A 60,736-nucleotide genomic window follows, 5' to 3' on the forward strand; every position below is an offset into this window, starting at 1 on the left:
GTGATTTATTTTCATTTCGTACAATTATATTATGAATCAAATATGGAATAGCAAATTTATGTACTTAAACTATAACTAACAACAGTCTGGGACGAATTGCAGTTTATTTCCTCTTAACTTTAAGGTTATTCACGAAGTATTTGCTGGGAAATCTCTTACTGTATCCGTCTGGTTGTACATGTGGTTGTGTACGAGGCGCCTGAATGAATCTGGTGATCCGTTAAACAAAAGCTTGCAAGAAGTATGGCAGCTTAGTATCTAACTGGTCCTATTCTAACAGACATGGCGTTTGAAGAAGTAAAACCATCCAATAGCACTTGATGCTTCGGCGGGTCCCACTCTCAGCTCACAGCCATGGGTGTTGTAGTTGTAGTTGAAGCCGATGCAGGTTCTGTTGTAGATGCAGTAGGTGCTGCAATCAGCTGCAGATGCGACATCAACAGGGATGACATTCCCGACATACTTTGTTCCCACCAAGCGATGGAGATCGGTGCTGAAACCTATGAAGACAGTTTTAGGAAGAGACAATGAATCTAGAATCTGACATATACAATAACAATGGTCTAGTTCTTAAAACCTCAGCTTGTAATACGTAGACGATTTTGTTTTGTTTTTTGTCGTTAATGGTCGAGTCCAGTCTGAGCAAGACAATCCAATGACATATTTTTCATTTAATCACCAAGCCAGACCACCAGTCTCATTATTCGCACCTTTTGACCAGCATCGGTAAACGCAATGACACAGTACTTTTTCACTTTCAAGACATTATATGAATTTTTAGATTTGAACCAGGGAATATGTTTATGAAAAAGCTCGAAGAAACACAACCAACCAAATGTCGGTGGTATTGGGTTTTATTTTGCAAAAATATAGAATATGGGATATCCAGTCCAATAATGTTACGTCACGCCATGAATTCTTGGGATGGTGGCGTTAACGTTATGATCTGGGGAATAACGGCTACAGGAAGGACTAAATGATTGTGATTGATGTGAATTTGAATGCTGCGAGATATCGAGAATAGATTTTGCCAAAGGGTCCTTTGACATTTTGCATCTATGGCTGCACGTTAATAACAGACAAGACGTTGGTTGAGTTTAGCAACAGTATCTGATACAGAAAAATGTTAATATGTTACCCTGGTCTACATATCCTCTGACCAATTAATTGGCTGGAATGAAAACGGAACGACGTTCGTAACGTCATCCAAATTCACCAACAACATTGTAGGAACTCCAGCTTATCTTCGACGTTTAGTGACCTCAGTTAGGCATGTCGGGCCTTCATCATGGCACAAGATGGACATATTCGCTACTGAATACGTGAACATGCCTCTCAACCCCTTGTGTGACATTGCACATGTCAGGAGCGCGCCTCGTGTAGACTATTGCTTGTTATTGTATCGTTAGACATTGTTATTAATACGTGATAAAAAATCCATGGCAGTGCATTATGTTGAACGATTCTCTTTTTTTGGTATGTTAACCTATTGCCTTTGAGTATATATGAGTCTTCATGCTTGAAGGATAACAATGCCTCCAATCTGAGAACAATACACAAGAACCACATGCATGTGGTCCAGATTCAGCCAACATTTGCACCAGTACACTTCACAAAATCAATCCAAAAGACAAGTGTGTAGGAGATCGGTTTCTAAATGAAATAAACCCTTTCCATAACCATAAGAAATCTAAAAAACACAATCCATTGTTCGATTCCGACCATATATTTGTATCAAGGAACATTTGCAAAGCTCCGGCCTTTGGTGTCTACATTTCACAACTTTTGAGGTACGATCGAACATAATTGCAAACATTGCACAGAACGTCATTCAACTCTTGCTCCTGTTTGATCATTTTTACAGCATTCAAGGGCTTAGTAAAGCCATCCCAAAGTTTCACACGTGGAGGGCATTTCCAAATTTGACCCTTCAGTTATCAAAATGAGGACTGATGCAATTCCCTATTTTGACCTGTACGCCATGTCCCAGCGTGTGTTCAGGTGAACACTTGCCTTTGCATGTATTTGTGACGGATGCCAACGTAGGGCAGGATACAGTCACCCTTTCGCGAACCCACATTGTCATGACAAGTTAATAGTGACTCTTAAACATATGCTTATTAATAGTAAACTCGGAATCGTACTGTGGACTTTGCCAGAGAATTCTTATGGTTATGGTGAGTGAGTATTGTTTTACGCTGCGTGTAGCAATATTCCAGCAATATCAAGGCGGGGGACACCAGAAATGGGCTTAACACATAGTACCCATGTCGGGAGTCGAACCCGGGTCTTCGGCGTGACGAGCGAACGCTTTAACCACTAGGCTACCCGACCGCCCCTTATGGTTATTGAATGGGTTTCGTCGCTTGTGTCACCCTTTCGCGGACACCTGTTATGACCATTTGATAGTGATTCATAAACACATACTTACGATGCAGTCGGAATCGCACAATGGATTCTGCTTTTCCTAGACATTTCTTCCGAATATTGAAATGGTTTCCTGGCTTTTATTTATAGATTAAAGTGAAATACTTACACCCTGTAGGTGTTCTCTCATACACTTCAACTTCACACAGAGTTAGTAGATCCGTTGCGTACCGTCTGTCCAGACCCCGGATTCTGATATAACGCCCATGGGCAGCACAAGAACATGATATATTTTCTGTTGCACCACCAGGCATTGGCCCATCATACATCGTACAAAGCTGTGATGGGGTCGATGGTTCCAGTACGGGGTCATCCGCGAAGACCTCAATCTTTAGGTCATGCATTCGGTCACCTGGAAGATGCAGGGGAATTCTGAGCAGAACTGGTAAGTTGAAAGAGGTCTTACCAAAGCGATCAAGATTTTTTCACGTATATTATGCACATGTGTAAATGGCTTTCTGTACTAGTCTGGGCGTACGCTGTTTTCATAGAGCTAGTGGTTTATACAAGATTGTTCCACGACATTATGCTATTGTCTAATATAACTATGTTTTTGAGTGACTTAAGTATGATCTTTTATTTTGCTTTGAGATAACATAGACAAGTCATTTGAAAAAACTAATGAAACAGTCCACATGTATGAAAGTGCCAAACCGACGGCCCTCGTTTCAAATCCCCACACGGATACAACGTGTGAATCTCAAGAAAGTGGCTGATATTTCTAGTCTAGTATATTTGCCACAAATGCGGCCCGTATAGAGTAATGTGTCCTTACCACAACAATCCCCTCTGTTGGTTATGGTAATGTAGTCCAGTAGGAAGAAGCTTTGTAGGTCAACCATCCAGTAGGGCTGCATGTCCCCGATTTGACTCTCCCAGCATGAGTTCTGTAAAAAGTTTGATTCTCTGTTGCCATCTACTGCTCTGCCTTTGTTATTGGTTAAGGTTGAAGATTTGGTGGGTTTGCCTAAGGCTCGATTGTGGATACCTGACAGATGCAAGAAAAGAAACATAAATGAGGGTCTGCTGGACATGGTGGTTGTCCTGAAAACAATATGTTGTGTTGGAAACAAATGGCATGTCTTCAAGCAGTGATTCTGTTACATGTCTTGCCGATTGAGGCGTCAAAAAAGAACATTCATTGAATGCAAGTTTAAAGATAGCTCCGTTGTCTGCTAGACATAGGAATGGGACCTGGCTGTCATGTTAACCTCCCTGCTAGTCGTGCGATTGTAAGCTATATCCCATGGGAGCCTAGAGAAATATGAGAAATATAACCTAACCCACAAGGACGTATGTAGACATGAACTTAAACTGGAACCTACTTACTGGACATTGGCATATACGTTAACCTTATGAGACCCAACTGTCTAGATTTGAGAATGTCATTTAAATGCCACGGACGTCTTCATGCTATGAAATAGAGTGAGTGAGTTTGGTTTAACGCCGCTTTTATCAGTAGTCCAGTCTTGACCCAGTACGATATGACACCATAACATAACAGTAATAATGAGCATCTCACACAAAAGGATCTTGATTTAAACATATTTTATTCAGATTGAAATGGATTGGGAACAAGTTATCCAACTTAAGACTCCCTCTCCATGGTATTTACAAAGCTTGTACAGTAAATCATATACAAGGAAAACAGAAAAGAAGATGAGTGTAAAGATAACAAGAAATGTACAAAAGAGAGAGACTAGTATATGTACATTAAAGTGTTACCCAAATCTCTTTGTATGACTTATAAACATATGCACTGCTTTAAAGATGTGTTGATTTTCGATAATGGACAAACATTCATTTCCGTTTAACATCAAATTTAAATCTAATTTAGCATTTTTGTTCACGGCGTTCTGTAAAATGTCCCGAATTATTATTAACATAGTTTTTCTTTGGTGGACGTACAATGGACACTTTAATAAATAATGATATGCGTTTTCACATGGATCACCACATTGACATATTGGATCACATTTTACCTCTATTCTGTACAAACATAATTTAACTGGCTTTTCATGTATCTTAATCGAGTATGATAAATATTCAACTTTCTAACACCATAGGAAAAATATGGAGGTGCAATGACTTGCTCTTTTTGTATGTATGTCTTGAATTGGAATGTAGATGTACAATTTCTACCTGCTGCAGGAATAGTGTTCCATAACCTTACAGTTGATGGAATAAAAGAACACGTTGAGTGTTTTAATCTAGTATATGGAATCTCAATATTGTCTGAATTTCTTAAATTATATGATATATTTGAACCTACAGTGGTTGGTACAATGTCTTTAAGGTAAGTTGGGGCAAGATTACTTTGTATTTTGTAGAACAAACATAGCTTGTGTTTCCTTCTTCGTTCTATTAACGTTTCCCATCCTGTTTCATAATACAAATGTGTGTGCGAAGTATACTTTGGGAGCCCAGTAACTACTCTGGCAGCTTCTAGTTGGAGATTTTCTAACTGTGTTGATAATTCTATATTACACCCATCCGACACTTCACACGCATATTCGAAATGGGGTCTATGAAGATTGTATATACTTTATTTAATGTATTTCTGTTCAATATGAATTTTAATTTTCTCATTGAATTTATCATTTTTGATGTTGACTTAATTATGTTATCTACGTGACAGGACCATTTTCCGTTTGATGCAAACGTTATACCCAAATGTTTATGATTTTGAACATTCTTAACTTTACATTCATCAAAGTACAAGGTAATGAGGTCTGATTCATCTTTTCAGGAAAATATAACCGCTTCTGTTTTATCTGGGTTGTATTTAATTAACCAGCGTTTTGCCCAGTTACACAGCTTGCTCAGATTTAAATTTATTGTTGATTGTCTGGTGAAGAAAAGCCGAGTGCTGTATCGTCAGCAAAGAGTCTTGTTATGCATCAGCATAAGTCGTTAACAAACACAATGAATAAAAAGGGACCTAACACCGACACCTGTGGAACGCCAGCCTTCAAAATCCTTGGCTTGGATAGAGCCCCGCTTACAAACACTGATTGAGTACGATTGCTTATGTAACTGGACAGCCATTCAAGTAAATTCCCTTTTATACCATACATTTCTAATTTGTACATAAGCCCTCTATGCCAGACACGATCAAATGCTTTTGACAGATCGCTAAAAACCATGCAATATTTTTCTCTATTATCTAAAGATATACCAATTTGATTATACAATTCAATTAATTGATGGACAGTGGAATGGCCTTTTTGAAAGCCCGACTGGTATTTATATAACAATTTATTGTCATGAAAGTAGTTATAAAGATGCTTAAATACAACTCTCTCAAATACTTTACCTGTACAACTAATGAGTGATATTGGTCTGTAATTTGTCACAACTGAATGATCTCCTTTCTTATACAATGGCATAACATGCGTTTTTTTCTATTCTGTTGGATATTGATTTAAGCCAATGAATAATTGAATAACATACATAAAACAATACTAATGCTGTTTACTGTTTTCTTTAATAGGTTGTTACTTATTCTGTCTGGACCAGATGCCTTGTTAATTTGAAGACATTTTATAACGTCAGATATTTCATTTTCTGAGACAGTAAATTTGTCAAAAATACTCTTAGTGCGTTGATTGACATATGGTAATTCTTCCCGTTCTTCTGTTAGGGTAGATATGGATTGGAAATATTCATTTAATCTCTCTGATTTTTCTAAATCTGAAAATATAGTGGGACACTCATCGGTATCTTGTTTCCTTAACGGGGGGATGCTCGTAGATGTTCCAGAGTTTTTGACGACATATCTTAGTAATTTCCAATATGATTGTTTATTTACTATATATAGTTCCGAAAGAAATTCATCGATGTTAGAATAGAACTTTTCTTTCGCATAACTTTTCATGTTGTTGACTTTATTGCGTTGTTTTTTGTATGCTATAATATCTGTCTCCTTATTACTCCTTTTTGATTTCTTTCGTAACCTATTACGTATCTTACACTCCTTTCTTAAATGTGAATCAAACCATGGTTTGTCATTTGGTCGAATAGTGACAATTTTAGATGGAATACATTGTGTTACAAAATCATTCAATCTTTCATACAACATTTCACACATATCATCAACATTTGTACATTCATTAAATAATACAGACCAATTGGTAGTGTTTATGAGATCATTCAATTTAACAAAGTCTCCTTTGTTATAACATAAAACCTTGCGTTTATAAGTTATCTTGGTGCATATATGTGTGTCCATTTCCATATAAGTACCTCTGTGATCAGATATTGTACTATCGAAGTCGATCACACCACTGACCTGATCAACATCTTCACTAACAATGATTGGATCTAAAAGTGTGCTAGATTTAAAAGTGACTCTGGTGGGCTCATCAATTACATTCCTTAAAATCTTTCTGTGTAAAATTTCGTTTATGTATTTTTTTCTGTTAGATAATAAATTTTCATCTAAATGACCGACAATCGCCATTTTACTAGATATATCCAATGCAACTTCGATAGAAGTATCTAACCGACTCCAATACTGTATGGAATTGTGTTCTGGTCTGTAAACAGCACAGAGTAAATAAGGCCCTTGAGGAAGAAATATTTTTATCCATATACTTTCATCAGTAATATTTTCTAGTTCGTGCATTCTCTTGTATGTTAAACACTTAGTGATGTATATCATAACCCCTCCCCCAAAAGCATTTCTATCTTTCCGTAATGGATTATGAAATGATTGCCACTGTAAAGTTTCATTACCTACAGATTCATCCAGATGTGTTTCAGTGAAACAAACTACATCATATTCAGACAAATATTCTGCAAAATACCTTTGCTTATTACGGACACTCCTGGTGTTTAAATGGAAGATCGACAATGAGTGGTCAAGATTAGTTACATCACCGGTCAGTGGGCCAGGATTAAGTTCAACGTCCCCTGCAAGCTGTATTAACAATAGGAGTACGAGAATTACATTTACATTGCCGAGATAAGCCTGCAGAACACAAAGGCACAATCGAGTGTTACAAGCTTTAACTTCTAGTGATAAAATATAATGCATTATGTCCAGCTCGTTCAAAAGAAATTTTGTGATGGAGGATTTGCAGATAAACAATTGACACAACCTGTTAGAAGACTTTACAACACAGTTGAACACCCCGATCGCAACGCGATACTGTGATATATCATTACCCATATGTCAGTTTCAGTCTGGGAACAATCGTACTTTTCTTCTGGGTTAACGATCGGGGAATGTTAGGACGCTGTGACCATATGCTGAGTGAGGAATCAGTGTGTACATAGCATGGCAATACAAGAATGGATTGTATATATCTTGTTCAAATAAAATGTGTTAACATCATTATATAAAACAATGCTGAAGGATTTCCCTACTGGAAATGGACATCACACGTAAAGGGGACGATGTAGTAGTGTAACATAACAGCAGTGGACAAATACATAAGAAAAGGATCCGTTCCAGTACAATATGGTCATATTACCTTTCGCAAACTCACAAGAACATAAAACATAGAGGTACTGTCCCAGTAAGAAATAGTAATACAAAATATGCCACTGCAGATTATTTTGAGTGAGTGAGTGAGTGAGTGAGAGCGGTTTTACGCCGCTTTTAGCAATATTCCAGCAATATCACGGCGGAGGACACCAGAAATGGACTTAACACGTTATACCAAAGTCGGGAATCGAACCCGGGTCTTCGGCGTAACGAAAGAACGCTTTAACCACCAGGCTACCCGACCGCCCCTAAGATTATTTTGAAGATTTATTACTAAAATAACGAAAAAATTTAGTTGAAATAAAATTTGTCTAGGATTTGTCCCTTTAAATGAAATTTACCTGAGGCCATGATAAAATGGCCTTATTACAGATTTCAAACAAAATATATTAAAATAACGTCATTAGATTGAATACAATATGTCTAGAATGTGCCCCTTTACATGTACTCACAAGATATAAGGAGAAACTCCTCGACAGGACAATTTTAATGATTTTCATTATAAGTACATGTAAGCACACTTCTCGTAACTTTGAGAATATAGCATGAATACGAACAGTAAGATCGATAAACTTTGTTGTACGTCAACAACATAACGTATTGAACATATGCATGACTGCAAGTATTGATACTCTGTATCTGTTGACGGCCGTGTCAGTAAGACTTGTATTTGTTGCAGATTGCACACACTGATGGGACTCAATTATAGAATGATTTTTTTGTGATTTCTCTTCATTGTCGCTCAAATTATAATAACGTGATGTGTCAATTATTTAAAAGCAAATACTTGTACTTAAAACATAACCCACAACAGGCTAGGATTTATTTCTTCTTACCTTTAAATTTATTCACGAAGTATTTGTTTGTATTTGTTCCAGATAGAACACATTGATGGGACTCAGTTTCGTCTGTGATTTTTCTTCATTGTCATACAAATTATGTTATGAGTCAACCTTGGAATAGCAAATACTTGTTCTTGAAAAAATAACCCAAAATAGGCTAGGACGAATTGTAGTTTATGTCTTCTTAACGGACAGGGGTCACGTGTGGCCCAGTCGTCTGAGGCGCCGCCATTCGCTGTGCAGTGTTGCATCCCTTGGGCACACCAGAAACCTATGATTGTGGGTTCGAATCCCGGTTCGCCCCGATTATGTTTCTAGGTTTGTCAGCACCATACCCGTGCTCGTTGGTTTCACCGAAGTGGTAAACGTCTGAGACCTGCATCACTCCGGGCTTTCCTCCCACATTAAGCTGACACGCCGCGATATAACTGAAATACTGTTAAAAGTGGCGTTAAACCCAACTCACTCACTCACTCACTCTTAACGGATGACGGGCGGGCACTTACTTCTGTGTGCAGGTTGTGCGGATGGCGCATGCTGTCGTTGGGGTGGGATATGATTGCCCTTTTCGCGGACACATTGAGTCATCGTTTGGTGGTCACCCCTGTTTTGCCCTTTCCACCTGATGAAGTCTCTCGTCATATAATCGAGACTGATTATTCTTCAGCATTGATGTTTAATATTGTGATATCAGTCACTGTTTTGTCTAGAACAGACTAGATTAACAACAGGCCGTCATCATATGGATAGCATTACTGGGATATTACTGTCTGTTACGGAGAGTGCCGTTTAAGACAAAAAAACATATATGGAGAAATACTACCTATTCGGCGTAAGATACTCATGCACTTACTCACTCAAACGAACGTATTTGCTCGTTACACATTGTGTATTTAAAAAATTCAACGTGAGGCAATGAAGAAAATATTTTTAATTATTTTTTAAATCAATTTTAATGTTTTTACTTTGATCAGGAAGATCACAAGGACATTATTAACTAAAGCAACAAGAAAGCAGGACTAGAAAAATATCGTTATTGATTTGGGGATTGAATAAAGGGCATGCCTGAGTAATGGTTGGTATGGGGGATTAAGCATCAAAAAGGATTTTTACGAAACAAATTGTTCCAGAGGACAAAATATTCGCCGATCTGTGTATATAATGACGTTAAATTTTGCGTTATCATGATCACAACTTGCGATATGCCAGTGACAATAGGTTTCGAGGAATGTGAATGTTTCTTCGAAGATGAATTAGTAAATAAATTTCGGAAGAAGTACAAGTAAATCCCAACCCTTGACCGACAATAGGGACAAAAATAATCAAGATGAGCCTCATCTTGGGCGCATGGATTACAAGTGATTGCAAATCACAGATTGGTTCGGTTATTTAGTATTTTTTCTGCAACAGCGTTACAAACATGAAGCGACATGTCATAGTCTCTTTGAATCCGTGTTACTTGCTTACGTGTTACTATGCATTAATAATCAACTGCAGTTACTTGTTGTTGTGAGATGAGTGTCTATGGGTGATAAAATACCGTGGTTATTTATCACTAATATAATTGGCTACAAAGATCAATCGAGGTATATTATTCAAAACGGCACGAATTGAGGGCGCGGCCGTGTGTGGAACTCGCGCCCCTCAATTTGAAAAGGAAATAACTTCCAATGTAAAAATATATAATTTACCTTAAATTTAGGTTACTTGACACGCCCTAACTCATGACATACTCATGACATACTTAGAGTGAGTGAGTGAGTGAGTGAACCCACACCTGTTTGAATCCATCCCAACAACTAATGAAACAATCGCGTTGTGAGCTTTGTCCGAACGCAACGGTCTCCAACAGTAGTATGTGTCTGCACGTGGAGTCAGAGACAGTGACGCGTGATCCGATTTCCAATGTTTTGTTTGTTTGTTTGTTGTTTAACGCCTCACTCAGCAATATTCCAGCTATAAGACGGCGGTCTGTAAATAATCGAGTCTTGACCAGACAGTTCAGAGATTGACATCGTGAGCATCCATCCACGCAATTGGAATACGATGACATGTATCAACCAAGTCAGCGAGCCTGATCAACCGATCCCCTTAGTCGCCTTTCACGACAAGCATAGTCGCCTTTAACGGCAAGCATGGGTTGCTGAAGACCTTTTCTACCCCGGATCTTCACGGGTCCCATACATTTGCGATACGATGACATGCGTCAACCAAGTCAGAGAGCCTGACCACTCGGTTCCGTTAGTCGCCTCTTACGACAAGCATAGTCGCCTGTTACAGCAAGTATGGTTTGCTGAAGACCTATTTTACCCCGGATCTTCAAGGGTAGATTTCCATTGTAACCAGCCTCGTTGTCTTGTCATGTAAACGTCTTTGTGTTCGCACACGATGTGCTGAATGTTAGGAGGGCCTGAAGACCTTACAGCGTATATTCTGTACCCGGCTGGTGGTAATATCCAATCAGCTTGCAGGCCTAGCCGGTGTGACATTGAAAATGGACCCGCGTTGAAAAGTGACCCATGAGTCAGTATTCAACGTTGAAAACATACCCGGTCTCACTTTTCAACAGACCAGGGTCAAATTTCAACAGTTGAAAAGTGAACCTGTCAGCTTACCAAGTCGTTAAATAGTGACCCGGGCCTCGCGTTGAAAAGTGACTCCGTTGAATTGTGACTTGTGGTTTATTCTGCTTACCAGAAGACTCCTTATAGCATGTCTAAATTGGTGCAAATATTCGGGATGAGGGTTGGAGGTGATACACATTTATAGGCATGTGTTAACGTATACATATACAAATTGCCATGGTTCCTGGCTTTAGAAATGATCGTCACGATATGGCTGAAATATTGCCGATGTGACGTACAGCATTAACTCACTCACTCACTCACTCACTCACTCACTCACTCACTTTAGAAATGTCCAAAAATGTGTGTGCATGTACAGCTGTCCAGTGACTGCCTGTGCGTACGCTTGCACGTGTGTTATGTTTGTTTGATTGGGTTTTACGTGGCTTTGGGTAGTATTTCATCCCTAACGCCACGGTGGTTACAATGAGGCTCCAGTCTTCGGGCTGAACGAAAGTGACCCGGTGGGTGCATGTGTGTTAGAGCAAGTATGTGGGTGCAGGGTAGTATTATATATGTATGTATGTATGTGTGTGTGAGAGAAAGGGAGACACCTACAATCTAGAAGCCGTAAATAGAAAGAGGCACACCGAAAGCGTTCTCAACCTAAAACGTCCCCACGCATAAAATGTTCATGGTGGTGTTAGGAATAGCGTTTACTGATTATATTTTCGAAGTGTTAACATGATGTCAAGTATATTTCAGTACAAGAATATATAAATGTTGTAATTTGAGGTCATTCTGCTATAATTATATTGATGCAAATATATATTGCGTTGGCACTCAAGTTGGTATATTTATATACAAACTTCAACCCCGTTATATTTCAAAATATAAAATCCCACTTCACAAACGAATAAACAATATTGTGAGAAGTTAGTATCAATAAGATTAGTTAAAAAACACTAACATTAAAAGCACATTCGCATTCGATGCGTGGGGACGTTTTCGGTCGAACTCAAAAGAAACCATTAATTTAATGCATGACAAAGGTCTGAAAGGACAGACTGCAAGTGTTACCAGCTACCAAAAGGACGTGCCCACAACGTTGTAAGAACGTTACTTTGTTTAAGCAACGTGACATTGTTGTAATAGTGCTACAACGTATTAAAATAGCCAATAAGTCGAACGTCGCACAGACGTTGCATGGTTCCACAGGAACGTTCTCCTGACATTACTGGGACTCTACATAGTAACCAAATAGTAACCTACGAATGCAACGTTGCCTGGACCCCCTGTGTTAACTGGGTAATTAGCATCTCTGTTGGAAGGATGGATCACATCATCATCAGGATAAGGAATAACAACGGTTTATGCAAGGCGCGTGAAGCAAATCAGAAATGCATAGTTTTGTATTATAAACCTTAGAAGTTTCTGATCACATATGTTACATTGACCACTACCATCATTTGCAACGTGAAACAAAAGTGCAGACCGAGCGATGGTGGCACCAGACTCGCCAACAGCAAAATACCAAGTTTGGTTTCAAAAGATTAAACTTTTTTACTATTTCTGAAAAGGTCAAAGACTCAAAAGATCCCACAAAAGTAAGGATCAAAGACACATCTTCATACTACAAACATTTCAAGATAAGAAAGCTGAAATCCTGACCAAAACGGCAATGTTCTATTAAGTCAGTCAACTGTTTCCGTATGGGTGTGGCAATGAAGGCAACTCTTCGAAAACACACAAAATCAAAGCGATTGAACTCGTTTAAAAAATTGACAATGATGTTACACTTTACACAATTCCTATAAAATACTGTTTTAATTGTCTGTTTTAAAGACACTAAAATTTTTTTACAACATTAGATCTTTTTATTTACACTAGAAGTACAATTCAACGGAGTCACTTTTCAACGCGAGGCCCGGGTCACTATTCAACGACTTGGTAAGCTGACAGGGTCAATTTTCAACTGTTGTAAACTGACCCTGGGTCACTTTTCAACGCGGGTCCATTTTCAATGTCACACCGGCCGTGCTAATTAAGCCATTCCTCGTTTCCGATTCGTGTCGGTTGTGAGGTGAGGTGAGTTGAAATTGGGTTTAACGTCGCGTCCAGGTGTATTGCACTTATATAGCGACGTGCATGCACGTGTGTGTGTGTGTGTGTGTGTGTGTGTGTGTGTGTGTGTGTGTGGCTGCTTGTACTGGTCAGGACTGATGCCGATTTATAGTGCGAGCTCACTGAGATACCATGCCGCAGTTAAACATGAATACCCCACTCAGACACGGTATACTGACTCCGAGCCGACCAGTCCTTTAATGCCGAGCGCCAGACAGGGTAACAACACGTACCATCTTTTAACGTCTATTGGTATCGGGGCGGTCGGGTAGCCTAGTGGGTAAAGCGTTCACTCGTCACGCCGAAGACCCAGGTTCGATTCCCGACATGGGTACAATGTGTGAAGCCCGTGATTTTGCTGGAATATAGCTAAAGGCGGCGTAAAACCATATTCATTCACTCACGCGGTCGGGGATCGAACCCCGGACCTTACGCTTTCCGGGCGGACGCTCTACCACTAGACCACGGAGGCGGTCTCGTTTCGGTTGTGACACATACAGACATCCAAATACTTTTAGTAAAGGAACTTTAAAATTTCAGCAACCATATTCCTAAATGAACATCATTTTATTAAGGTCATTCAATAATAGGAAAATGTTGCAGAACGAGGACTTCGCAGCTCATAATGTAGATTCCACTACATGTGGCTGCCAAGACTCATCATACTGCTGCCAACAAGCTGGTCATATGACTTTTCTATTATTGACAATAATAACCTTCGTCGGTTATTCAAATATGGACCATATTATAGTGAGCAGCCTCGTACCAATTGGAATCACAATTTAAGATCGTTATTTAAGCTATCGAAGCATATGCCTGTAAATGGGTCAACAACCCATCAGTGTGTCATGTTGTCGTTGGTAGAATGCACAAACTGGAAAAGAGGAAACAGAAAAGGAACTAACCCATTCTGTCCCAGCCAGCTGTCATCCAAAGTCTGGCTGCCGCGTCTGTGGTTGTTCCAAATGACAGGCCTCAAATAACATAACCATTATATGTAAGCATCACTACATTAATTGCTACATTATTTGCTTGACGTATCAAAAAATCACCAATATAAAGCTAGTATGTGAACTGAGGAAGAAATTTGCCAAAACCAGGAATCAGTATTATGAACTTTTGACTTGACTCCATTCCTCTTTTGTACTACATGCCAAAGCTCCATAAAAATCCGTACAAAAAGAAGTTATATTCCTGGTTCCAACACATCCCTGTCTCAAACATTCACCATAATCCTAAATACAATGAAAGAAGGACTTTGTTTATATTCACAGAAAATATTTGGGGGAAGTGGAATCAATACCATGTGGAGTCTCAAAAACTCAAAGGATTTGCTTGACTTTGTACAATCTCAGTAAAGAACCAAGTTCAGTTCTTGATTTTTCAACATTGTATTCCACAAGACAAACTCAAGAAAAAACTTTATTCCATGATACATATTTTTTTTGTCACAAAACATGATACAGAAATGGTTACATATTTATCTTCAGAGGTTTAGATCAATTTGTCATTATAAGACACTTACGGTAGAAGTAAGCATTCACATGGCCACCAGTTGTGATCCCGTTCTTGCTGATCTGTTTCTTTATGCATGTGAATCGGAATTTCTGCCCGGGTTTGCAAAGTCAAAGTCTAACTTAAGCTACGGGTATACTGATGTTCTGATATCGTTCAATAACCATCAGACAGCCAATTCCCTTCCACTGATTTACATACCTAAACCAGAAATAAAGGAGAGCAGTGATACCGCCTCATCTGTTTCATATTTAAAGATTCAGAGTGACAAAAAAACTCTCCACAAGACTGTATGACAAAAGGGATTACTTCAACTTTTCAATAGTCAATTTCCATTTATGTCAAGCAATATTCCTCCAGCACAATGACTTGGCGTCTACATTTCATAACGTTTGAGGTACATGCGAGTATGCTCTTTCTTCTAAGATTTCAAAGAGCGTCATATAACTCTTTCTCAGTTGTTTGATCCAGGTTACATCATTCAAGGTCTCCGTAAAGCTTTCACAATGTTTTATGATAGACATGTGGAGGACATTTCAAACTTTGACTCACCAGTGACAAAAATTATGTCCCATGCAATTCCCTATTTTGATTTCTACCATACGTTCTCGTGTTTTTCTCGGCTACACAATTCACTTGAATGTGCATGTGTTTATGACGGGTGCCATCGTCGGGGCAGGATACACCGACCTTTTCGCGGACATCTGCTATCATCAATAGATTCCTAAACAATTCTCATGATCGTACAATCGACACTGGTTTTGACACGCACGCACGCACGCACGAACGAACGCTGCCGGACATGAAATACAATATACATTCGCTTGGTGATATAAGTTAACACAGATGGGAATTTACCACAAATGAAGGTAAAAACATGCACACCATTGAAAAACAACTACAATTGTGTCTCAGAAAAATCCACAAATGGTCGCTTGTTTTCTGCTTCAAGTTGTCTAAAACTAAAACTTATCGTATACACGTCTAGTAAACACTAGAAACTATAGTCAGCACAAGGTCCCATAACTACTTATATTTGGCACTCCCATCAACGTAGTTGAGGAGGCCAAGTTCTTAGAGCTTATTGTCTACTGTCACCTGAAAGTATCTCAAGGGAAGGTGCCTGAAAGCACTAGACTTGCTGAAAGTCGATCCAACTCTAAGTGGGGCGGGGATCAGACAACCCTTCTCCATTTGTTCAGATCACTGATACGCTCAAAATAAGTTTACGGTTCCATCACTGCCTGATAACGATGTTAGAACCTACACAGAAACGTCGCTCCTAATTGTTATAAAGAAGTTGTTCATCCATATATCTTATCCTTACTTAGCCTTGGGATATAAACAAAATGCATGTAAAAACTTCATCATTTTCTCTAATTCTTTATCATGCCTACAGGCACTTAAAATGTCCACTGAAATTATCCACAAAGTCTTCATATTTTAGAATTACACATTACTCTTGCCACTGGCCTATACTACATCGTTCATTGTTGGTTACCAAGTCGAGTCATGTCTCTTACCTTTCAGTTCCCTACAGTGCTTTTAAACCATGTATCAGGGAATATGTGCAAGGTTTGGTGCAGAAAAGATAGGACACCTTGCCCTGGGATCATGAAAGTGGTCTTAGTTCAAATTTTGCTAAGCGCGAATTTTGTCTGAAGTTTTTAAGATTTTGCTTGGCTAAGATTCGGTCTAAGACTGGATCTTGAAAATCTTAGCTAAGTCTAAGTCTAAGACCGTCGCCATAGGGACGGACGCACGTTAAACCGTACTACGGTAATCATTGGATGCCGAGGGTTATTTTCTGACGTACATTTACCTAATTATAAGATCGGAAAAGTGAAGGTTGTGCGAGAATTGCGCTCAAAAATATAAAATTACGCAGAGATGTAGAATATTAAATTTCCTATCTGATGGTGTAAACCTGACTGTAAATATTAAACCAGTTTGAAAAAAAAACACTGCTAAATTTTGTCCGAGAATTTTTTCTGCGTTGAAAAACAGGAAATTTCTCCAGCGACGATTTTTTTAATTTAGCAGTTTTACCGAAACTGTGAGAGAACAAAATACCGCTTAATATTTGAAAGGCATAACTACATATCAAATGGAGTTATATGCGTGTCTATAACGACATAAATTCAATGCAAAAAATAGCCTGCCGTAAATGACGAAAACGTCAAAAGGCGATTGAGAGGTTACACGCGTTCAAAGAAAAGGAGGCATAACTCCGTTATGTTTAGCACTAGTTTATTGTAACAAAGGTCTCTTGGTGAGAACTAGCTGTGGGTAAGGACAATACATTTTCGTGGTGTTTTGTTCACGAGGAACCAAACTATTCTCACACAAATGTCGATATTGAAACTGTATACGATTAGGCATAAAAAACCCATTAGAAATGACGAAATTGTACTTCATAAAAGATAATTAATAGCGAAATGGATAAACCATAATTAATGGAGCACTAATGTAATGTCATCAAATGTAATGAATTTCTTTATAATGACAGCATTCTATTTGACGTCATGGCTGCTTTTATGTATCTGACAATGTCGGAGAAAGATGACACTGGTATTTTGATTAATACACATCTCCCCTAATTTTCGGTCATGGTATGGAAAAAGCGTGTAAAACGGAATTTGACACTTTTTCGACACAACATAAAGTGACTGCGTTAACCGTGTAAATAATATCTTGAATAGATAAACAATTCGATAGTTTACAGTGTATCTTAAATGGACAAGACAAGCGCCTGTTTGGCATCAATTTTACGTAATCAAGTATGTATTTGTTCTATTATTATGTTATTATTTCCCCTCATCTTGTCTCAAAATTATACAATAAAGATGTGAAGAAAGCTCTATTGATATAGAATTATCAGGATAATCGTATAAGGATAATTGTCCAGCAACAGGGTACATATGGCACGGGTTATATTTTTAAACTTTTTTACAATTCTTGAAGAAATAAAGTTAACAGTTTAATATCCTGTGGTCACAATATTAAAAAAAGGATGAACCCATTGATTATATAATGCAAAACGAGAGGAATAATTCGCAAATTGTTTGTGACTAACGCGCACCTGGCGAATCCTAGGATATCACTGTTCTGTATATCAAACGGCATAAAAAAAATCAATGACCAAGCCAAATCTTGTCAAGCGTGTTGACCGTCAAAAGTGCGCGGGATTTTACGAGGTGACTTTCGTTGATTCAGGGTTTGTATATACATAAATGTGACATGTAAGTAATTAGAAACATTCTGACAATCTGTGTACTGTTATTTGTTGTTATATTTTTCATTGAAACCAACGGAAATAGTCAGAAATTCCGACAAATACCGTTGTCGTTGTGCGTGATCTTGCGTCAGCCATGGCGTCACACAGGACGGGAACTTCGACAAGTTCTGTTGAAAATATCCAATCATTGCAATGTTTATATTTTTAATTCCCTAATTCTTCCTACGATTCTCTTCCATCGTATATTCTGAAAATGCTGAGCCAATGTGCTAAACGAATAGACGAATGGCTTTAAATTTGTTCACATTTCCAACAAGTGCAGTTTTGTCAGCTTTTGTTTTCACACCTCATTTATTTTGCTTCATTACATCTAGACAATGTGTATTGGTGACAAAGACCATTTGGCATTTGATTCTAAAATGTATGAGGAATTCAAGGATGTAGGTATCGGAGCTGATTTTGAAATATACGTGATGGTATTTGCGTCTCATTACCGGTGTACGTATAACGTGATTTTTTTAACCCTATACAATATGGCTGACACAAAAGGACTGAGCAATTTAAAGGTGAAAAGCCCCTGTGGCAACAAACTGAAGGAATATCAAAACTTGAATAATAGGTGGTAGAATCTATGCCAGTTCATCATCGGTTAGACCAACGATGAAAATAATGGTAGGACGACGAAATCTATATCTTTCAAAGAGCTCTAAGCCGTTGTACATATCAGCAGAATTGAAGCAGTCTCGAAATGTCCGCTGAATTGGTATCATTTCCTTTTTAGCCCCGAGGCGACGCATGAGCCGAATAGCCTCCGCCATCTTTCTTGCAACAAATTTTGTCCACTCAGGGGCAGTCTTAGGACTTAAGATATTCTCATAGACTAAGCTTCGTGATACCCGATTTACGACTAAATATGGTCTTAAGTTAGTTTCAGAGGCCCAGAGTTGCGTCTCTTGGGCACGCCAGAAACCTATGATTGTGGGTTCGAATCCCGGTTCGCCCCAATTATGTTTCTGGGTTTGTCAGCACCATACCCGTGCTCGTTGGTTTCACCGAAGTGGTAAACGTCTGAGACCTGCATCACTTCGGGCTTTCCTTCCACATTGAGCTGACACGCCGCGATATAACTGGAATACTGTTAAAAGCGGCGTTAAACACAACTCACTCACTCACTCACTCATGATCCCGGGGTACAAATAAACTTCATGAATTTAAGCCCAAATTAGGTTACACCTACTTAGGTTGTTATTGTAGACATGACGAAGTCATTTTCAGACGATATCGCATTGGCCATACACTTTTTACACACGAATATATATTGAAGGGCGAAGATCCTTCATTCTGTTTCCCTTGTGATGCAAAGTTCAGTCAAGCACATCCTACTTGACTGTGAAGTCTTTTCTTTCGCGAGGGATACATTGTATCATTCAACTTAATTAAAGGCTATTTTTACTAATGTCAATGTTCGTTTAATTCCTGCCTTTTAAGAAACATTGAATTTTTGGATAAATTTTGAATTATTTTAGAATAGTGTAATACTATCATCAACAGACATTAATATTAAAGGCGGTGCCTCTCAAGGAGTTAAAGTAGTGTAATTGTATTGTCCCCCAACAGTGGCACGTGAGTCCATCCATATTGAAGTGTATAATAATGACTAGAGTTTTATTTTCTTGTTTTTTTGGTGTTTTTTAAAATATTGGTTTGCATTACAAACAACCACTGGCGACCAGAGTGATTGCATAAAACATGCAGGAAGCAAAAGCACAGTAAGTCCCCATGGTCCCCGGTAAGGTGGTCTAGCTTTGGATGCTAGTGGTTTATAGCCTGGTTCTAATTTATATTACCCATTCAACTGATTCATTTTTTGTTTCAACTTAAACCTGGTTTGTTTTACATCTGAACTGTGATATTTACCTTACTGTTTTACTGTCCTTCATCGACGGGTATTTAATAATAATTACCTTGTTCTCATCGCGATATTGCTGATGCGATGTAACATTTTAACTCACGGTCACTCAAATACATCGTGTATGGAATTGAAATGAAATGAAACACGTGACATGGATATGTTATGCAACGACATCTATCTGTGTACAGTAGGGTAATATAACGTCTCACCAATTGATTTCCCAACCGAACATAGGCATATAACATGAGGAGGACTCGTCCCAGTAAAATACTGAAAATAACATTACATCAGTGGCGCTGCAATTCGCTGTACAGAGCTGTCCCTAAGGTGTGCCCAAAACCTATCATCGTGTTCGAATTCCAGATTCGCGGTCAACGCCAAAGGACTGCATCACGGCGGGACTTTCTCCCAGATAAAGCTGTCTCTATTTAATATGATCACTATGAAACAAGCATGTACATATGACACAAAGTGCCCTTCCTTGATATTGGTTGGTTGGTTTGTTGTTTAACGCCGCAATATTCCAGCTATATGACGGCGGTCTGTAAATAATCGAGTCTGGACCAGACAATCCAGTGATTAATATCATGAACATCGATCCACGCAATTGGGATCGATGATATGCATCAACCAAGTCAGCGAGCCTGCCCACCCGATCCCGTTAGTCGCCTTTTATGACAAGCATAGTCGCCTTTTACGACAAGCATAGTCGCCTTTTACGGCAAGGCATGGGTTGTTGAAGATCTATTCTACTCCGGATCTTCACGGGTCTCCTGTTACATAATACTTGTTTTTTTTCCTGAATGGACAAATAAGATCAGAGAAATTTGTCCGAGTTATATGGATTTCCCAAGTGGAAATGGACATCTGACGTAAAGGGGACATGTCTCATAAGGATATAGTACTATAACATAACGGCAATAGACATATACATGTAGATCAAAGATCCGTCCAAGTAAAATATGGTTATATGAATTTCCATAACACAAATCAACCTTTACTAAACACATATTTAAATAGAGAGGTCTTCTCCCAGTAAGAAATCATAATATAAAATGATATGCCGCTGAAGAATATGTTATTATTTAAAAAACGAAAATGTATACGCTTTTACAAAAAATGGTATTTGGTAAAATAGTCCTTTCATGTACTGACCTGATACGAATGTTGCATGGGCGAGAAGTAAGACCGTATTCAGCAGGAACATCCTTCCTCTACGATAGGAAAACTCTAATGATTTTCCTTATAAATATGCATACTTGACTTAAACATGAGAATGTGGCAGAAGCCAAGACATATTATCAGGCTCAGCACATCGATATCCTTTGCTATATCAACAAGCTAACATATTGAGCCTGTGCATGACTATATGTTTCCACACTCTGTTGATGGCCTGTGTCAATAAAACTTCAATTGTTTCCAGAATGCACACACTAAAAGGACTCAATTATAGGATGAAAAATATTAATTGCGTTTACCTCTATATATAAAAAGACAAAACCCTTTCCATATCCAATAGATATCGGCTATATCAGAGCATGTGTTTATGAATCACTATCAATGATACCAGGTTTTAGCGAAAATATGAGCATATCCTTTATTTCTAGTTCAGGTGGGTAAATCAGTGGAAGGGAATTAGCTATTTGTTATTGAACGATATCAGATCATCGATATACCTGAAGCTTAAGTTAAACTTCTGGGCCAAGTTACCTTGTTTTGACTTTGCCAATCCGATCAGAAATTCCGATTCAATTAATTCAATCAATCAGTTTATTCGGTAATAAGGCCTCAAGCCCACGTACAGATATATACAATTTAGGTTCACATTAAGTGCTGCATGAAATAATATTTACAGGTAAGAAGAACGAAGACAGATAGCTTTTTTAACATAATTGGCTAAGTTCTCAAGGCGGTTTACATCAGAAGAGTTTAACATTCTAACCAGTGTGTCTTTACGATTATTACCAGTAATGAAGTCTAAATATAGGAAATATTTTGAGCGAATATCTTCATAAATAGGGCAAACAAGAATGAAATGAATTTCATTTTCAACTGCCCTTAACTTGCACAATTGACAAAAACGGAGTGTCTTATCGATGCCATCCCTCCTTCCTGTGTTATGCATAATTACCGGTTCTCCAATACGTAAAAGGGTAAGCATACGTCGTTTTTCTTTTGATAATACATTTAATAGATACGGTTCAAGTGATAATGATGTCTTAAATAATGAATACAGTTCTAATTTCGAGCATCGAGACACTTCAGAATACCATGTTTGTGCATGACAGTCCTTAACCCTCAGAATAAACTCACTCATAAAATATTCAGGATCACCAGCAGCTTGAAATTCCCACACATGTCCGAAGCCATGAGAATATAACATATTTTTAATAGCAGAAACCCATGTATTCCTACCAACGGCATCAAATCTAACTTACATATCGTAACACCGTTTTGGGAATCTCTCTTGAGACATATTAAGAAGCTTAAACCAGTATCTTAAACATCTTGTGTAAGAATCAATATAAATACCATATCGACCACATTCTCCGAGCACTGCAACATTTGTGGATTTGGAACCGATAACCAAACCGATTTACAAAACTTCGCTTGGAAACGTTCGAGAAACAACCATTTATGAACCCCCCAAATCTCTGAACCATATAAAAAAATAGGTTTAATCTGAGAGTCGAACATTTTAAAAAACACTTTGGGAGCGATATTTCGAAGTTTATAACTGAGTTGTTTTACAGGAATTAAAGCTTTACTTGCTTTCAAGACTAATGTCTGAACTGTTCTCGACCAACACCGCCTGTTTGAAAATATAATATCCAAATAACTGTAATATGTATAAACCTTGACAAGCATATGTCCCAGTTTCCATTTCTCGTAGTTCCTAAACTTACCACCATTACGAAAAACAAAGATATCAGTTTTATCCGTGTTAACTTTTACAAAATATGTGTAAAACATCAATCTTCTTCTGTAGTTCAAGAACTGAATCTGCAAAAATACACAAGTCATCCGCATATAAGAGAAGAACCAATTCCAGTAAATCCTCATGTACAAATATCCCTCTACCACCACACTGCTGGATGTCCTCTTCCAACTGGTTTATGAATAACGAAATCAAAAGTGGACTTAAAACGCACCCTTGCCGTACACCACTGAGACTGTTAAAATAATCATGATGCTACTCATTGAAATTTTAACACACGCGAGAGTTTTAGAATAAATGTCCTGTATGATAGTAAATATTTTCCCATGAATTCCATTTGAATGCAGAACAAACTAAAGAAGATCCCTATTAATAGAGTCGAAAGCTTTCTGAAAGTCTATGAACATACAGTCAAATCTTCCTTTTGACTTAGACAAATATTTCTGCACTAATGATTGAAGAATAGACATGTTATCCACTGTTGAATATCCTTTTCGGAAGCCAGCCTGACATTCCAGGAGCTTATCATATAACTTAACAAAATGCTTTAATCTATTATTCAAAACCTGGGTAAAAATCCTTACCACAAATATCCATCAAGGAAATGCCTCTATAGTTGTTAACAACATGAACATTACCTTTCTTATGGAGAGGGAAGATAATACTTTTAGACCATTGATCTGGAAAACTACCGCTGCATAGAATGTTGTTAAAAAGAACTAGAAGATGTGGAATTAAAACATCACTTCCATACTTAATCATCTCTGGTAAAATACCACCAGGACCAGCTGCTTTACCACATTTGAGGGAATCTATGGCTTCTGAAACCTCTTTAGCCGTTGTATCTTGATTTAGCAAACTGTCAACACCCTCATCGTTACACATATGACAATTCATGCTATTAACTGGATGCTCTGTAATAACAGCTTTGCAGAACGCAACAAAATCTACATCAGTTACATTATCAGTAATATTCAAAACAGTTTTAAAGTAATCAATCCACTGAGAAACACCAATACTGGGTGCTGTTACGGGTGGCTTCCGTAGGTGAAATTTCAGTTCGGACCAAAATGTTTTTGAATTTCTGTTATCATTACAGGAGTTAAGAATATTTACAATAGCAGATTCTTCAAATACATCTTTTTTTCGCCGGCATATTTTTCTGAATCTATTGCGGACTACATGAAAGTTCTTTAAAGTATCTGTATCTCCACTAATTCTAAACATGTCTAACAGTTTGTATTTGTAGCGTTTCATATTTTCACATTCTGCATCAAACCACGGCGAAGAAGCACACCTGTTAATATTAGTGTTACGACTGTTGCTTACAGCCATACCACTGTCCTCAGCACACTCTTGAATTATAGATGTCAAATGTTCAGCTTTTTGAGAAGAGGTAGTACACTGAGATATATCTCCAACTGGCATCTCATGTAATCTGTCTTTCAAAGATACATAAAAAAGTTCAACGTTCTGAGAGCGCCATATATATTTCGGTATTGAAAAACTTTGTTCTGTTTGATCTGCAGGTTTTATCACATTAGGTCTACACTTAAGACTACAAGTAACTGGGAAATGGTCTGATTCAGTACGTGTCTGAACAGTAAAGTCTGATAATGAATAAAATAAATCAGTTGAAGCAACAAAATAGTCGACAACGCTTGCCCCTGTGATCGCAAAACAGGTGAATGATCCCTGTGTATCGCTTGTAAAACGTCCATTTAGAAAGTGAATACCGTATGTTCAACAGAAAGCGATAAGCTATTTTCCAAAGTCATTAACGTAAGCGTCTCTCGATTTCCTTTGAATTGAGAAGACGTCACTTTCATAGTTCATGTCACGTAAACATGGAATGTAATCAATATCGTCATCACATAATATATAGTTAGGCAGTAAAACCAATGCGTGCGTTAAAGTCTCCTGCCATCATAACATGAACGTCTGGGCAATCTCTTAGCATTTCTAGTAAACAGTACTCTAAATGATCAATACCTCTGAGTCCTCGGGTATCTGTCACCAAAGAGCTATTATCAGGGTGAATGTAAACAAAGCACACAAGAATATCCTTCTGAACATCAATGAAACTTGAATCTAACACAAGAAATATACAGTCACTGAATGAAGTGTTCACGTGTTTTATCACATTAGTTAATGTTTTCCTCACTAAGACAGCCACGCCGCCTCTATTGTTGTAGTCACGCTTGTTCAAATACACTGAGTACTGTTCAAACGAACTTTCTAAGTTTTCCGTTGAACAACTTTTCCAGGTTTCCAGATATGCAAATAAATCATAATTTTCGCAAAAACTGACAAAGCTAGAGGTATTAAGTTTATTCCTCAAACCATGCACATTCCATGACATGAACGAAAGACATCCACGCGGATCCCGGCCATCCTCCTAGCTTCTCATGCAAACTCAAGTATCGTGAAGAGTGTCGTCTTCCCGCCTCTCGGTCAGCGAATGTGCACGCGGTTGTGTTTTGGCGAGCTGTACAGGGGAGTTTGTTTCCAGATCATATGTAATAGTTTTCCCGTTTTCAAATAAAAGTTTATCAAATCGCAACCGACACCTCTCACCACGTTCTCTAGCCTCATGCATCAGCACTTTGAGGTGTTTGCGTTTCTGTCGGACAGCATAGGAAAAGTCCTCGGATACCGAATAGCCAGTGTCTTTCAATTGTTTTGTTTTGCCAAGTACAGCTGATTTTACATTAAAATCCAGAAATTTGACAATAATTGATTTACCCAAGTTAACACGATGAGCTCTTTCAATAACCACGTCAGTATCAATCTCCATAGTGTTTTTCAGAATTTCTCGCACACAGTCTTCACAATCTTTCCAGGTTTCTTGCTGTTTAACTTTCGGTATACCGTGGAACAAGAGATTGTTTCGTCGACTTTGATTTTCGAGGTTGTCCAGTTTCGTAGTGAGTGTTCCCACTTCTTTTCTCAAGGATGTATTTTGTTTCTCCAAATGACCACATTTTGAGTTCAAATCAGTAACCGTTGTTGCAAGTGAAGTTAGCGTTGCAGTCATCGTTGATAATTTGGCCATTTTATGTTTGTATGTTCTGTATAACGTCAAACTTTGTGTAAAATACTAATATTCACAAAACTTGCCAACAACCGGAAACGCCGACCTGTCTCACTCACGCATGCGCACTCTCCCCCATTCATATGCATAAAGAACCAGATCCGCAAGAAGGCGAGCACAATTGGTGCCCATGGGGATGCCTACTTCTTGCCTAAATGTCTTACCCCAAATTTTACGTAGATGTTATTAATGAGGAAGTCCAGTATTTCACATATTGTTTTCTTAGTAAACTTCCGAAGCATGTGAGGCATAAGGCATGTAACTGAATCTAACAATAAATATTTGTAAAAGAAATTTCCAAGGTCACCATTAATAAAACAAACGAGGTTGTGGGAAGATATGTTAAGGCATGGTCACTCTACCAGCACCTTGGAATCACGTTTTTTTTGTCTAGCTGTTTTATTAGTTTGAACCAGTCCGCTACATGTGACCATAATTGTAATGAATGAGGAATGACAAGGTTTATGTAGGCCCATTGGAAACGTTATGAAAGTATTTGTGAAGTTACTTTTCTTGATTTTATTACTTGCAATTTTCTGGGTTTATTTAAGGCCATTTACAGAATTATTGTTGAAAGTGAATTCAAAAGGCCGACCATTAAACTTCAAGAGCAAATCCCGAAATGAACAAGTGCACAACAAATGTGGAGTTTTCACATACATCGCCTGAGATTATCAGCTTGGTTAAAAGACATAATCGTGTTTCAAATATTAGAAAACATCGACATTTTGACACATTGTAGCTGAGCCACCTTAAATTTGTTTTTCCCCTGAACTTCGTGTTGAAACGAAGCAAGTGAAGCTGCAGGTTTCAGTCATATTATCAAAAGATAAGATCTAAAAACTTCGAGTTTTGGAAACGTTCCCGTAGAGAGTAAGTTTAATAGAATATTTTTGTATGTACCAACAACGATTAAACACAAAAGGTCAACACCAGAAAACAACCAGCCCCTTCATCCGACGACACACTGGGCGCACAAGGCAAAAACAACGGCGAAAACTACACTAATGGACCACTGAAAAACAGCGATGACACCAGGTGCTCGCGAATTGTGTGAGAAAACCTCGAAACGTTCATACAGGTTAAAGTGTACATGTGGATGACATATTCTTGGTTGATTGTTGAGTCATGGTTTCTTCGGCTCTGAAAGTGGATAACTGAATATCCAAATCATGTTCAGTAAAGAATTTGGTACGCAGAATAAGTATCACCTATTTGATTCCCGTCTTTGACTGGACTGAAGTTGTTTCTGGACTAACATCAATGTTCTTCATTTCGTACTTGTTTAGGCCAACGGCCCATGGTACATATATTGGTCCACAGTATTAATTATTGACTCAATGTAGATAAAGGCATAAAACAAATACATTGCGGTATTTCGAATTGTAGTTTGGTTACAGTCAGACATTAACATATTAAATTTATCCAGGGTAGGATGGACATAAATCTTTTCATGGATATATTGTTGTCTTAAATTATCATAGGCTTTGCAAATTAACAAAAAGTGGCATTCATTTACCACATAACCAATATTACATAATTTACAAATTCTCAAAGTTCTAGGTACATTGTTATATCTTCCCGTTTCAATATATAAGGAATGCGAACTGCAACGAAAACGAGCGATTGTCGATCTAAATTTACCAATAATTGCCGAAAATTGCTGAATGCCAATCCTGTTCATAAATACATTTTAAACGTGATACAAATTCAGTAATAAACAAGTTTGGGGAATCAACACCCTGATTTTCCCAAACATAACCAAACCCAAATTTATACAAGAGCAACTTGATTTTAGACACCCAAGTAAACTGACAAAAGAAACTTTACCAGAGTTTGAAATCATTCTTGCTCAAAAACAACAAAACATACATGCATGAAGTAAAGTGTATTGAGAAGATCAATATATCAACATAATCAACACTGAAAATGACAATCATACCGCGATCGAGAATGACGTCAGAGCCCCCCAAAGTTGGGTGTTGTACAAAACTCGAGCTTTCACATAAACACTCGCTCACGTTCAATAACAAGTCATTAGTAGCGTGTGGGACCACCAAATGCCTCAATACACGCCAAAACTCTTCGACGCACAGAAAAAGTCAGTCGTCTGATGAGGTCAGGTGGGACTTGACGCCATTCTTCTTGGAGGGCCAAGATTAGTTCTTGTCGGTTGGCTGGAGAGTGTGGTCGTTGTCGAACACGACGATCCATCAAGTCCCAGAGGTGTGCTATGGGTGACATGTCGGGTGAGCGTGCAGGCCACGGCAGGACGTTGACGTTGTTGGCTGAGAGGAAGTTAGTGACAATTCTGGCTGTATGGGCTCTAGCGTTGTCATGCTGATAAATGACACCACGTGGCTGCTGTTGGAGAAATGGTAGGACAACTGGACGAAGAATGTTATCCATGTAACACTGAGCTGTCAAGTTTCCGTCAACGATGACCAGCGGTGTCCTCTCCTGCCCACATATCCCTCCCCACACCATGACACTCCCTCCACCATATGGTACGACCTCCTGCACGCAACACGCCGCCGTTCGTTCACCCCTTCGGCGGTAAACACGTTGTCTTCCATCAGCCCTAAACATACAGAATCGACTTTCGTCAGTGAAGACAACCCTCTGCCAGTCACGTCGTTGCCAACGTCGTACAGTCTGGGCCCATCTCAATCGCAGACGACGATGTTGCGCTGTCAATAGCTGCCCGCTGTATGGTCTAAAAGCCCTGATTCCATGAGCCCTGAGTCTCCTGGCCACTGACTAACCCTGTGACCTAAGGCATTTGACGCCGATGACGTCACTGTCAGGAAGCGATTTCGGAGGTGCAAGGTACCGGTCATCATGGGGCGTGTTCACCCTGGGTCTGCCTGTTCTTGGCCTGTCAGTGGTCTGCCCTGTCTGTCTGTAACGTTGCATCAAGTTGGTAACGGCAACACGGGAGCAACCGCAGGTTCGTGCAAAATGGGAGTGGGTGGCTCCCATCTGTACCATACCCAAGGCTCGTTCACGTTGTTCGACTGTGAGTCGTGGCATTTCTTTTGTGTTTTTTCATCACTGTGGATGTCTGACTTGCCGTTGCAATCGTTTTATACCCTTACCCGCACGTGCATTTGCAGTTGTCCCCGGTGCACGTGTTTTTCACTTTTTCGCGTGTTATCTCGCAAACATGTAACAGACGATTAACATTATCTGCATACACTATTTTTGTATTTAGGTTATGTGTTTTAGGTAGACTTCATCGAAATTTTTTTTATACTTTGTCAGGATTTTATATTTTCAGTTGGTAAGTTTCTTTTGGACGTCAGTTTACATTTACCATTAGAGGCTTCAAGAAACAACATATTGTAGCTCTTTTTAGGGTAACGAGAATCGGGCATATTTAAAATCTTACACCAATATGAAATGCAGCGTTGATAAATTGAGAAAGGATATCGTCCACATTCACCACGGACAGTATGGTCTGATGTGGAAGCTTTAACACCTAAAAACTGCTTACAGGCTAACAAATGGACAGATTCAATTTCCTTGTAATTATCTACTCCATAAAATAGAATCGGGGCCACTTTAGCATCAAATATCCTAAAAAATACATTATAATCATAAGGTTTCACCTTCCTTAGTGATTTTAACACACAAAACAAATCTTTTTTAACCTGTAATGATGCATTAGATACATGTTTAGTCCAATTTAAATTCTTTGTAAACGTAACACCTAAATATTTATAAGAAGATAGACATTCTATACGACTATCTCCATAATACCATTTTTCATGTTTAGACAAAACTCCACACTTTTTAAACACAACAATTTTTGTTTTTATCAAGATTTACAGTTAATGAATACCTGATCAGCCTGACTCAATTTCTTTTCCTAAGTCATTTATGAATAAATTAAATAGAAAAGGACTGAGGATACATCCCTGACGGGCACCACGCTTACATTCAAAACATTCTGATAAATGGTTATCATATTTAACACAAGAAAAAACACATTTATAGATAGACCGAATAGCATTAAACATTTTAGGTGAAACATTTTCATTAAGAACATTTCATAGTTTAGATCTGTTAATACTATCAAATGCTTTGGCGAAGTCTACAAATAAAACATAGTTCTTAGACCTTTTCTTACCCAAGTATAGTTGAACAACTGACTGGAGGATAAACATATTAATTGTTGTAGAGTAACCAGTCCGAAACCCTGCCTTTGATTCAACTAATTTATCATACGCCTCGGTCCAAAACCGTAATCTTGTATTTAGAATGGAAATGTAAGCTTTACTGAAAATACTCAAAATCGTTATGCCTCTATAGTTGGAGGCACTCGTGAAGAGCAACCTCCCCGTGGTGAGTGCTGGGTAACGCTAATAGCTCTTCCCCCGTGCGGACCCAGGGGAGAATATGTCCACAGCATCCCATTGCTGGTCGTATGAGGCGACTAAATTGGGCAACCTGGTTGCCGTGGGTTGCGCCCCTGTGTCGGCGGAAGACGAGAGTAGTTGTAGTTCTGGTAGTTGAGGGCACTGGTTCCAGGAACAGTGCTCCTTTGCCCAAACACACTACTATGACAGTTACTTCGCCTAGACGGGTGGTAGTATGGGCCCTGTCTTATCAATCGACTGGTCATGCCTAGTCCTGAGCACTATACTTTCATTGCTCAAGAATATTTGGCTTGGGTTGTTTATATATTATTGGTGTATCTGTTAATGAATATATCCAACTTTTTAACAAATTTGGATCTCTTGAAGAGATGGATGTTTCTGAAAGCAACCATCGTAGAACTTCAAGTTTGTCGCCTACAAGAAATGGGCGAGGAAGATCTCCAATCAATCCCCCTAAGAGATGAATACTTCGCAATCATTGATTCAGTAGAATTGTAGAGGATTTAAAACAAATTTTAACGATTTACAACTATTGGTCCAGGAATTCAAACCATCTAGTCTGGTCATTCTGTAATTTAACCTCAAGAAAATTGCAACAGAATATTTTACGACTGTTTCCTTTTAATTGAATGTATTTGAGTTTGTATTAAAATGTCTACCAAAATCAACCTTCGGGAAAATGGTTAATTCCTGCATCAAAAAAGATAAAAACGAACGAGGAGAATATGGCATCTACGGGCCGCCGTACATCAAGAAGAGCTCGCAAAGGGAGATAATTCGTAGTGATCCTGCTAGTGCCTTGGAAAATATTCAGAAAAAAACAACGATAACGGAGCCGTATTATTTTATGGTAAGTTGACAAATACACATTTATTTAAAAATGTAATTAATAATGATGAAAATAATAGCAGTTGGCTTCCAACATACTTCTAACATGCCCATCAACCATAAATTGTATAGCGTCGTCTGCTATGTAACTACGGCCGCACCAGAAGAGAACATGTGTGTTAAACACGACCGATAACCATATTCCTGTCTTTTATAAATTCATCCAACATTGTTACAATTATTAGAAACATAATTATGTGAAAAATTATTTCGAAAAGTGGACCCTCCTTGATAAAATTAAAAATGTATGGAAGCCCATGAGTGACATGATGTATAATCATTTGCGTAATGCGTACGTAATTTTCAATTCATTAAATTCATTACGTTTTACAACCAATCTTGACAACATTGATATCGGAACAAGTTACCTATTTCTAAAACACCCGATATTGACATTCCTCGTCTTGAGTGCATTTGTTTTACTGTTTAAAGTTTAAAGTCACAAAATTAACTCTTTTAACCGGCTTGTAACTTTTTTTTGTCTTGGAAATTGGTGAAAAACGGAACCAGGAAAATTCAGCAAATGCAGATGTAACTACTTGAAATATATAGGAATTTAAACAACTTTACTCTCTTTTGGCATGATGCTGTAAGACATTTTTCTTCTTTCAGAATTACGGCTACCATTCTGGAACGGCATGATCTCAGACAACAGCGCCAGTGTATTCTGTCTCCGTTTCTTGACTTGAAACTAAATTTGTAGCAGGAGTAGACCAAATACTGTCCCCAAAGATTGTTTGGAATACAGCGAGGCACTTGTGTGTTTATTCGCCGAAGGCCCGGGGTCGATTCCCCATATTGGTGCAATGCGTTAAGCCCATTTCTGGTGTCCCTCGGGGCAATTTCATTAAAATCAAATCTTTGTACTCGCTACCGCCAAACAAAGATCTGAGGACATCCCATTAGGGGTCGCATTATACAAAAAAATAATTGAACTTCTGAAATATGCAACCAATATACTTACATAAACGAATGAGTGTTCAGTTATCAGTAGTTGTGAATAAGCATCGGAGTTTATAAAAGTTGGGATTTATACGACAATAGTTTGGTAATAATTTTCTTTCAAATCTAAACCAAGTATACTGGAACATATGATATTCATTTCCCCTCGTACGCGAGTCACAATTCGGCCAGAGTCAATCAAAGGAACATTCTGCCACGACCCGTTTCTACGGACAAAATAGTATTACTTGTCCGAAATTGTAAAACTTGTAATGAAGGACACTTGTCTTTGGAATTATATAAACGTCAAAACTTGCATCCAAATAACATAAAATAGCCAATATTTCAGTCGGAGGCTTGAAGGCTTGCTCATTGTTACCTCAGACTGTCACTGGCTACAATTATTAATGGCTATGTATGACTATAAAATAATAAGTACTTGTATTGCAAACCGTATAAAATCAACACTGGAATTGCTCATTCATAATAATCAAACAGGATTTATTCCAGGAAGATCTATTTCAGAAAACACAAGGTTGTTATATGATATTATCTTTGAATCAAAAAGGCAAAATAATACCAGGATTACTTCTGCTGATCGATTTTGAAAAGGCATTTGATACGGTATCAAAACAATTTATAAATAAAGTTTTACAAAAATATGAATTTGGACCAGAAATGATAAGGTGGATAAATATACTAACTTACGATAACACATCAAGCATAATACAAAATGGGCATATTTCAGAATTTTGTACAAATGAAAGAGGCTGTCGACAAGGGGACCCTTTGTCGCCATATATTTTTCTCCTAGTAGCTGAAATCCTAGGATGTATAATTAGAAATAATAATAAAATTGAAGGGATTACAGTCAATGACAAACTTGGGCAATATGCTGATGATACTGAATTATTTCTAAATGGCAAAGATGAAAGCTTATATGCAGTTATAGAAACACTAAATAAATTCTACAAAATGTCTGGCTTAAAAATTAATGTAGACAAGACAAAAGCAATATGGATAGGCTCAAAAGCGGGTAGCAATGATCGTTTATGTCAAGACTTACAAATAGAATGGCACAATAAGGAATTTGAAGTATTAGGAATTACGTTTAATCCAAACTTAAGTGAACTCTGGGTAATCAATACAAAAAGAAAGCTAGAAGAAATAAATAGATTGCTTGCAAATTGGAGAAAAAGAAATCTGACGATAATAGGAAAAATTACAGTCATAAAAACTTTAGCATTGTCAAAATTAGTTCATATATTTTCGACACTACTTAACCCTCCTGAGGACTTTGTCTTGTCACTTGACAAAATATTTTACAATTTTATCTGGAATAAAAAAAAAGACAAAATCAAAAAAGGACAATGACTTTTTTTCCTGAAAGCTGACATGCTACCAAATAACATAAAGTATGAATTAATTCTGTTGCAGTTTTCTTCAGGTTGGCCATTTATTTCGACCAAATGACCAGACTAATCTACATTTTGTCTGCAAGAAACTTATTTAAAGCAAACAGATAAAATTGACTTTCGTCAGTAGAACTCCTACCATTGTTTTTGTCCTTCAGGTGATAGGGCTACTGGAGGCTCCTCTGTCTTGGTGAGGCAGGGAGTGATCCACAGCCCTGTCTCACTAAACGCCAACCTTCAAGCTGTTTCTGTACGGCTTACATTACTCGTTGCTTTTACATTGTGCTCTTTGTATGTCCCCCCTTCTTTAAATCTGCAACAATCGGATCTTCAGGCGTTATATGATCAACTACCTAAACCATGTATCATCATGGACGACTTAAATGGTCACAACCCGCTCTGGGGTGGTAGACATACAAACTCTAAGGGGAAACTCCTTGAAGAGTTTTTTTCAAATAATGATTTATGTATCTCAGACGATGATTTACACACCTATTTACACCCTGGTACTGGTACATACTCCTCACTTGATTTGACACTCACAGATTCCAGCTTGTATAATGAATTTGAATGGTCAGTCTATGATGACCTGTGTGGAAGTGATCACTTTCCAACAATACTTTCACCTGTTCATCCAGCTGATGTTCCGCCTTCGTCACGATTCAATTTTACGAAGGCCAACTGGTCTTTTTTTTAAACGTTATGCAAAAGCATACTAAAAGCCGATTTATTTGTTAATGATACTGACCCCATCAATTGTTTTTTGACGAATTAACGAAAATTGTTGATCAATGTATTCCAAAATCCTCTACAAATCCACATATACGGAAACCATGGTACACTGATGACTGTAAACAAGCCAGAAAAGCAAGGCAGAAGGCAGAAAAATATTTCCGCAAACACCCTACAGTCCATTATTTAAACACATTTAAGATATCAAATGCTAAAGCCCGTCGCATCTTCAGGCAAACTAAACGCCAGTCTTGGCAAACCTATGTATCTGAAATAAATTCAAGAACTCCTATGTCCAAAGGAAGGTGACACATTGCTTACGAATACATCTGATATTGCCAATAAACTTGGAGAATCTTTAACTAACCATTCTTCCTCATCAAATTATACATTGAAATTTCAGAAACTTAAAGAACTTGAAGAAAAAAAGAAAATTAATTTTAATTCTGACAATGGTGAGGATTACAATGAACCTTTCTCCCTCAATGAATGACAAACTGCTTTAGGGCAAGCTCATTATACAGCTACAGGGGCTGATAATATCCATTATTAACTACTAAAGCATTTACCTGACACATGTCTTGAAGTTATGTTTAGTCTTTTTGACAATATATGGACATCTGGAAATTTCCCTTCATCTTGGCGTAATGCTGTTATCATTACCATACCTAAACCTGGTCGGGATCATACTGATCCGTCATGTTATAGGCCAATATCACTTACTAGCTGCGTTTGTAAGACCATGGAAAGAATGGTCAACAACAGATTAATGTGGTACTTAGAAACCAATAATCTTATAACAAATATTATATGTGGTTTTAGGAAAATAGAAGTACTGTAGACCATTTGGTTAGATTGGAGACTTTTGTGAAAAATGCTATAATTACTAAACAACACACTATGTCGATATTTTTCGACTTAGAAAAGGCACATGATACCACCTGGAAACATGGAATTTTGAAAGATCTTCATGGAATAGGATTGAGAGGACATATGCCTAATTTTATATCACAGTTTTTAAAAAATAGGCATTTCCAGGTTCGTGTGGGTTCAACCTTATCAGATATTTATGTTTAAGACCAAGGTGTCCCACAAGGTAGCATATTTTGAGTGACGTTGTTCAGTATAAAAATTAATAGACTATCTAAGGTTTTATCTGACTCTGTTGATGGGTCAGTATTTGTTGATGATTTTAATGTATCATGTCGAGGTAAAAATATGCACACGATTGAAATGGTCTCTTGTTGTTGAATAGGGGCATCAAGAATAGTCTGAGACAATGAATCAAAATTATCAGGTGTAGTGTTAGCATCATCACCAACAACACTATCTAAAGAACTGAATATGTCCTTGAAGTAACCGAACCACCGATCCATACTATTATTATGTCTAGACACAACAGACCTGCTGGACAAACGCTTTAGTGGTGACCAACTAACATGATCATTTTTGATTCACTGCATCAGTTTCATTTCTTTTACTGACTTTTTAGTTGCGAATATGCAAGATAGATTATTGAAATGGCATGACATTAAGAAGTATGTGGTAAATAATAACCAACGATCTTCAACAAACTGTGAATTAACTGTCCCGAGTGAAGAAATGTTAAAAACCATGAACCTTCAGGGATGGACTGTAAAATATTCATTCACGAAGGACAGATCATTACGTGTTTCGGGGAGGTATATTACTATGTATTATGATATATTATTCATTGGGAATTTCGAGAAATCACATGAATAAAAACGTGTGAAATGACAATCCTTCATAGCCATTTGTTCAGATGACGCAATTGGTCAATTAATGATGCCAAGAACAATATATGACCCATTATATTGTTCACTACAATGACGCAATGTAGCACCATTTTGCATCATGTCCAAACTATGGATTCAATCTGTGTCTAGACCCACATATGGGCAGTCTCCGATGTTACCTCAGTATCTATTTGACACATCTTTATAATCACTTTCACCTTTCAACAGCTTGTTGTTGTATGTCTGCCATTGTCAACATAAAGTCACATGTACCAAACAAAATTGTAAACACATGTTTTGAGTTTTTAGATAGTGATATAATGACTTCTCAAGTTCATACAGTTTGGCTCTCACTCTATCCAATCAACTCGGTGTGGTCGGGTAGCCTAGTGGTTAAAGCGTTCGCTCGTCACGCCGAATTCCCAACATGGGTACAATGTGTGAAGCCCATTTGTGGTGTCCCCCGTCGTGATAATGCTGTTATATTGCTACAAGCGGCGTAAAACTTCACTCACTCACCAAATCAACTCACCCATAGTGTAAAGTCTGTTCCTACATGGTTAATAATAGGTCATTTATAGACGAATTTTAAACGTTCAGTTTCAGGAGGACATTGCACTTATTAACAGTTCTCAAGCCTGTGATATCGACTGAACATATTCAGGTTAAATTGATAAACTAAAATAAACAAACATATCTGTCCCTCCGCCATTCCCAAGGATATTCATCATTGACGTCCAAAATTGCATTCGTACTATATACTAAGACGCTATTTACACTTAATTTTTAGATACTGTTTCATATCAAACTGCATTAGTTTTTCGATCATTGATGGGATTCTTTCATCGTATTGACAGAAAATGTATTATTCTTTGTAACATCAGTGAGTGAATTAATATTTAAAGTCACATTGGCAAAATTAACAGTTCTCAAGACTGTGGTGTGATATCGACTGAGCATATTCATATTGTTTGAAGATATGCTCTCTGTCTCTTCTCCATTCCCAAGGATATTCATCATTGACGTTCATAATTGCTTTCGTACTATATACTAACCTGCTATTTACAATTAATCTTTAGATATTGTTTCCCATCAAACTGCATTAGTTTGTCGATTATTGATGGGATTCTTTGATCGTATTGACATAAAATGTATTATTCTTTGTAACATCAGTCTCAGGCGACTTCCTTCACATCAGCTACTACACCATTAACCTTGTGGAGGAGTGAAGCCACATCCACGTCACACTGACGTGTGTGAGTGAGTGAGTAATTATGGGTTTACGCCGGCTAAACAATTCTAAATCTACATCATGGTGGGAGATACCAGAAATGAACTTAACAAATTGTAATCATGTGGGGAATCTGAACAGAACTGAACTTTCACTCAGGGCATAAGGAGTACAAAATCATTTCAGCAACGTATATATATATATATGTACACATCAATAAGGGTTGAAACATGTGTGTGTGTGTGTGTGTGTGTGTGTGTGTGTTAACTGAGGTAAAATTATATGTTCAATTTAATTCGGAGAACATTACTTGATAGGTTGAAACTTTACAAAATTATGACAATTTTCTCAATGTTTTTGGGGGGTATGTACCAATAACGAGAACCATTTTATATGTTTGATATATCGCGCCCTGGCGAAAGAAGCAAATGTTTTAACCACTATGCTATCCAACTGTACCTTCGTGATATAGAGGTAAAAATGCAGACACAATTACAACTATATATTCACATTTCAGTTCCTTATGGCCACACGAAACTGTTTCGGCTTGTCACAGAATAACCTGTATTTAAAAAAGTCTGTTGAGTCCCACGAACTATACTGAACCGAAAAGAAACGTCACCATGGATAGATATATGAGAAACCTCATTTGTCCGAACACTGTAAACATACTTTGAGACATATTAAAAAGATGAAACTTGGCAAAACTGATCATCAAGGTTGAAATTAAAGTGTCAAATGTTCTTAAAGTGAAACACAACACTTGTCTCTGAGAAAATGGCATCCCAAGTCAGTATCTCGTGTGTCCGCCATGTGCATTGATGACTGCCGTGCAACGTCGATACATGGAATGGATGAGGCGGTTGATGAAGGCCATAAGGCACTTGAGCCCACAATCTGAGGAACGCCTGACGCAGTTCAGCTGCAGTTGTCGGCCTTGGTCGGACGTCATTCAGCCGTCTTTGAATCTCGTCCCACAGGTGCTCAATGGGATTTAAATCGGGACTGAGGGCAAGCTACTGCATGGTTCTGATGTCATTCTGCTGGAAGAAGTATCTTGTAGCTCTCGCAGTGTTGGCACAGGCGTTATCATGCTGAAACCCATGGTTGCGGCGACGTGCCAAATGAGGTATGGCGTGTGGTCTCAAGACTTGATCAATGTACCAAGCTGCTTTACCACCATTGCTCTCCCTGGACCGATGTTCTGGAAGACCACAGGGCCCCTTTGTGCAAGACAATTCCACCCCACACCATGATGCTCGGACCACCCCACGAGTCTCTCTCAACAACACAAGCATCCGAATAACATTCCCCATGGCGTCGCAAGACTTTCTATCTGTCGTCTGCTGTTGAGATACAGTTACGGCTCTCGTCCGAGAAGAGGACTCTTCTCCACTGCTGGTGGCGCCAATGATGTGTGCCCACTGAAGACTGTCCCGGCGATGACGTGGTGTCAGAATGGGTCCTCGGCCTGTGACAGTGGAGGTGTTTGCTCGTCAATCGTCGATGAATGTTATCCGATCTGGGTGGAATCTGGGTGGAATTTTATAGGGCAAGAAATGGGGGAACGAATGTGCATTTTTAATTTCCATGGAACTCACATGCATCGGATTACCATGGCCGTTGCCGTGATGCGTTTGGGCGATCGATTTTATTGTCATCTGCTTTGTTTTTTTATCATAAAATTTCATTTTCCGGACAAGGTAATGTTAGATTTTAGAAACTTTGACAAAAATTACCCAGATATTTAAATGACAACTTTTCACGCAATGTTACTTGGGGTGACGTTTCTTTTGCGGTTCAGTATATATGTGGCGGGATCTGGCGTTAAAGTCAACGAATATAATGTCGCTAATCCGTTAATATTAAGCGATGTAGGTTGCAGAATACGACTAATGGACCCGAGTGAAATGATGTTTAAATACCAAAGATTAGGTTGAACTAATTTATACATTATCTTTTTTTCTTCACGGACCGTTTAAGGACTAACCACCTGCTTTCGCTTCAGTGCTTACTTTAGTGATTATGATAAACCGCGATTAATCACAAGTTCCCCACAAAAAGTATAACTTCTCAATTTCGGAAAACAGAGATGAGAATATTTCGTAGATCGAAAGATCAAATTGACCTTGCTTACTAAGCACCTAATATTTTAGAACTACATATTGAACCTCATACATTGTTGATGAAGAAGGCTTTGACAAGGCCAAAACAAAAGTATCGAGTTATTCAGTTGTTTTGCTGACCTGCAGAGAAACGTTCCTCGTGGGTGTCGTGATCCAATGACCACTACATTACTTTACTTACATGCATACACCATAGAACCACCCACAAGTACGTGAGTTAATGCTATAGGCTATTTGCCTTTATTCACACGGCTACTTTTCCAGAACGCGGTGGATAAAGTTGGTTGTTAGCATACGTGAAGGTGTAAGTGTATAAAAGTGACTATAACTGGACAATCCTATTTTGGTGATACATCCCGCACCATCAACACAAGAATCAAACAGCAACGATTTAACAGAGATCAAGGCTATTTCATCCCATCCGCCTGCTATGAACTCATTATGCATTAATTACCCCATCCATGTGTACTGAATCCCGTTTAACTGGCTTCCTGTTTATTAGGCTTCCTCATCACGTGTTCTCTATCCATCATGTTGTTACAGTATTATCCTTCTGTTGTTATTATTTAGCCTACTAACGTTAATCTCTTTCATGTATGAAATTGTTGTTACTGTTACCACCTACCATATAGATTCTGTATCGTGATCATTATTCAGCTTTGTTTGACAACGGTATGAGGATCGATATCGAAACGTCGCCATTAATAACCTTCTTGTGGATTCCCGCCCACGTAGGAATATACGGTAATGAAAACGCCGATAAAGCAGCTAAACTATCCCTCAAAATCCCAGAAATAAGCTTAAACTTACCCATCTCAAAATCAGAAATTAAAAGTGTAAACAAGCAAAAAATCACAAAAAATGGCATAACCTATATCTAAACTCAAATAGCCAAATCAAAAAAGTGCTCAGCAAACCACTAACCAAACCAAAAATTCTCCATCCATCAAAAAAAATCGACAGAGTAATCACTAAACTCAAAACAGGACACACCAACCTAAATAACCAGCTAAAAAAATTAAAAAAACACACTACAGGTAACTGCCCACACTGCAAACAACTAGAAACCCCAGAACACGCACTCATCCACTGCACACACTACCTCACACTTCGAACCGCATTACAAACTACCCTCAATCTATACAAGGCTCTCACTCTAGAAGCACTACTAAACCCACAAAATAAACTAGAAAACTTCAAGGCCTTAGGCGTATTCTTAATCAAAACGGAACTAATAAAACGCATCTAAAAACATAATAACCTACCAAATCAAAATCACATAAACAAACAAACATCCACAATACCCAGCTGCCTTAGTTCTCCTCCCCAACCCCATCGGCATCTATTCCAAATCTCAACATTCCCAAATTATATATAAGCAACCCCTAAAGCCCCCTCTTGGGTTGCACAGACCACCTTCGCCCCTTTCGGAAACACATTAAATGGCCTGGCCGGGCCCGTGTGCGAAACACCCATCAGTCGGAAAGCGCACGTTAAATCTCCAAAGTAAGTAAGTAAGCAAGTACGTCGCCATTACAGTAAAATAAAGAAGTTGTTATCCATAGATTTAGCCTACCTTGTCATTCGACGACTTCTAAGAAATGCCTATCAAACAATGCATCCGTGAATGATTTGTGAAACAACAGTATTGTCTACGACAATGTCCCAGTAAACAGACATGGGTGCATACATAGATCTTTCAAAGGAGAGAAGGCTAGTTTACATTGTAACTCTTGTATATCGCTGGAAGCTTAACTTAATAATCAAGGATTTTCTTCGGGCTGTCACACCTTTTGTTTTTTGTAACATCTATTTCCTTTTTGTTTCTGTGATATGCCATAATGAGTGAATGAGTAAATATTGTTTTAAGCCTATTTGTGGCTAAAAGGAACATTGAATAAAAGTGATGACAAACATCACTAAAAAAACACAGAAAACACTAAAACTGACATTCAAAACTTTAAATCAACATCATAAAGTTTAATTTCCTTCAAAAATGCTAAAATTTAGTGCTTAGAAACAGTATTGGAAAGTTCAGAAATAGTTTGAACGGTATAAAAAACGATGACGAATGAGTGCAAAATCCACACATTCGAATGACGCTCAGAATATGAGAAGGAATACATTGAGAGGGATCCTCTCCCTTCAAAAAAAAAAATGAGTATAATGACCGCGTCCAATGCGACTCCTTCGGATCACAACTTCACCTTCGCACCTCAAATCAGTAACGGCATGAAACCCAAACTAGGGTTATATTGCATGATATTTATTGCAGACTTGATTATTCCAGCTTTGCTGTCAAATATGTCTAACAAATGGCAGGTCTTAGGTATATGGAAATGCACTGCTCGATACTGACTCCTGAAGAGCAGCTTTAGCTGCAGAATCGGCTTTAGAATTTCCTCTTATACCAACATGACTAGGAAGCGAACAACATATGGCTTTATTGTTTGACACAGACAAATTCAAATGGCATTGAAGAATTTCAACTGAAAAGGGATGGTCAAGTTTATGGTTGTTGATTGCCTGTAAGAAGGACTATCAGACAAGAATATGAAACTGCTCTCCTTAGAACGGTCAATATATTGCAAGGCTAATAGTATAGCCTTAGCCTCTGTCGTAATGGAACTTCCATCAGTTAGTCGTAATGATAAAGTACCATCATGTGTTACAGCTGCGGCTGACACCTGGTCACCATTTTTTAATCCATCAGTGTACAGCTGAGATATTTATTTCCATGAAGACTTGTTAATGTGAGTTAGTATCAGATCCGTGAAGATTCGGTGTAGAATAGATCTTCAGCAACCCATGCTTGCCGTTAAAAGCGACTGTGCTTGTCGTAAGGGGCGACCAACGGGATCGGGTGGTCAGGCTCGCTGACTTGGTTGATGCATGTCATCGATCCCAATTGCGTGGATCGATGCTCATGATATTAATCACTGGATTGTCTGGTCCAGACTCGATTATTTACAGACCGCCGTCATATAGCTGGAATATTGCTGAGTGCGGCATTAAACAGCAATCCAACCAACCAACTATGTTCAGTTTATTATGTTAATAAAGAATCAGGGTGAAAACAAACTATCCGGTCTTGGTCATTAATTGCGTATAAATTAACATTGGCAAAACGGCTATTGACAAGGCTTTATGACAACGAGGGATGACGACAACGAGGGATGACTTCAACTTTCCAACAATCACCTTCTCCAATATGTCGAGCACCATTCCAGCCGATCCAGCCTTTCGTTTAAAAAAATGAAATATGTTTAGAATATAACAATTGCCAAAATAGATAGGTTGAAAAAGTGCAGTATCACAAATAGTGCAACAAAATCAAAACTAATTAACTATTATCACACGATTAAATGCTTTGTTGCTTTCGTCCTGATGAAACGATGGGGCCTGGTATTTTGAAAACAGAAAATAATACACAAGCTTGGCAGAAGTATGGCAGCATTGTTACATGTAAATACGGTGAGGCACTTCACATTACAAACGTTACTGTGCATTTTCTAAACACAGTGTTTCTCGTATTTACTATCATTCCAGTCCTTTTCTCACAGACATGGGCGATTGAAAAAGTAGAACCATCCAATAGCGCTTGATGCTTCGGCGGACCCCACTCTCAACTCACAGCCATGGGTGTTGTAGTTGTAGTTGAAGCCGATGCAGGTTCTGTTGTAGATGCAGTGTGTGCTGCAATCAGCTGCAGATGCGACATCAACTGGGATTACATCCCCGACATACCTGGTTCCCACCAAGCGATGAAGGTCGGTGCTGACAGTTTTAAGAAGGGACTATGAATCAAGAGTGACATATACAACAACAATGGTCTATTTTTGCAAGTATCCGTTTGTACACGGTGCACACATTGGCTAATGATTGGTTGGTTTGTTGTTCAACGCCGCACAATATTCAAGCTGTAGGACGGCGGTCTGTAAATAATCGAGTCTGGACCAGACAATCCAGTGATTAATATCCTGATCATACCCGATCCTGTTAGTCGCCTTTTACAACAAGCATAGTCGCCTTTTACGGCAAACATGGGTTGCTGAAGACCTGTTCTACCCCGGATTTTCACGGCGCAGTGGCTAATGATATATGATTGAGTGCTTGGTCCCTTTTGACATCATGAGCATCGATCCACGCAATTGGGATCGATGACATGCATCGACCAGGCTGGCTGACTTGGTCGATGCATGTCATCGATCCCAATTTCGTTGATCGATGCTCATGTTGTCAATCACTGGATTGTCTGATGCAGACTTGATTATTTACCCCGTCATATAGCTGGCATATTGCTGAGTGCGGCGTTAAACAACAAACCAAACCAACCAACCTTTTGATACTGATCTGATTATAAGATTCAGGAAGAACATGGCAAATATGCGTTTACGAAATGTAAAACCCTCTGCCGCATTTATTTATTTCAATCTGCATATGATAATAATGATATTACCCTTGTGACGTGCTAACATATATCTACTTAATAGCTGAGATAAGTTTTCAAGTTTATTTTGAAGGCCTTTTATCCTGTGTTATAGAGTTCAATAACTTTGGTTCTGAATTGGGAAAAAATGGGTACGACAATGTTTGGATTTAAAAATTGGAGCACATAGTTGGAGCTTGTTGGTCGTTCTGAGACTTCAAAGAGGAAGGTGTTGTTCCATAGTAGCCACGATCGACCATAATCAATATCTTAAAGTCTTAGCAATGACCCTCAGCTAGGAGTCAGTACAAGGACTTAAGAACATAAGTAATATGAGATGTGTCCTTACACCCGTGACTTAAAAAGCTTTTGAGCAACTGTGTATCATTTTGTAATGTGAAGTTTACACAATATACAGCTTTTAAATTCGACGAAAGGTCGGTCACATGACCGCGAAACTCATTTTGACGTTTGTACATTTTTCACGACACTATTCTTGAAATGACCGTAAACACTAGCGGCATGCTTCCATATTCTTGGGGAAAACCCTGGGAATTCCCAAGCACAAATAAATGCAGAAACGTTGTTTCTGATCATTTAGACTCATTAATCTTAAACTTAGTGTTTAAGCATACATTAGGATAAATCAAGAGTTTGATTTTATGCCTGTTCAAGGATATCCCCGCTACGACCCATCATAGTGAACAAAACAAAGAAAATGCACATCCAAACTATCATAGAATTGACTCGATCCGTATCAAGACTGAGAGTGACAGTCTAAGGCTATCATGGATTTACCTCAGCATTTATCTGACAAATCTTCACAATCACCTTTCAATCATGGGCCAAATGAACAATGATGACGAACACTTGTAGTTTACATAGGTTCAAGAAGAACTTCGGAAATACCTCCCGTGACTTCGACGTTCGGACAGTGTGGCCCTCTCTCTATGAGAGTTTATACTCCATTCAAGTGAAACTGAGTCCTCAAATCATCAGCAAGAGAGTAGCGACCAATGCTGTATTTGTCTCTATCGTCACCTTAAACATCTCCACTAGGAGTATGTTGTTCAGCTTCAGCCTAACTATACACCAATACACTTCGCATTTTCAGTGAAAAAGACTGCGGTTTAGGTGATCGGAGTTTAAATGGAACTAAACCCTTTCCGTAATGTTAAGAAAAATATGCTTAAAGCAGAATCCCTTGTACGATACCAACTCTATGATAAGCAAAAGTTAATTAATTATTAATGTCATATGGTATTCTCGAAAACAAAATCTCATTATTATGAAAGCATCATCTCGTCCGTTTTGAGTAACGTTCACGCATTCTATTGTTACACCCGACCAAATAATTCACGTCCAGTTCCAGATAGTCAGCTGCCCCTTCATGTTGAGCAATGTTTGAGCAGTTTCAGACGTTGATTCATAAACACATACTTACGATACAGTCAGAATAAGACAATGGATTCTGCTTTTCCTGAACATTTCTTATCATTACTAAAATAGTTTCCTTTTTTTGTTATAAGATTACAATGAAATACTTACACCCTGTAGGTGTTCTCTCATACACTTCAACTTCACACAGTGTTAGTAGATCCGTTGCGTGTCGTCTGTACAGACCCCGGATTCTGATAAAACGCCCTTGGGCAGCACAAGAACATGAGATATTTTCTGTTGCACCACCAGGCATTGGCCCATCATACATCGCACAAAGCTGGGAGGGAATCAATGGGTTCAGCACGGGATCATCCGCGAAGACCTCAATCTTTAGGTCATGCATTCGGTCACCTGAAGCGGATAAAAGCCAAACATGTTAATGTCGCTCACTTACTCACAAACCCGTAACAGGATTGGCAGTGGCTGATATCTCTAGTATGTCTGTCACAAATTCGGTCTGACTAAGTTGAAGTATCCTTACCACAACAATCCCCTCTGTTGGTTATGGTAACGTATTCCAGAAAGAAGTCACTTTGAAGGTCAACCATCCAGTATGGCTGCATATCCCCGTCTTGGCTCTTCCAGCACGACTTCCGTGAAAAGGCTGTTTCTCTGTTGCCATCTACTGCTTTGTCTTTGAAAGCGGTGAAGGTTGAAGATTTAGTTGGTTTGCCTAAGGCCAGATTATTGAGGATACCTGAGAGATGCAAGAAAAGAAACAGTTTATGTCAGAAAAACAATTTGTAGTGTTGGAAACAAATGGCATGTCTTCAAGCAGTGTTTCTGTTACATGTCTTGCCGATTGAGGCGTCAAACAACATTCATTGTATGCAAATTTAAAGAAAACGGCCTGTCTGCTAGACATAGAACTGTGACTTAACTGTCATGGGACACAACAAGCTGGACATGGGAATATTAGTTAACTCTCATGAGTGCCTACATGCTGAAAGTCCCTAGTATTGCGGTCTCACTTTGGTTGCTGGCGATCTCTGGTTCGTTTTTTGTTCTGAATTGTGACATCTCTTTATGGTTTCATGCTTGCTTTAAATATGTATATAAATCTGTTGCTTGGTTGGTTTGTTGTTTTTCGCCGCACTCAGCAATATTCCAGCTGTATGACGGCGGTCTGTAAATAATCGAGTCTGGACCAGACAATCCAGGGATTGACATCATGAGCATCGATCCACGCAATTGGGACCGATGACATGCATCAACCAAGTCAGCGAGCCTGACCACCCGATCCTGTTAGTCGCCTTTACGGCAAAAATGGGTTGTCGTTGTACAATGGCATTGAAAAATGTACATTGTCATGTCACATAAGGCCAAAAGTTTGCGCTGAACTCAGTATCTCGTGTGACCGCCCCGGGCAGCAATCACGGCTCTGCATCTCCTCGGCACTGACTGGATAAGTGTATGATTTCTTTCCTGCGGAATTCTGTGCCATTCTGCTTGTAAGGCGTTGGCCAGTTGTAGAAGGGTCTGCGGCGTGTTCTGGCGTTGAAGTACACGTCGATCGAGTTCATCCCAGAGGTGTTCGATTGGGTTGAGATCTGGAGATCTCGACGGCCAGCGCAAGTCGTTGATGTTGGCATTATGGGGGAAAGATGATGGTATCGAGACAGATTGACAGCGGTTGTTGCGTGTGTCACTCGGTTATTTAAACGGCGTTGGCCTTGTTGATTGTTACTATACTTACTATACTAATTCAAACTCCGTCCACACTGACACCGCAACAAAGTTATTTGTGTACCGATTACATAACTCTTACTGACAGTGTGGGGTGGTAGTTCACGGGAAACGGACGACATTGTGTCAGTTGGGTGGCGCCTTTGATATCGCCTCCAAACATACTTTTATAGAATGACACATTAGGATCGCGGAGAAAATACAAGATTCGTTCTTGTTGAATATATCAAGGCACCAATTCATGTTTCATAAACCTTTTGTGTCCTTGCGCTTAATATTTCAACAATTAACGAAAATATGTAATACGTATATCTACAAAAATATATATACAGGCTAGGTATTTGCCAACAGCAACACCTGCATAACTGTTCACGCGTGGCAGATTGTAATTGGACGAGAGCCGGTATTGCTGACTCACCTGTAAATAAGGCCCACACTGTAATAAGATACAACGTACTAATGAGAATATGGGAATTATCATACAAAGGCTGTTTTTTTCTGGACTGTTCCCATTTTTTCATACTAATACTGACAATGCATTTAAAGTTGCTTTCGCGTCACAAAATTCACTCACGTTTTCCCCAATCGACCGACACCCCATATTGTAAAGTAATTATTTCGAGATTTCGTTAGAATGTGAGATATTCAGCCAGAAGTCCCACAATGAAAGATGAAACGTCTTTTTTGCATTAAAATACGCGCACGTGTACCTGTATATTGCACACCCAGTGTCACTTAATTGCCTTGTGTCATTAAGGGAACGTATATGAAACGCAAAATCCACTTAAAAGAGTAGGCCGTTAACATACTACCTCACTGCACCAGACCAAAGATGCAGAAGGCCGGGTTCTTCCTCTCTGTGGTCTCTTCTTTGTAAGTCATCAAACAATGTAACGAATAGAAATGTAACAACTAAAATTTAATGTTGTGGATGATAACGCCAATGGATTGGAGAACAATCACATAAATTCGTATGATAAAGTATAAATATTTTTGAGATGTGAGGCCGGGTTGATTAAAGATCGTTACAATATATACATGTACAAAAGGCCAAATTTGTAAAACTTCTATAAAGGTAACATCCATCCAAAGGCCCATTTTAAATAGTAATGTAACGTTATAATAGAAAGTATATTTCAAATGATACAATATACTTTGCACAAAGTTAGTTAATGCTTTAAAGAAACTGACCAAAACATGGGCGAAATATTTGAATACTGCCACAAATTAGTTAAATTAAGTTAAAATGAATTGAATCATATGTCATGATGCTTGTAGGCACACCTTTATGTATTTGCAAAATTGAAATATAAGTTTTGAGCAAAGGAAAATATTCTTGCCCATGGGCGAAATATTTTGATAACGCCACAAATTAGTTGAATTAAGTTAAAATGAGTTGAATTACGTGTCATGATGCTTATGGACACACCTTTATGTATTTGCAAGAGATAAACATGAGTTTTGAGCAAAGGAAATTATTCTGCCCATGGGCCACATAGTTCAAATTTTGAGTCTTCGAAAGTTTTTTTTACATTTTTCCCCTTTTTAGGTACCCATGAGAACAACATGTTTAATTTTGTAAATATCTTTGACAGAGACTGGCCACAGCATGGAGAGTTTCTGGACAAATGGGTTTCCAAAATTAAAATGGGATCTATTGATATGCAACTATGTTTCTTGTCTAATAAATCTTGAATCAGTGAGGTTGTGGCACGTGAAACATGTGAATGAATGACGTTGATTTGTAAATGAATGCAATGAGAGAAAATAGTCACGTTATCCAATGGAAATCGGTCTTTGTTAAACTGACCAATCAGTCTCGAGAATCACTAATTACACACTGTGCAAATTTCAAAAAGAAATCACACTGTATATTTTAGCCCATATGGGTAATAAAGAGGGGTCTTGACCAAGTACAATATAATGCTACAACTTAACAACAATGGGCCGCTTGACCCGTCCCAGTGAAATGTCTTAATATATGGAGGATATTTCATGTGTCCAGTGAAATATGATGTATCTCTCCTCGGGTGACGTGGAAAAGGAGATAATTTCACTTTATTTCTAGTTGATAATGGGGTTTTTAAACAATTAAATAACACAATCTGAATTCTCCCTACCATATATGTTTACCTTTTAACATACACTGACCTATTCACCCAAGGCTTCCTGCACACAAACAAGATATAGCGCTAATTTGATTGAATATTTGAATATAAATAATACAATAGTATAATTATTTTTTTTTAGTTTACGTTTTGCTGACATTCTTGTTCACATCTTCTGAACTAATGAAAACTCATTTTCTGTTTGGTGTATTTAATCTAACTTACAAGCGCATTTAAATATAAAAAATTAACAACAGACTTCCGCCAAACGAAACCAGGAGGTGTGGTCGCTTAATAGCAACTCATTTGAAGCATAGTTGTTTGAAAGGGAAGAGTTTTCAAACAAATAACGTACAAGAAGAACTGTTATGAAGTAATTCTTTTACCTAATGTAAATTATTTTCACTGTCAACACAGACATGTAGGCGTTCTGAAGTCCGGCTACTGCCGCATGTGACAGTCGCACGGGCGGGTAACTTCGTTACTGGTTATTCCCGCAAAGTGGTATTTTCACTGCACTGAACATATCACTTTTTCTGTCATTTGAGAAAATATCACTTTTCTAAACTTTAGAAATCACAGTCCTTCACACTAACATATATAATAAAACACAGCACTTATGGTCTTTACCCACACAAGCTTGCACTAATAACACAGAGGAGGATTTGTCCCAGTAACATCTCATAATACAATACAACACCAATGTATTTCCAACTGGACATCGACCTCTGACGTCAAGGGGGCATGTCGCAGAACGATATAGTAAAATAACATAACAGCAATAGACATACAAAACAAACGCGATCCGTTCCCGTAGAATTCGGCTATTATATCACATAACACAAATGAACATTTCTCAACCAAACTCGAGTTGACACATAACATAGAGGGGCTTGTCCCAGTAATATAAAGAAATAAAAAAAACGACATGTCCCTTAAAAATATTATATTATTAAAATGTTGGAGTTTTTTGGGTATTTTTCAATAAATAATTTCACAAAGAATTTGATTAAGTTTTATATTTGGTTGCCAATATATGCTTGGCTCCACACACAGGTACTCACCACATACAAATGTTGAATGGGCGAGGAGTAGGACCGTATTCAGTAGGAACATCTTTTATCCGCGACAAGAAAACTCTAATGATTTTCATGAAGTGTATGCACACTTCAGCTAACCTCAAGAATATGGTAAATGTAAATCTAGGCATTTCATCCAGAGGAGCAAATCAATAGTCTTCGTTGTCAACATCCTTACTGGGCATGACAACAAGTATGGATTTTCTGAATTTGTTAAAAGCTTGCATGAATAAGGCTGTTATACATTTTTGACAATTTATGTTTGTTCCAGACTGCACACATGTATGGGACTATGTAAACTTACACTTGATGACTTGTGCGACTTCAGACCTTTTGGCACATTTTAGCCGAACCATTTTAAATTTGGTTTTTCCCATGTAAATCTGACTGCAATTTCAAATTAATATAATATTTGAGGATGTATCTAGAACAAATAATACAAATAGTGTCCCACATGGTCATTAATGGAAAACGCCAACATCTTCAAAAAATGCAACATTCATACAGAGTATAGTGTACGTGTGGTTGCCCAAATCTTACTTACTTACTTACTTACTTTGGAGATTTAACGTGCGCTTTCCGACTGATGCGTATTTCGCACACGGGCCCGGCCAGGCCATTTAATGTGTTTCCGAAAGGGGCGAGGGTGGTCTGTGCAACCCAAGAGGGGGCTTTAGGGGTTGCTTATATAGAATTTGGGAATTTTGAGATTTGGAATAGATGCCGATGGGGTTGGGGAGGAGAACTAAGGGAGCTGGGTATGGTGGATGATTGTTTGTTTTTGTGATTTTGATTTGGTAGGTTATTATGGTTTTAGATGCGTTTTATTAGTTCCGTTTTTATTAAGAATACGCCTAAGGCCTTGAAGTTTTCTAGTTTATTTTGTGGGTTTAGTATTGCTTCTAGAGTGAGAGCCTTGTTTAGATTGAGGGTGGTTTGTAATGCGGTTCGATGTGTTAGGTAGTGTGTGCAGTGGATGAGTGCGTGTTCTGGGGTTTCTAGTTGTTTGCAGTGTGGGCAGTTACCTGTAGTGTGTTTTTTAAATTTTTTTAGGTGGTTATTTAGGTTGGTGTGTCCTGTTTGGAGTTTAGTGAGTACTCTGTCGATTTTTTTGGATGGATGGAGAATTTTTGGTTTGGTTAGTGGTTTGCTGAGCACTCTTTTGATTTGGCTATTTGAGTTTAGATATAGGTTATGCCATTTTTTTGTGATTTTTTGTTTGTTTACACTTTTAATTTCTGATTTTGAGATGGGTAAGTTTAAGCTTATTTCTGGGATTTTGAGGGATAGTTTAGCTGCTTTATCGGCGTTTTCATTACCGTATATTCCTACGTGGGCGGGTATCCACAAGAAGGTTATTTGTTTGCCTGCTTTTGTTAGGTCGTTGGAGCTTTTAAGTATTTGATTTATTAATTTAGGTCGGTTTTTGGTATTTTTGTTTTGGAGGGCTTGTAGTCCACTTAGGGAGTCAGTAAGTATTAGGATTTTTTGGTTGTTTTTGGATTCTTGATTGTGGAGGGCTGAGGCCATGCCCATTAGTTCGGCCGTGAATATTGATTGGTTATTTGGGAGTCGGAAGGATTGTGTGGTTTGAGTTGGTTGTGTGGTATGGACTCCGAAACCCGTGTGTTTGGAGGTCGGATCTGAGGATCCGTCCGTGTAAATGTGACACCAATTTGGCCAATTTTTGTGTATGTATGCTAGTGTGGTAGTTTTAGCTATGTTTGGGTCGGTTTGTTTATTTATTTGGCTAGCTAGTGTTGTGTCTATTTTGGGTATTTAAAGTTTAGGGGTGAAGATATTTGATTGTTTGCAGTTTTGTTTAAGATTTTTAATTTGGTGTTCATTTAGGTAGTTTGTTATTCTTTGGGATATTGGGGTAAGTAAGGGGTGTTTACGAGCTAGAGCTTGGTTTTTAGGGCTGATGTTTTGGTTTATTAAGTTTTGGATGAGAGGGTTTGATTGGGACGCGGCCCAGAAATTTAAGCTTAGCTGTTCCCTGCGTAGACTTATTGGCATTTCTCCTGTTAAGGCCTGAAGTGAGGTGTAGGAGGTGCCATGTTGGGTGCGTGTAATGAGTTTGAGAGCCTGATATTGTATTGAGTCAAGTTTTTTAGATAGAGAGTTGTTTAGGGTGGTGTATATGGCGCAGCCGTAGTCTAGTTTTGATCTAATTAGGGATATGTAGAGAGAGAGGAGAGTATCTTTGGAGGCTCCCCAGTTAGAGCCAGTTAGGCATCTTAGGGTGTTTAGGTCTTTACTGCATTTAGTTGTTAGGTTTTGGATGTGAGCATCCCAGGTGAGATGTTCATCGAAAATAAGTCCTAAGAATTTGGTTTGTTTTTGAAATTTGATTGTTTGATTGTTTAGCTGGAGGATTGGGGAGGCGGGTTTCATGTTTTTATGTTTGAATACTATTCCTGTTGTTTTTTCTGAGTTAAGGGAGAAGCCCCATTTGTCAGCCCATTGTTGTATTTTATTAAGAGATTTTTGGAGTAGATTTTTGGCCATTTTCATGCTTTTAGTGCGGATCCAGATGGCTCCATCATCCGCGAATTTTGATGTGTTTACTTTAGGGGATAGACCCTCGAATAGATCGTTTATCATTATATTGAAGAGGGTGGGGCTGAGGATACTGCCCTGTGGAGTGCCATTTTCTAGGGGACATTGGTCCGATAGAGTTTGGTCTATACACACGGTTATTTTACGATTGTTTAGGAAGTCCTGGATGTAGTTTATTATCTGACCTTTGAGTCCTATTTTTTTAAGTTTTTGTATTAGCCCATCGTGCCATACCATGTCGAAAGCTTTAGAGAAGTCTAAGAAGATGCCTGTGGTATATTGTTTATTTAGTTGTCCTGTCTTAATATCTTGTTCTAGTCGGGCGAGGTTATCTAGGGTTGAGCGGCCAGGAGTGAAACCGCTTTGATCTGGGTTTATGGTGTTATTTTGGGTTAAGTAATGTTGTAATCTATTTTTAGCCATTGATTCCATTACTTTACATAAGTTTGAAGTTAGGGATATTGGTCTATATGAGTTAGCTTGATTAGCTGGTTTATTAGGTTTAGGGATTGGTATGACTAGGGCCTGTTTCCAGGGAGTAGGAACCTGTCCGTTTAGGTAGATGAGATTGTATAGTTTGAGTAGTGCCTGGAGCAGTTTTAGGGGGAGTTTTTTAATTATTTGGTAAGAGGTTAGGTCTAATCCTGGGGCTGTGCCCTTTTTCCTGTTTTGGATTACGTAGAGGAGCTCCTCCAATGTGTAGGGTTGATTTATTTCTAGATTGTTATTGTTTGGTTCTTTTGTGGGTTTGTTTTCTGTTTTAAGTTTATCTTGGAATTTTTGGCTGAAGTTGCTGTTACTGCTAACGGCCGAAAAGTGGTTGGCGAGATTATTTGCTTTTTGGGCGGGGTTGGTTGAGTTGTTAATGTTAGGGTTTTTTTTATGTCGTTTTAAGCCTCTAATGGCGTGGATTTTGCGCCAGACCGTTCTGGCATCTGTACGGTTATTTATACCTTCGCAGAATTTTTTCCAGTCTCTACTTTTGGCTATTTGGACTAGTTTTTGAACCTGGTGGTTTAGTTCGTGGGCTATGTTTAAATATTTGTAGTCGCCCAAATCTTGCTAAAACTAATCTTATCAATCTGAAGGCACTAGTTTCACTACTTTAATCAGTCAGTTGATCAATTGTTAACACTGGGTTCAGCTGTTGAGCATATTATCTTCTCATTGTCTTGAGATGGACATTAGAGGTTTCAAGGGAAAGTGCACCAACACATATGACATATTCTATGCATGTGAATAAAGTTCACTTGCCTACCCAATAAAGATGTTATCACCTATCACCTGTTGATGGAGCAGTTTATTCAAATAGAACAGACTTTTCGTGAATGAAGGGACAAGGGATAAATCACTAAAACAACATATATACTCTTACCTTAATCATACTATTATCCACCTGAAAACCATAGACCAGATCAAAGATTCCAACCAACGATCTCCGACAAATTACGCACTTTCTACGCTTATGGGTAATATTCATAAGTTAAATTTTAACTGTAACACAAAATCTATAACGTATTCTTCCAAAATAAAATAGTCGAACTTTTTTCAACAATCATATTAAATCCCTGCCAAGAAGAGTCCATTGTACGATTCCAACTCTAACATGTGCATGCGGTTATGAATTGCTATCAAATAGTAATGATACCAGGGGTTCGCAAAAAGGTGAACGTAACCTGACCCAGCTGTGGAACCCATAACAAACACATGCAAAGACAAGTCAATTGTTCAATTGAAAAAAACACGGGAACTTATGGTGCAAGCCAAACTTGGTAATTGCATCGGCCATAATCTTGTCACTGATGCGTTCATTAACCATGCATATAAAACGATTACACTACATTCAGGGTAACAATCTTTTCTGGATGCCTTAGTGACAATCGTGATCATACATCATGATAATATCAACACATCGTGCTCCAAGGGATTTTGTCGGGGCCGTGAAGAATTAAACGATAGACCGAGTTATATAAGGTCGGGCTGGGTTCATACGAGATGTCATTGAATATTGTTTTAACTACATTTTCACTTAAACGTTACAAGCTGTGAAAGAGCTGCATTTTTCTTCTAAAATACTGATCATACAAACTAAGCATGATGAATTATTATTTTATTTGCTAGTTGACAGGCATGACGGGATAGATGTCAGCAATATCACAATCCGTTTCATCCGTTTCGAAACAAAATCAGTTAATACAATGAAGATGATCCATAATAACGATCCATCTCACACCATTCGTCATCCATAAAACATTAATAGGGAATCAGAAGAATTGTGTCAGGAATTAATTCAGTAAGGCGTAATAATATCCAGTTGTCTGTTCCAAATGAGACATGTCTGTACTATTGATTAAGTTATATTCATCAGCAGCCATGTGATTGTGTCAGACAGACAGACAGTTTATTCAGTATGCAAGGCCATATGGCCCATAGTACAGTTCAGATTTAACAGATACATAAAAATCAACGTGATCTTGACCATAGTATAATATATTCACCTGAGTCTAAATACATGTTTCAAATACATTGCTAAAGATTTGATAACTTCTCCATTGGTCGAATTTAACAAATTGATCATCAATTGATTGTCTTTGTGTGTAATATCTTAATTAGGTAGAAACTTTAATCTCAACGTTTTATATTTTTCACATATAAAAAGAACATGAAACTCGTCTTCAATCTCCTACTTGGTACAGTTAGAACATATATAATTTTCAAAATTGTGTCTACATGTATCATAAGCAGTTTGGCGGGGTATAGGTTTTAACATGGATTTTATATTTGTCTTATATATAGGGAGAGATTATCAAGCGAGTGCGTTTGGGGATGGTAAATATCCTGTATTAGGAATAAACATTGTATTTAGCGAGCGTGATAACCTCTTTATCATAAAATGTCATTCTTCAATTTTGTGCTTGAAAATCGCTATCCTTCTCTCACAAACATTACCGAAACATTGCAAGTTTTCATGGAATGTGCGCATGAATATATGTTACGTCTAGGGGTAAGTGATGTGTCGGTCGGACAGTGACAGTAGCCAATATGGTTCCAACTGAAACATGTTTTTTTATACAGTGGCGAAACAACATATACGCAAAACAACAATTGCCTTCACAATTTGTTTTTACTTGCCTTTCGCGGCAATCCATCAGTCTGTCAACTAGCGTAACTGCCCTTTGTTAAATTCAAACATATTTCGGCCAAATCCAACTTTTTTATTTATTGAAAAGGTTCAATGCTGTGTTCTAAGCCGAGCACAGATATGGCTACTGATCCCGCTTGGCTAGGACTAGTGCCCTCGCAAAATTGTTTCGCAACTTATGTCTCGAAAGTTGCTCAAACTTGTAAAATGCCTTAGCTACGTCACGGATAAACACTGATTTTCAGCACATTAGACTGTTCTTTTGATAATAAAAGAAATTATCCCAGTAGTTTCTCCAGGTTGACAAGGGTGACGCCATGTTTGTTTGTAAACAGTGAAAGTAGTCCCTACTTGACCTTTCATATTTGCATGTCTATCCGCATATGACCCCAACAGATATCGTTTTTATCCGTTGGCTTTATCCTGCCGAGAAACCTGCCCATTATATCGACGTATGTCTGGTCCAGATTCGGGCCACCGTGCTGACATTAACCATCATGTACATCTGTACTCACAGATACATAAGGAATCTTTGCATTTATGTTCAGTGTAAAAGAAATTCTGATTCTTACAATTCCTTCCGTTCGGCTGTCTTCCGTCCGTTTCCCTTTCCGGAGCAGAACAGAAAAAAACGTTGAATATTTCTTGTTGTAACTTGCTACACAGATCAGTGCATTGGTGAACTGGTGTCTTTTGTAGATCTGGGATATCTATTGGTTATATATGTTTTCATGACGAAAAGTTTGGCTGAAAATGAGGGTATAGCTCGTTTCCGAAGCAGAACTCGTACTTGTTGAAATTTGCCCTGCATATCAGTCTTGTGGTGAAGGGTGCCTGTTGATGATTTGGGATTTTAAAAAAAAGACTGAACAACATTATTTTCTGGCATGCCGGTCATTTTGTCGTGTGTGTTTTTTTATATTATTCTTTTGATAGATACGATATCTATGACAGAGAAGAGAAAATTGGAATTCAATTACTATTCTTTAATCCTTCAGATAACCAATTATGATAATAATTTGTTTAGTGTCTTTTAGCCACGTCTTGCTGCTTTATTTGCCTCTGTCAGATATATTTTTAACTCTGTCAAAGACATGTTGAACAGAGGTATCTAATGGCAGTGAGTCAAAAGTGGGGTATAAGTAGCCAAAATCCATTTTCGAATTGCACCAGATCGGGGGATATGTCATCTACTGATAACTCTTGTTACAGTTTTGAAAACAAACACAGTATCTTAAGCGACATGGTGAATCCTTTTGTTACTGTCTTCGCCATGCTTGTGGTTTTGACACAGAGGTCTATCTATGGTACAACGCAGAATATGAATAGAGGGCGTCATGGACAATGATAAATACAAAATTCTTTAGAATAGGCCTATTTACAGCCTCAGACCTATCAAGGCCAACAATCATAATCTTGTCCTATTAGATAAATCCAATGAATCATTTACATCATTAACATTTTCATATTGTTTGTCACCTAGTCCATGTAGTTGCAAATTTACAGCATATACAAATCTACTCAGGTGTGTATTTGCGTTAATACTCACATATGTAATATATGTAATATTTTGCATATGTTTGTTTGTTGCTTTACGTCGCAGTCGGCAATATTCCAGCTGTATGACGGCGGTCTGTAAATAATCGAGTTTGGACCAGACAATCCAGTTATTGACCTCATGAGACAATCCAGTGATGGACCTCATAGCATCGATCCACAGGCACTGGAGGCAGGTGAGTGATAGGGTTAAAATACGACCTATATACATAAAGAAACAAGGTACGTCACCCGCCATATTGGCCAATTTATAAAATTACGATGTTGAGCAAAAACAATAAAATGCGAGGGAAGTAACGTTTGCAATATCTTAAGGACGATCTAATCATACATCTACGTGCATCAAACCTGTTTGTTGTCCTATTTATTTGCGTAATCTCATTATTTTATCGTCTAACCGGCGAAACGCGACTGTCGAGAACGGAAGTAAACAAACGACCACTTCCGGGATCCGCACTGAATGCCGTCCTGCTCACTGATTGGTCAGATCGATATGATCACAACAAACACACGTGTTGAATGTCACATTTTGATGAAATCATGGTTGTTTTGAATACTAGGCAAAATTTAGCTTTTAAGTTAGTGTGTGATGGTCACAATGTGGTAGTGCTTGGCCAAGCTGGTACTGGCAAGTCATCCTTAATAAGGGAAATGCAGTCTCATCTCAAAAGTATGGGGAAAAGTGTATCTGTAGTGGCAAGCACAGGTATTGCTTCCACACAATTTACCAATGCCAAAACTCTCCACTCATGGGGGGGTTTGCAAGATGGACATCTCAGCAATGATGAATGCCTTCAAAAGCTGACATCACATACTGTCAATGTGATTAAAGAGACAGATGTCCTCATAGCTGACGAAATGAGTATGACCAGTGCTAAAGTTTTTGAGCAGGTAAGGAATTTTGACTGATTAATACATTCATGATATTATATCTTAAATGGTGTTTCCAAATTTATAAGAGTACATATAACACCCTTGATAGCTAAAAAATACCAGTCATATAATTTAGGTATTTAAGTATCTCACTGTTGGTCCTGTAGCTATTTCAGGTTTATTTACAAACCAATATCCTTGATCATTAAATTTTATCATAGAATTCACAAATATGAATGAATGCAAACTTACATTTCAAACATTTAATTATTTCCAATTGAAAATGATTATGGTGAAACAAGTTCCTTTTAGTATTTTAATCATTTAAAATATACTTTTGACATGGCTTACTTGTAATAAATGACAGAATAATTCATAAAACAAATACTAAAAATGTTTTCTTTATCAGTGTTTTTGATAATGTTCACATTAAGTATTTTGTTGAACTTTAGTATCAAAAACTGATACTTTAATAGAAATAGACCAGAGATGACTGTATACACATATCAAATAGAGTAAGCCAAAAAAATATAACGTTATTATACTTACCAAGAAAATAATTTTGATTCTGTCATTTTCGTGGATGGCAACAGTGAAAAAACTCGCACATGTGGGTTTGTTATGGGTTTCAAATTTCCCACCAATATTGCACAAATATGTCGACTGACCAATCAGTGAGCAGGACGGCATTCAGTGCGGATCCCGGAAGTGGTCGTTTGTTTACTTCCGTTCTCGACAGTCGCGTTTCGTCGGTTAGACGATAAAATAATGAGATTACGCAAATAAATAGGACAACAAACAGGTTTGATGCACGTAGATGGTATGATTAGATCGTCCTTAAGATATTGCAAACGTTACTTCCCTCGCATTTTATTGTTTTTGCTCAACATCGTAATTTTATAAATTGGCCAATATGGCGGGTGACGTACCTTGTTTCTTTATGTATATAGGTCGTATTTTAACCCTATCACTCACCTGCCTCCAGTGCCTGTGCATCGATCCACGCAACTGGAACCGATGACATGCATCAACCAAGTCAGCGAGCCTGACCACCCGATCCCGTTAGTCGCCTGTTTCGACAAGCAAAGTCGCCTTTTACGGCAAGCATTGGTTGCTGAAGACCTATTCTACCCCGGGTCTTCACGGGTCATTTTGCATATGTAAAGTAAATAACAGGATGTAGAGACCAAAAGCGGAAAACCGGTCAAGTTCTGTGAAATGGGTTGAGTTCTTGTCATCCTTGTCATGTTGCGTGGAATAGCCCTCACTGGTTTGTGTGGTACATACTCGATTATTAAGAGGCCGCTGTCATATAGCTGGGATATTACTCGGTGTTACTGACAGTTAAACAAAAATATTCATGAAACTTGAGGTAATGAAAAAATATGCATGAAATATGCAAACTTTAACTCGTCGCTATACGGAAGGAATACTACTCATGTACTCACTCATTCAAGCAAACGTTCACGCATGTTTATCATTGTGGATAAAACATGTTCAATATTAGGTTATGAATAGAATATTTTTATTTTATTTTTATGTTTCGCATTGATCAAGATGATCACAAGGACATTATTGACCGGCGCAACAAGAAAGGGGGACGACAAAATATTCGCTGTTGACAATTGAGGGAGGTGCTTGAAACATTACTGACTGAATAAATAATGTTAAGTGTGATATAAGGAATAAATGGGATTTAAAAGACATAATTTGTTCCAGATTACACTGAATAATATTTTTGACATAGATATACCCAAAACAAAATGTTCGTAAAATATGCTGGACAGTTTGATGTGCTGTGAAAATATATGTTGTAAAAAAGTTCGGCTCGTCCTTTCATAGAAATAATTTGTATGGTTTGACGCAGTGACAGAAATAAATGTCCTATTTCGTGCAAGAATTTCAGTTGCCGTACTTCAAAGAGATTCCGATTCCATTACATAGAGGTAATCACGCGGTTTTGTTTGGGGATGGTAAATATCCTGCATTAGTTGGATATAGAATATTTCGCGGCAATCCATCGGTCTGTCCGCTAGAGTAACTGCCATTTGTCAAAGGGAAGCTACTCTAACCGTAGTCTATGCGACGTCACGGCCACGGTCAGACGTTGTTGACAATCGGTCTGTCCTGTCATAATTTGAAGACGTTCAGCCAGATGTAAACACAGCGCCAAAACGAAACAAGGTAACAATTCATACATATTTCGTCTAAATCCAACTATTTTTATTTGTGGAAAAGGTTT

The 60,736-nt window shown here is 38.2% G+C and overlaps 2 protein-coding genes across 2 annotated transcripts; both read right to left on the bottom strand.

Annotated features, from left to right (window-relative positions):
* Positions 1-273: 273 nt before the first annotated feature.
* Positions 274-21,326, bottom strand: LOC139454884 (fucolectin-like). The gene is made up of 4 exons (XM_071236498.1): positions 21,269-21,326; positions 3,203-3,415; positions 2,537-2,779; positions 274-500 (listed from the first exon to the last, which is right to left on the bottom strand). Exons 1-4 carry the CDS (start codon positions 21,318-21,320, stop codon positions 274-276), a joined length of 735 nt encoding a protein of 244 aa, XP_071092599.1. The 5' UTR covers positions 21,321-21,326.
* A 21,849-nt stretch (positions 21,327-43,175) lies between these two features.
* On the bottom strand, positions 43,176-50,397 carry LOC139456267 (fucolectin-1-like). The gene is made up of 4 exons (XM_071237888.1): positions 50,346-50,397; positions 45,969-46,184; positions 45,592-45,838; positions 43,176-43,395 (listed from the first exon to the last, which is right to left on the bottom strand). Exons 1-4 carry the CDS (start codon positions 50,395-50,397, stop codon positions 43,176-43,178), a joined length of 735 nt encoding a protein of 244 aa, XP_071093989.1.
* Between the last annotated feature and the right edge of the window lie 10,339 nt (positions 50,398-60,736).

This window comes from Haliotis cracherodii, unplaced genomic scaffold, assembly GCF_022045235.1.
Source record: "Haliotis cracherodii isolate W230 unplaced genomic scaffold, xgHalCrac1.p SCAF_11, whole genome shotgun sequence".
In the NCBI taxonomy this organism is placed as follows: Eukaryota; Metazoa; Mollusca; class Gastropoda; order Lepetellida; family Haliotidae; genus Haliotis; species Haliotis cracherodii.

Bases quoted from the DNA above. Each gene is read 5' to 3' on its own strand.
- LOC139454884 (XM_071236498.1), bottom strand. From the start codon at position 21,320: ATGTTCCTGCTGAATACGGTCTTACTTCTCGCCCATGCAACATTCGTA. The intron at 2,780-3,202 runs GTAAGGACACAT...TGCATCTTCCAG, and splicing joins CAACAGAGGGGATTGTTGTG to GTGACCGAATGCATGACCTA. The intron at 501-2,536 runs GTAAGTATTTCA...CTGTCTTCATAG, and splicing joins TGAGAGAACACCTACAGGGT to GTTTCAGCACCGATCTCCAT.
- LOC139456267 (XM_071237888.1), bottom strand. From the start codon at position 50,397: ATGTTCCTACTGAATACGGTCCTACTCCTCGCCCATTCAACATTTGTA. The intron at 46,185-50,345 runs GTGAGTACCTGT...TGCATCTCTCAG, and splicing joins CCATTCAACATTTGTATGTG to GTATCCTCAATAATCTGGCC. The intron at 43,396-45,591 runs GTATTTCATTGT...TAAAACTGTCAG, and splicing joins AGAACACCTACAGGGTGTAA to CACCGACCTTCATCGCTTGG.